Below are 72,089 nucleotides of genomic sequence, written 5' to 3' on the forward strand. Positions count from 1 at the left end.
TTTTTTGATATTGCTAAAATTCCTTAATTCCACCTTTCTCTGATTTCTAACATGTCTCAATGTTATCTCTACCTATTTCCTGAGATGATTTATTACATTATGCTTCAGAGAAGTCCTTTTGCAACATCACAGACTTCTCCTAGCACCTCCTTAAACAAAATTAACAAAATGAAAGGGCTTAATACATTGAAATGCTGCTTTGGCTTAATACTGCATGCTTTGGTCTTTAACGTTTGCTGGCTAGCTTTTCCAGTGAAGTGGCATTGGCCTTTGAGATGTTAGTGAACTTAGCTAGTGGTACCAGAATTGTTGGATTGAATCCAGTCTCCCGTAGGGATTGGGAGTTTAAAGCATGAAACCCCTACACTTTATAGGATTTTTTCGGCCATGGATTGGTCTATCCAGCACTTGCAAAACCACCCCATATCTGATTTCACCAGCACCCTGAAAAGAGTAGAAGAAGCTACCCTTGTTCGGCTTGCCAGAAAATATTTGACCATGTGGGTGGCTACTATGCAATGTTTGTGTATGCTTGCTTATAAGTGAATGATTGGAACATTACACCCTTGTATTCAATGATCTTTTTAAACATTTCAGAGCACATCAGGATCTTACGTGAAATTCTTTTCTTTTCTTTTTTTACAGTCTCTTTGCTGCCAAAACAGGGGCTTCAAGAGTAATTGCAGTCGAAGCAAGTGAGAAGATGGCTTCCGTGGCAACTCAGGTATGTTTTTCCATTGTTTAATTTAGTTCATTCCTTCATTACCTCTTGTGGTTCTTTGCTTCTCATTTCTTTGGTATGCATAATTATAGATTGCAAAAGAAAATGGCCTTTGGCGGTGCACTGAAGGCAATAACCAGTATACTGGAGTGATGGAGGTGGTTCAAGGTATGGTTGAAGAGATTGATAAATCCATACAAATTAAGCCGCATAGTGTCGATGTATTATTGAGTGAGTGGATGGGGTACTGCCTACTTTATGAGACAATGCTGAGCTCAGTGCTGTTTGCCAGAGATAAATGGTTGAAGCCTGGGGGTGCCATCCTCCCTGACACAGCGAGTATTGTGAGTTCTTAAATCTTTTTTCCCCTCAACTGCTCGTCAGATGTTGATTAGGGATTTATAGTCCGAACTCATTTTCATCTTTTTAACTGACTTCTTCAGTATGCTGCTGGATTTGGAAGTGGTGGCACTAGTCTTCCATTCTGGGAAGAGGTGTATGGTTTCAACATGTCTTGTGTTGGCAAGGAACTTGTTCAGGATGCTGCTAAATTTCCTATTGTGGATGTTGTGGATGAGAAGGATTTGGTGACTGATGCTGTGCTTCTCCAGGTTAGTTATATACTTTATATTTCTACAGTTGCTTATCTAGATCTGTGACTTAGTGTATGTGGTTCTCAATATTGCATTGCCAGGGATGAAGCCATCTTTGCAAACAGTTGTAAGATTTTTTATACGTGTGAATTTTTAGGGTAGAAAATACAGATCTCCTGCTTGTCCTTATGGGAAGGTCATGATGACGAGGAGTCAATAATCAGCAATTGTAGCTAATGAATGAAAGCCAAATTATGACTCATTCTAAAAATTCTTGAATCTGGTGTTGGTTTTGTTGATCTTTTTCTGAACCTTTGTTTTGTATTCGTCACAAAACATCCCAAAAAGTTTTCTTTTTCCTCAATTTCTTAAATTAATGGCTCTTTATACCACGTTGAACATATTTTGAATCTTCAAAACTTTATGAATTTGGAAAACTCTATGAATTTGGAAAGATGCCTGCACTCTAATTTTTCAAGTTGTCTGATCCTTTCCAAGGATAGTTCTGTAATTACATTGGAGCTTGTCGTCCAGATTTATGTTGCATACTGTGTTTTGGTACAATGATTGCATAATGAATTGTCTTCTTCTTCAGACTTTTGACTTGGCAACCATGAAGCCTGATGAAGTGGATTTCACTGCAAGCATTGAGTTGGAACCAAAGTCGATCTGTCTGGCAAACAACTCCACTGAATTGACATCTAAAACAACCTGGTGCTATGGTGTTGTGTTGTGGTTTGATACTGGTTTTACCCCAAGGTTCTGCAAAGAAACTCCATCTGTTTTGTCTACATCACCATACACTCCAAAAACACATTGGTCCCAAACAATTTTCACCTTCCTTGAGCCAATAGCAATGGCACCAGGAAAACCCTATGTTGACAAATCCGCAGCTGTTGGCACAGATGCATGTCCTGCCTCAAGAATTCATCTACGCATCAGCATTGCCCGTGCTGTCGAACACCACCGCAGCATTGACATTTCAATTGAAACTTCTGGAGTTGACCTTGATGGACGGAAACGCTGTTGGCCAGTGCAGATATTCAATCTATCTTAAGAACAACTTCAGTGGATCAAATTTTATATAACACTATCTAGCAAATCATTAGCTAGCATGTCATGGCCAATGTGGATCAGTTTTGTTTCATCTGATCTGTTGTCCTGTGAAGAAATTTTGTGATGCCTATCTCAAGTGCCATTATGTGAATTGGCTCTAGTTTTTTGTCAAGTATCCTTTGCAGAATCTTAGCTGTTAAATTTATTTTGTTGTTTCATCCACCGTATGAAATGCCTTTTCCATTTAGATGGGAGGTGACCACAAAACCAGCTACATAGCTATCAAACCTGGCTTGACTGACAAGTTGACCTAAAAACTTGTTCATCAAGGTTTGATTCGAATCTCGTGATCTCAAGCAAGCAACCTAGCAAGGTTTGAACTTACCTGGCTAGATCGGATTCAGGCATGATCTAGTTGTTTCTTTTTTAATTTTTTTTTTTTTTATGTAAAATGACATTTTAATTTGTTTTCTTATAATGATTTCTTTTTAGTTTTTTTTTTTTTAAAAAGAAAAATGAAACCGAAACAATGTTGTTTTGAGATTGGTCCACGGAATGTGTTCTTATGCAAACAAAACCCTAATTCTAAGCAGAAATTACAAGAGTAAAGTGAATTTTGTTACAAATGCTACTGATTCATTAACCTGAACCTGCCTTTTACATTATCCCCGTCTATTATCTTTGATGGTAGGTGCATTGGTGGAAGCCAAAATTCTTGACCCATTCTTGTTTTCTTATGCCATGTTATCATTTTTGCTAATAGCAATATTTTTATGCCTCACAGCTTGAGAATGGTCAGTTTCTCACAATTCCTCCCTATCTAGTGAAAATACAAAGACATTCATCTCCATCGTTTGGAACAGTATGGGGCTGACGTGATACTTGGATGCAAGGTTCGTTTGGGTTGGTGAACATGTCAAGGCCATGGACAGTACTACTACAGAGGATCAACTAAACAATACCGAACAACAACTCACCAAATACAAGACAACTTCCAAAGACATGCTGCAAGAGTCGAGGCAGATCAGATGTCGGATAGCAAATGCTATCCATGTCTTGTCATCTTTAGGGTTTAGTCTAACTTTAGAAGTGATACCGGAGACTATCGACCTGAGCAGCGCACTAAATCTTGGAATAGATGAGATGCTAAGGTCAAACTTACATGTTTTGGATGCAGAGAGAGAAGATGAATGGCGCAATTCGGATGACGCTCGCTGTCATTGGAAACCCAAGTTTCCCTAGAGTTGTCTTTTTCATGGACTTAGAGAATTAGGATGGATTGTGCTGTAGAGAAAAATGATTTGTACAGTTAACAAAATCGTTGCTCAGAACCAGAACATTTCATCCTTGTCAATCTTGATCTTTTGGCCACGCTGCTTAGATTGAATGCAAATCTTCATCATGTTTGTTTATTGATACATTATATTTGATATACCTCACAGCAATTACATTATTTTTTTAGCATGCTAGTAGGCTGCGATAATCAGCTGCTGGAAATTGAAGGTTCTGATCAGAAACTGAAGATTCCGGATAAAATTATATCACAGCTAGATGGTGTCACAAATAAATTATGTTGATCACTTAGTAGATATTTTTATGAAGCAGGGCTAGACCAAAAAAAAGATTTGGTTACTCCAAACCAACCTGTAGCTAATTTTTTTTTCCCTTCTAATTTGATTGTTAGATCATATTTAAAATTTCTTAAGAGATTTTAAAAGTTTATTTGAACAAAGGATCACTTTTTCACTCCATTCATAGTTCATATTTCCTTAAATTAAGCCTTGGAGATGTTGTTCAATTCAATTATATATATAAAATACAATTTTCTTTGAATAGTAGCTATTACAAAAAATAGATAACACCAACAAAAGGGTTTGGTTCAAAAGCGTGGAGAGTAGAGGCCATACGGAGCTTAGTTTTCACTCATTTGGTTCCTATGGGCAAAGCAGCATGGAAGGATTGGCAGAAGAGATGCAGTTTCAAGCAGAGGAAACTCTAGCTATGCTAAGGACAAAAATGAGTTGCTGCAAACAAAAAGGTGTGCAAACTTGAAGAACTGTTGAGAGTTAACTTTCTTGCATCAGTGGATGGTTCTAGTGATAGTACTAAATTGATAGCTTCACCTAAACAATGTGTAGAACTAAATTGCTTTTTGCTAGCTGAAAATTCTATCATGAGATCTACTGCGAATTCCAACTCCCAAATGGTCCAAGACAGCAGCTGCTGCGCCATGGTTGCTGCATTTCCGTTTTCTCCAACATTCTTAAATTCCTTTCTTTACATAAGTAGAAGTTTGCAATGAGCTCAAAATTATGCTGTAGGTAGAAGGCACTGAATTCTAGGCAAAGGGTTTCTGTCCTCAGAATCTCTGGAATTCCTCAAGCCAAAAAACAAACTACGTAGCTTCTCAACCGCCTTAAGATATGGATAGAAATGCAGAAATGGGAAGTGGTGTAAGAGTCATAGAGAATCCAATGAAACTGCAACACCCACCACATCCTTCCAATTCAATGAAACAGAGCATGGGAGACAGCATAATTTAACCTACGAGAAACTTAAATAACAATGAACTAAACTGAACCAGTTCGAGAGAAACAACTGTTGAAGTTAGTAGTGCCAAAATCTACAATGCCATATTTGAGCAATTTAACCATCCGTTCGATAACATAGATTGCAAGGTAAAGGAGTGGGAGTGCACACACAAACACGCACAAACAAACCCTAGCCGTCTAGGTGGCTAGGATTATTACCTCGGGACTAAACAATTCACTATACTGAAAGATCTACCAGTACAAAAACTTGTATATCTGGGCACCAAGAACTCAAAAGTTTAGGTTGAAGACGAAGCATAACAATAAAATAATTTTACCTGTGCTAATTATTTCTATAAAGAGAACCGATTTTATGAGGCTATTAATTTGTCATCATATATGGACAACAAATGAACTACAGTGGTGGTTCCTCTTCAGCATTAATCTTCTACATTCAACTATGATTCACATGGCAGGAACTTGGTCAATGATGCTTGACCCCTAGTCTCATTTGCTAATTGCACACCATACACACACAACAAGAGGAATAACAGAAAGCATTTTGTGGAAACAATGCAGATTGAGACTTTTAAATCGGTGTTGATTTCAATCATCAAGGAACCAAATATTTGCCGAGACCAATGGCATCTGATCAAGGCTATCAAAAGAGTGATGGGCAGAGGTGCATCTAACCAGAGTGTCTAAACTCTGATGTATTTTATCACACTCCTGCCAAATTGTTGCAATGATTGATGACTTTTTTTTATTCAAAATTAAATTCATAACTGCCTTACTCCAAAAAAATAAAAAAAAATAACCATAGTATTTGCTTAACAACACAGGGAAAAATGACAAAAGCTAGGATTCTACTTGAAGTCACTATATCCTCCCCACATAGGAAACCTGGCCAAGGTTTTCCTAGAATCATGGAATAGTTTGGCTACACTAATAAAACACATAGCCAGGATTGGCACATATAAAATGTAATCACTGGTTGCACAATTTGAAAATATAGCTACGGTAAAACTGGAATAAGCGAAGAAAAAATACCTCTCAATTCAGGAGCAAAGGGAAACAATTTAGACAACCGGTACATATTATTACAATGCATTGCAGAAGTAAACTTAGTCTGCCATCAAGATTCCATCTTTTTTGCCTTGCTGATACCGCCATATATTTCCAATAAACCTGTCACCTTGTCTGCATATTTAGTAACATACTTTTCCAGGAAATCTCTATCACTAATGCGGGTTACTGCCCGCACAATCTTCTCATCTTCTTTAACCAGCTTCTTTGACACCAAAACCTTCAAAACATTATGCCTGGGACGAAGCCTTCTATCAACCGAATATGCCAAATACTCGGGACATGTAATTATAGTTTGTGGTTCTAACTTTAAAGTATTCACAAAGAAATCCAACGATTTTCTGATTTTCTCCTCTGAGCATGCTAATAGATAAGGGTATCGCTTAAAAGCCACAATAATCTCCTCTTCACTCCATCCAAGGCTCTTCATAACCTCAAATTTCTTCCTCCAATTCGACTTACTTATGGATAACATTACCTTAGCAGCATGTAGAAACACAGGAGTCTTGGGTTCAACACCCAAATTCTTCAAAGCATTCACTGCATAAACCATCCTATCATGCTTAACCAGTATCACTCTTGCATGCAAACTTAATAGTTTTGCAACCCTATCAACATGCATTCCCTCTTTTATCAACAACTCAATATTTGGCTGCACAGCACCCTTGAAACTAAAAGACATTAAAAAAGGCGCACGCTTTAAGGCAACTACAATTCTGTCAGGACTGCCCAGAAATAACTTGAGAAGCTCAAAACATGGTTTAAGATGAGAATCTACAGCCGCTGACAAAATATTCGGATCGGAGGCGATAAGCTGAGGCAGAAGCTTACCCGTGAAACCATTTTTAACGAAGAAGTCGAATTTGGGCTTCAAAGTGTCGTCTACTCCGCTATGGAGGATTTTGGGTCGCTTTTCAATTAATTGGGCTATGTGGGAATCGTCAAATCCGTGAGATTTCAAGAAGAGGAGCACAGAGTGTGGTTTTTGGAGCTTATTTTGGTGGAGTTGGAGCTTGTGAGAAACTGAAAGAGCAGATTTTGAGGAAAGCCCACATGAATTCATGAGGAAATGAACATCAAATGATGATGAAGATGAAGCATTGGTGGTAGTGGTGGTCCTGGTGGGTGGAAGTAGAGCATCAGCAGATGATGTTTGGAGACATCGTTTTTGTACAAGAGAAAGCAGCAGCTGCAGGTTTTTCTTTCTAGTGGCCATTACTTTTTCCAAAGAGAAAAAATGTCTTTTAAAGAAGATGAATATTGGACAGACAAAGAAAGAAGGAAAACTGACTGGAGACTGAGGGGATTATCGCAGGTTTTAGGGTTCAGGGAAGAAAGGAGCCAGGCAGTCCGGCCCGATTCATGACCTGGCTTTCAACCTGAATTATATATTAAACGGCTAAATAAACTTAAAACAGCATCAATTTTTTTTTTTTTAAATCCAATCAATCCTAGATCTCTAATCAATTGGATACTATATTAGCTCGCAAAGTAACTCTAAATTAAAAAAAAAAAAAGGGGGGATAAAGCTCACAATATACTTCAAAATTTTTATATAAATATCAATTTTACATTCAAATTATTTTATACATTAATTTTATTCTTAAACTATTTTGATTTTTTAATAAAAAACTCATGTTAGAATTGCTCAATAAAAACATTAAATTCCTTACTATGTCTATTATATAACAAGAAAAGAAAATTTTAATCAAGAATTTATAAGAGTTTGAAAATAAAATTAATACAAAAATTTCATCTAGATGAATTTAAAATAGAATCATTTAAAAATATTTTAAAAATTTAAAAAATATTATTTTAAATTTTTTATATAAAAAGTTTAGCCCAAACTAATATTAATTAAACCGGATTTAATAATACTACTTTCGGCTCATCTTTTTGAGTCGGGTCTTGTGTAGTTTTATTCAAGATAAGCGAGCCCTAAATCTTGAACCCAGATTTCTACGTGGGCTGGGGCTTTACATATGCTATCAAGAATTACCAAGCTAGAGGTCCTGTCTGCCTAACCGTTACTAACGGCCAAAGATTCTTCCCGCCAAGACCCTCTCTATAAAGATTAACCAACCTTGACCATCCATCATTCTGAGATATCTGCTTTCTTTCTCTCTTCGTTGCTATTTCAAGAAAATTTGTACCAGTTTCTTCATTTCTTCTTCTGTGCTTCAAGCATGGATGGAAATAACAATGTAAGACGTAATTCTTATCGAGATCCCACCCTTCTCATTGAAAGAGGATCACTATTCTTCTCTCAAGGCTACCATGCTGATGCTGCTAATTGCTTCAGGCATGCTCGTGATGCCACGTAAGGTTTCTTTTCTCTGTTCTTATTCTTTAGGTTTCTTCATGCCTTTTTGAGTTATTTTATGTATTTAGTGTATATATATCTACTTTCTTAGTTGTAGTTTTGTTTTCTTGTTGTTTGTTTGCTGAGAAAGTGGGTTCTGCGTGTGAGATTCTGAGTCTTTTGGGTTCTTGTCCTTTAAGTTTTCAACTCACCAAAATTTCTTGTATTGGTTAAACTAATTAACTAAGCTATTAACGGGGCAAAGTTCTATGTGAATAGTCTGCTATGTGCGAACTCTTCTATTTATTGTTTAACCTTTCTTTATCCAGCATTCAAATTCACGGTAAATCTTCTTTAAAATGCGCCATTACCCGCTATAGCCATGGCCTTTCCTTGTTGTGTCAAGTTCCAGTTCCAGTTCCAGAAAATGATCCAATGGCTTTTCTACCGAAGGAAGTCGATTACTATAAAAGTTCAGTACTTCCATTTCCTAGTTCTGCTTTCGGGACATATAGAGGTCAGTACTTGCCCTTGTAAATATCATCAAATTCTTACTTTATCATGATCAATGTATTAAAAAGCACACACATGTGTGCGCTTGCTTGCTTGCTTTGGTATAATCCGTTTTCTGGTTCTTAAATTGATCCAAGTTTTAGTACTGCTCTCTCTGGTTATAGCAGCCAGCTATCTTTTTAAGTTTCTATCAGATTTTCATTAGAGAGGTAGATGCAGCAAAAGCCCTCTATGTGTATAAAATTAATGAATTCTGAAGTATTAGTTGAATGTAATTTGACAGAAAAGGATGAAGAGTCCTTGCATGTTCCAAAACTATCATAGAATTTTGTTAGAAAGTGCATGATGTCTCATCAACTTACATTTTGTGGCTCTTGAAGTTCAGTTAGGTAGAATTTTCCATTAAAAGAAGCAGCATAACTCCTCTGGTTATGTAAAATTTGTCTGGAACAACTAACTCCTTAGGTTTATGTTCTTGTTCATGTTAAAAGGGGAAATGAAGGAGAAGTACGTAAGAATTCTAGAGGTTGCAAAGGGAGAGCTAAATCTTGCATGGTCGCTTATTGAATATCGAATAGACAACTACTTACTGAAAGGAAACGTGCTGTCTGCCCTGGGGGAGGTTGCGTTCAGAAGAGGTTTGCTTTTGCTTTCGCATTATCTTGTTTTCACGAGAAAACTTTTATCTGCAATATGCTAAAGGAATATATTGATTAAATCACACTTCCTGCTCTACATTTTGAAGGGGAGTCAAACCCTCAGCGTTACTATTTCGAAGCATCATCCATTTTCGATACTTGGCTTGGAGAAAACAATAAGCGAGTAGCGGATATGTATCCATTGCCGGTTAATTTGGTGTAGAATCTCATTGACAACTACCTTTTGTGTTATTGTTTTCATCTATATCAGAATCTAGATATGCGAAACTATTAATCTGCGTGGAGGGTAGTGACAAGAGTAAAGCGCTTGCACATGGTTCTAAGGCTTATTTAATATATGATGCTCTATACAAGAAGCTATCATCTGAAATAGATTCGATGACACGGTTAGCAAATCAGAGAACAGGATTAAGTTCTGTAACACTAACGGATCCCTTAATTCAGCTAAAGAACGATGAAGCCACACAGCTGCGTAATTACTTACAAACAATGGCAATCAAGGCAAGTTCTTATGAGACACATTCTCTATTTGTACTCCTTACAAGACAAGTAGGCTGAATCTTTTGTCTTTCTATTTTTGAAGCTTCAACGTTTGGGTTTACGCTCATCCCCCTCACTACTCCAGGAAAGAATTACTCTGGTCACTCCAGCTGGTCACAGATGCGCAAAAGAAAAAGTCGAAATTAACACAAATCTTGAACTCTGAGAAACATTTTGATAACTAAACACTGATCTGCCAATTGATTCTCTGAAACTTTCTTTGTTTGGTTAGATGTGGATACGGTTTCGTGGAATCCCACTGTGAGCAATGCCAGATTTTTCACATTTTTAGCCGTGGGAATTCAACTGTCACCCAGAACTTTTAATAAATCTATCCCTGCATAAATCCATTGGTTTATGGAATTTATAATGTGCTGCTTCGTGCTCGGTGGATAATTTTCTATTTTCTAATTGGAAAGGGAAAAAACAAAACTCTGAAAATAGATTGTGATTGCAGATAAAAAAAAAATAAAAAAAAAAACAAATTCAGGGAGATTTTTTGTACTTGTTTGGAGAATTGTCATCTGAAATGATCAGTGTAACATCTCTGCTAGGACTTCATCTCAAAGCCTGTCGACCTTTGTTGCTGGGTAGGCTCTCTTGCTCAGCTTCTGTTGGAGACTTATCTAGACAAGCGTGGGTCATGTTGATGGCCTATAGTCGCTTCATTTTTTAGGTACATGGCTTCATTTATTTAGGGATGATAACTTCACGTTAACCCAGTGGAAACCGACCCGAACCACCCCAAATGAATAGGAATTTCATAGCCCTGATGGAAAATAGATAAATAACCTCAAAGTTTTTTAAAAATAAACGAATATAAAGCTGCTTATGTACTAAATAGTTTTAAATAGCTTTCATGTTCAAGTTTTGGGTTTGGTTCAAGTTCGAGTTATGAATTTATAATGAGTACCCCAAACTTAATTGAGTCGGTTTCGGGAATAAATAACCCATACCCATTTAGATTTGAGTCAAATTTGGATAGTTATTTTAGGTTCAAGTTTAAATATAAATAGTATAAAACCTCATCCATGGTATTGCCTTACCTACATTTATTGTAATCCTTTACTACATCACTTTATGATTACTTTGATGGTGCATAAAATAATTAAATAAAATTTTTAGTCATTTGAGTCATGCCTAAATGGTTAGAAGCCTAAATGTCCAAACACCTTTTAGGGATGATGGTTTGGTGGAATATTTTTGGACCTTGATCGAGTATCTCTATCCCACACACATTTTAATGTGTTTTTGAGTTCTAAAATATCAAAGTGAAGATTGCACACCAATCACTAATGCACACTCTACGTTACCCCAAACCACTAATTAGTGTTCTTAACGCACACTAAATTCTTTGTGTAAAGTAGGAGCACCAATCTCTTAACTAATGGCACAACAAAGCACCATAACCAATAACAAGTACCAATATTTTCACCACTATAGTGTATTAGTCAACAACTAACCTGAACTCCATTCAAGCCATTGAAATTCATTTAAGAGATTCACACCAGTTCAACAATCACATATTCCCTACATTTTTCATTCTCCTTTGTTTTTTTGTACATTACTCCTATATTTATTGATTTAAGTATTGAAGGGTTCTCTTTTTCGATAAAAAACTTATTTTGTAGAAAAACTCATGAAAGTCACCTTGTCAATCCACTACACAAGTAGCAAATCTAGTTACTAGAGGCGCTGACCAAGTTCATCATTCCATCAGCTTGTCAACTAGATCACATCCAATCACTCCACAACCCAAGATTGCAACCCATGAAAAGCCAAATCTAGCCTGAAGTTTTTGTGACATCTTCAATTCATAACAACTTCTTATCCCTAGAAGTGATAATGCCTGGATTAACTAATGTAGCAAGCTTCTAGAAACGAAAGGTTCTCAATATGTAGGTGATGATTTGACATCACTATATAAGAATCTAATCAAGATAAAACTATATAAATAACCTGATAAATGTTTTTTATGGACTATTTGAATAGGTTTAGACTCAAGAAAAGGTTTGATCATATCAAACCAGGTTAACATTTTAAAACTACAGTAACAGGAGACACAATCATTGGATCACGTTTAAATTTTTCTATATGATTCAAGAAGTACCTTCGATAGTGAAATTATGTTGCTTATCGGATTGTTAGATCTTTTACAGTCAAATTCTAGGTGTAAATGCTCATGTTTAGGCCAATTTTGTTATTTTTATTTGATTTTTTGTTTTTGGATTCTATGTTTTAATTTGGATTTTTGTTTAATTTTCTTCGTGCTTTTGAATTCCTAATTGTTTCCAAGTAAATGTAGGGTTCTCTAGTGTATTTAAAGATCTTCTAAACTTATTGAGAAGACAACCACCATATTTTCGAGGGAGTAAAACTATGAATTGATAGTTCATATATTCAATTCTCTTTGCTCATTAAATCTTTTGTATTTTTCAGTAATTTTGTATTGTTGTTATCCTATTTAACTTCCCGTCTGCATCATTAATATTATTTGATGACAACTTTTTTAAAAAAACTATTGGTAGAAGGTTTAGAGGGACAATTCTTTAGACTATATAAAGTGCTAGGATTATGATGTTTTCATCAATCGAGTAATTAACTACCCTTCCATATCCCTCATTCTTAACATTCAACACAAGTCCTATCACTATTTTGTGTTTAATCTAGGATATTAAGACTCTATATTATATTAAGGAATTATTTCAATTCAAATAATCAAATTATTGGATGAGTTCTCAATAAATATTTTAAATTACTATGCTCTGCTTCTCTTTTTATTACTCTTTTACTAGTTTCTTTATTTCATTTTCTTTAATTCAAGAATGGATGATAATAGCAATAAAGGGGGTTATTCTGATCAAGCTCTTCTCCAGTAATGGCTACTATGTTGAAGCTGCTAGTTGTTCGAGCAAGCTCGCGAAGCCTGGTTAAGTTTGCTTGCTTCGTGTTTCTTGTCGCTCTTTAGGCTCCATTATGGCTTTCTTGAATCAATTCTTTTTCAGTATACTTTTAGGAACATTAATTTCCTGCATTGAATTTAATCCAAGATTTCAATCTTGGGACATAAGTGCTCTAAGAATAATCTTTCTTTATTCAGAATTCAACTAGCCGATGCATTTCTTTTTAAAATAAGCTCCTGTGCTCTATAAATGTGCTCTTATCATCCCTGTCGAATTTACCAGTTCCGGAGGATGATCCCATGACTCTTCTACCGAAGGTAGATGATTTCTTTTCAAAAATATATTCAAAACTAAGGGTCGAAAACGAGTTCTGAAAATAGATACAAAGCAGACGATCGAGGTACGTACATGTCCATTTTAATTACAAGATGGAAACTAAATCATGCGAGCGAGGTGATCAATTTTTGATGTGAAATTGGTGATACAGACAAGAAATAACAAGAGTCTCTGGATGTGAAGAAATCTGATCAAAGCAAAGCCTTGAAACAAACCTCTGCAATCCTTCTTCTATATATTGAAATTGCACTCCTTTCTCTCAACGTTGATGCTAGAGCTGCATGCTTCATAATCTAGCTGAGCATCGACTGCTGGAAATGGAGATATCTGCTTTCTTTCTCTCTTCGTTTCTCTTTCAAGAAAATTTGTACTAGTTTCTTCATTTCATATTCTGTGCTTCAAGCATGGATGGAAATAACAATGTAAGAGGTTATTCTGATCGAGATCTCACCCGTCGCGTGGAGCTAGGATCACTATTCTTCACTCAAGGCAACTATGCTGATGCTGCTAGTTGCTTCAGGGATGCTCGTGATACTCAGCTAGGATTTCTCTTTCTAACCACACAATTACTAATATGCCTATCGTGATAATTCCCAATACAAGAGTCAAAATAGAGACAAGCATTCATATAATTCCATAAATCTCGTTTAAGGATTTCAATATGGAAAAAGAATTAATAACTTGTCCTGTTGTTGTATCAATTATCATTTCAACGATCAACTTCCCCCATAATAATATCTATGCTACCTAATATTGTCATAATATCAGCCAATTTCATTCTTTTAATTAATTGAGGAAGAATTTATAAATTGATAAAATCTGGCGGGCGAATTTTCCATCTCGAAGAAAAACTACTTTGATCCCCTATTAGAAAAATTCCCAACTCTCCCTTTGATGCTTCAACTCGAACATAAAGTTCTTGTTTCGGCAATTCAAAGGCGGGAGAAGGGTTTTTACTAATAAATCAATATTCAAAATCATTCCATTCTCGATTCCTTTCTCTATCAAAAGTTCGAGTTTCTAAATTTTCATAAGGCCCCCTGGAATCCCTTCCAGAGCCTGTTAAATAATTTTTACAGATTCCGTCATTTCACCAATTCGGACTAAATAACAAGCTAGGATCACTATTCTTCACTCAAGTTAAGGTTTCTTTTCTTTGTGCTTCTCGTTACTCTTTAGGTTTCTTTATGAGTTCTTTTATATTTAACACTTCTTTATTCAGCATTCAAATTCATGGTGAATCTTCTTTAGAATGCGCCATTACCAGCTATAGCCATGGCCTTTCCTTGCGGTGTCAAGTTCCAGTTCCGGTAAATGATCCAATGGCTTTTGTACCAAAGGAAGTTGATTACCATGAAGGTTCAGTACTTCCATTTCCTAGTAAAGCTTTCGGGACATATAGAGGTTAGTACTAGCCCTGGTAAATATCATTTAACAATGTATTAAAACACACGCATAAGTGCGCTGGCTTGCTTTAGTAATCCGTTTTTCTGGTTCTTAAATTGATCCAAGTTCATGATCTCTTATTATAGACTCTGGACATCAAGTTTTAGTACTGCTCTCTCTGGTTATAGCACCCACAAATTTTTGAAGTTTCTATCAGATTTTCATTAGAGAGGTGGATGCAGAAAAAGCGCTGTGTGTATATAATTAATGAATTCTGAAGTATGAGCTGAATGTAATTTGACAGAAAAGGATGAAGAGTCCTTGCATGTTCCAAAACTATCATAGAATTTTGTTAGAAAGTGCATGATGTCTCATCAACTTACATTTTGTGGCTATTGAAGTTCAGTTAGGTAGATTTTTCCATTAAAAGAATCAGCATAACTCCTCTGGTTATGTCAAATTTGTCTGGAAAAAGTAACTCCTTAGGTTTATGTTCTTGTTCATGATCAAAGGGGTAATGGAGGAGAATTACGTAAGAATTCTAGAGGTTGCAAAGGGAGAACTAAATCTTGCATGGTCGCTTATGGAATATCGAATAGACAACTACTTACTGAAAGGAAACGTACTGTCTGCCCTGGGGGAGGTTGCATTCAGAAGAGGTTTGCCTTTGCTTTCACATAATCTTCTTTTCTTTTTACCCCTGATTTAATCAATATGCTAAAGGAATATATTGATTAAATCACACTTCCCGCTCTACATTTTGAAGGGGAGTCAAACCCTCAGCGTTACTATTTCGAAGCATCGTCCATTTTCGATACTTGGCTTGGAGAATACAGTAAGCGAGGAGCGGATATGTATCCATTTCCGGTTTGGTGTATAATCTCATTGACAATTACCTTGTGTGTTACCGTTTCCATCTATCTCAAATGTCCCGCCTGCGTTCTAATTGATCACATCCTTGCATCAGAATCTAGATATGTGGAACTATTAATCTGCCTGGAAGGTAGTGACGAGAGTAAAGCGCTTGCACATGGTTGTAAGGCTTATTTAATATATGATGCTCTACACAAGAAGCTATTATCTGAAATAGATTCGGTGAGCAAATCAGAGAAGAGGATCAAGTTCTGTAACACGAACGGATCCCTTTATTCAGCTAAAGAAAGATGCAGCCAACCTGATGCATGATATCATAACGGAGCTGGCAATCAAGGCAAGTTCTTATGAGAGACACATTCTCTATTTGTATTGGTTACATGACAAGTCAGCTGAATCCTTTGTCTTTTCATTTTGGAAGATTCAACAGAAAGGCTCATTCCTCTCACTAGTCCGGGAAATAACACAAATCTTGAACTCTGAGGAACATATTGATGACTAAAAACTGACCCGCCAATTGATTCTCTGAAACTTGCTTTGTGTGGTTAGATGTGGGTATGGTTTCATAGAATCCCACTGTGAGCAAAGGCATTTCAGCCATGGGATTTCAACTGGTTATGACAATATCGATACAATGCAGACGAGGTACATGGCCATGCTACAAGATGCAAAGCGGAAACTAAATCAGGCGAGGTGATCAATTTTGGATGTGAAATTGGTGATACAAACAAGAAAGGACAAGAGTCCCTGGATGTGAAAATTTCGATCAAAGCAAAGCCTTGGCACAAACCTCTGGAATCCTTCTTCTATCGAAATTGCACTCCTTTCTCTCAACGTTGAAGCTAGAGCTGCTTTATAATCTAGTTGAGCATCGACTGCTAGAAATGGAAGCATAGCCATGATAATCAATGTTATAAGAGAAATCATCATCGCATCCAAAACGTTATAAGAAGGAAAAATTATCATCGCCATCCTCTTATTTGGTTTTCATTTCGCTTTGCAACTAGTTTTTCAAAAACTACACTTTGCATACTATACTGCTCATTCCCTCAATTTTAACCTTACCTTCTCTTCTCTCTCACGCTCTCTCCGTCACATTTTCTATCAAACACAAATCCAAAAAGAAAAAATCAAACACAAATCCATCATTTTATACAAAATCAAACAAAAATTCTTCTTCTCTGTCACATTTTCTTCTCGTGTTTTGGTTTTGGAATTGATTTCTGATTTGAAACTCAACAATAAAAAGGAGGTTTCAATTCTTTTCTTGAATCAAGATTTTAAGATTTATTGGTTGTGCTTTTTGTTATTGTTAAATCCTTAGAATATAATTTTTGTTTTCTTGATCTAAATATAATTAACAAATCTGTTGCTTAAAATTGAAAATGGGAATCCCAAAGGTATAACAGCCCTAAACAATTCGATTTTTCTTGTTCAATCAATAAATTTCAGACTTCCAAACATGTTTTGGAGGGTAAAAATTGCTCTGTTGGATTCTGTACAGTGAAGGATATCTGAGCTCATTGCCGCTCTTAATTAATTTATTTGTCCAGCTATAACCAATGAATAGCTAGCTTGATGTTCAGTCCTCATGGATTGTTATGAATTATTTGTTTTCCGGTGAAATATCCTGGGGAGGATGGAGAGAAGACTCCAGCTGCAGAGGCTGTGGCATGCAGTTTGCAATCCTTGGGATCTTTTGGCTAGTGTTTTTTTTTTTTTTTTTTTTTTTTTTCTGAATATAGTGCGTGATCTTTTGACCTTTGATCCTGACGTCTTTTCTTCTTGTCCTCTCATTTTTCATTGACCAAACCCAATGTTCTTGTAAATACAACTTTTTTGTTGTTTTTAGATTTTATAAGTTATTTAGTCATTATTTGAAATATTTCGTCAGCCTTATAAATAAATAGATTTTAATTTTACCAATATAAAATATAACCTGCTATAATTTAAAAAAAAAATTTGCAAAGTGAAATAAAGATAGTCATAGTCATTTATAACGAAAGTATTCATGACCTTTGCATGGTGGCTTGATACCTTAGTTCTTGTGAAATTAGATATGCAACAGTCATTGAAATCTACAAATATACTCTCACGTAGAAAATTTTTGAGGATCAGAGCATGCATAAATTTAGAAACATAAATTGGGTACTTTCGCCGCGTATTTATTCACATAATTCACCAAGAATTTCTTCTTGCTGATTGTTAGCAACCACCCAATTCTCCTGTCCTCCTCAATCAGCTTCTTGGAAGCCAAAACATCATACTTAGGGCAAAGCCTTTTAGCAGTTGAATACATAAGAAACTTGGGATTGGTAATTATGGTCTTCTAAAGCATACCAATCCAAGTGGAAATTGCTTAAAAGCTCCCACAATCTCCTCTCCACTAATTTAAACCAACAAGTCTAGCATTTATAAAGACAAGGGATTTGGGTGAACGCCCGGATCCTTAACACCAATGACCGAGTAAAATTCATGCAGTAATAACCATGAAAAACGCTTGATAGCTGCGAAAATTCTCAATAAAGGAGAGAATCTTACCATCATTTCTCTAAAATACCGGATTCTGATACGATAAGGTAGAGGCAGAAGCTAGCCCACAAAGCCATTCGCACTCGCGATGAAGAACAAACAAGATTGGGTTGAAATCCATGTGGGCTTCCCTTACAATCTGCTCTATCAATTTGTTTGCCTTAAAATCTAATTTGGATCTTCTCTGAAACTGAAAGAGTAGATTGTAAGGGAAGTCCACTTGGATTTCATGAGCTGATGAGGAGCCATCAGCAGATGATGGTGATGAAAATGTAGAAGCAGCCAGCTGCGGACGACGACGACGACGACGACGAGGTTTATCGCAAACAAAATAAGTGGAGGAAACTAGAAATAAGATTTTGAGGTAGCCGTCTTACGAAGGGAACCTCAATTGGGCCAGACTTAAAAATAAGAGGGCTAAGATGGGCTGAGCTTAAGACTCCTTTTCAAAAAAAAAAAAAAAATGTTGAAATGTGTTTGTTTCAAATATTGATAATTACTCGAGAAGTATTAAAAATTTCCTTCCAAACTAAAGGCTATATTTTATATTTGTTTTTTTTATTTTAAATTTTGGTTTTTTCCTTCAAGAAATATGATAATTATTTGAAATTAAAAGAGAAAAGGAGAGTATATTCTTTAACATTTAGTTAAATAATCAAAATAAAAAAAATGTTTTTTCCTTTATGTTTTGAAATAATATAAATTTATGTCAAATCATTTTAGAAACATATTTATTTTTGTATTATTATTTTTGTTTTTATAACTAAATATATTTTTGTTTTTTTTTTTTTATGATGCTATTTAAACACAATCTAATAATCTATGATCATAGTGTTTAGATGATGCTAGTGCTTTTTAAAGAATAAAAAACAAATTCAAGATTTAATTAAATTTAATTAACTTAGTTAATTAAATAATATGATTAAAAAATAAATAATAAAAAAATTGAACTAGACAAAAAAAAAAAAAACATGACATGGTGAATCCATTTATAATATCCACCCAAAAGCACTTTAAAAGTTGGAATAAAATGTTTAATTTTTTTTTATTTATCAATTGAATTTTTGGACTTTTATTTATTTATTTTAGTGCTATGATAAATAGTTTTTTTTCATCATTGATTTCTATAAAAATATATCGTTTATGTTTGATTTCAATAATTAATATTTATTAAATACGATAAAAGAAGGCACATAGAAATTTTAAAACTAATCAAAAGTTCAAGAATTAAGAAAGGGTTCTAGATAATTAATATACTAATTAACTAATTAATTAGGCACTTCTCATGCATCGTGCTTCGACAAATCATTGGACAACGGGTCCCTCTCAATTCAAAAGGTTAGATAAAAGTAGTTTTCAAAACATATAATTAATAAAGAAAGTTCAAATTAGTATAAAAATATCATTAATGAAGCTTTACAATTAATGCCAATTGATTAATTACTTGATTATGTTGGGGCTTTGCTCATGAGACATCATCTTTTTCTTTTTTGCATGAAATGATATTATTCTTATTTTAATAAGATTAATAGAATAATTATTTTTTATTCGGTTTAGTTTTTATAAAAAAAAAATCAAAATGATTAAAAAAAACAATTAAAATCCAGTTTAAATCAATTGGTTTGGTTCGGTTTGGTTTTTTTTTAGAACAAAAACCAGTTTAAATTGGTTTCGCTTGGTTTTTTTTTTCTCGGTTATTTTCGATTTAGCTCAGTTTTTTCCAGCTTTGGCCTGGTTTTTTTGGTTTGACCTCGATTTTTTCAATTTAGCTTGGTTTTGGCTCAATTTGTTTCTGGTTTGGCCCGGTTTTTTTTCCAGTTTCAGGCTTATAAAATTGAAATCAAACTGAACCGATAAGTTTTTTTACAGTTCGGTTTTTTTAGTTATTATTTTTCTAATTTTCTCGGTTTAATCAGTTTTTTTAATTTTTTTTGCTCACTCAAAAATTAACATATAAAATAAAAATCAAATTCAATATCTTTCTATTAATAAACGATGAATTAATTATCACCATTACGACAACGACATTCGTATCTTAATTCAATTTTGACACGATTTCTGTTTTTTTCTAGCATCAAGAAAAAAATCACACGAGGCATGGTTCAATGTACCTTTAACACCAAAGTCTACCTTGATGCCAATACCACAACGCAATGGTTGATTTTGAATGGTAGCTATAAAAACTTTTAAGAATAAAGATAAAAAATAGTAGATATGTATTAGATTTGGGTTATTAAATTTTTTTTTTTAGTCGAATATCATTATTAATTTTAAATTTAATAAATTAAATTATATAATAATAAATAATTAAATTTTTTGATTTGAATAATTTAAATTTAACAAATATGATATAATATGATAAAAGAAATATATTAGAAAATAATATATATAAAATGTATCATGGGATCGATATCAAGTGTTATTAAACATAATCTAATTTTTTAATTCATGTTTGATTTTAAATAAAATCAAATAAAAATTGATGTGTGATAATTCATTTTATTTTTTTAAAAGAAATACAAAAAACCATGTTATTTTATAATCATAAAGTTTCAAATTTCCGCAGTCTAGAAATCGTTTTCAACACGTGTAATAAAAGAAAGGTTCAAATTATTATAAAATAACATTGATGAAGCTTTACCGTTAATCCCAAATGATTAGTGTCTTTGTTTAACTTTAACTTTTTGTGTTGCGGTCTAAAAATTATAATTAAATATTTAATAATATATCAAATTATATTTTTATATTATGAGGTTCATTAAAAAATAAAGTTTGAAATATTTTTTTATGAAATAATTTTTACATATTTTTTAACTGAGTTTCGTAAAACTCTATTTATTTTTATGTTTCAAAAGCATTTTTTTTAAAATTTAAATTTTTTTATATTTTAAATTATAATTTTTTATATTTTCAGATTATTTTGAATACGCTGATATCAAAAATAATTTTTAAAAAATAAAAAAAAAATTATTTATATATTTCCAAATAAAAGTAACCACACCCAAAAATATATATATATATATATATATATATATATATACACATGAACTTTAACCATAATTTTTTCCAAACATTAAATTTAACTAACCACACATAATTATAATTTCTAAAAATATATTTTTTTAAAACCACAGCCACGTCTACCTAATTGCTTGTTCACGCTGGAGCTCCGGTCACGAGACGTCGTCTATGGCTCATGATGTAACGTAAGAAGTTGACCACGTATTGGTCTTGTATATCCTTGTTTCCAAACAACCCTTTCATCTCCTTAGCCTTCTCTCTGTAGATCTTTCCCTCTTCCTTCACCATTACCAATCTCAACGACTCAGCTACCGAGTCTCTCGTGAACGATCCATCAAACTCATCTCGTGGTATTGGATAGCCTATTTTCTTCTCTTCGAAAACCCTTGAGTTTAACCCTTGTTCAGCCAAGAATGACAAGAGTATAAGAGCTCTCTCATGTTGAAGTGCTTCCACCAAAGAACTCAAACCAGAGTGAGTCAAGAACCCACCAACCGAGTCATGAGCTAAGATCTTGAGCTGAGGAACCCAGCTAGTGAACACCAAACCTCGCCCTCTGGTTCGATCCTCAAACCCTTCCGGTAGCTTAATCACTTCATTGTCAGTTAAGCCTCGACGAGTCCTCAGCGCCCAAAAGAATGGCAGCCCGGATAACTCTAGCCCTAGAGCTATCTCGGTGAGCTCAACTTGACTAGGTTTTGCTTCACTTCCAAAAGCTACATAAACCACCGATCCTTTTTCTTGCTTGTCTAGCCAATCTTTCATTGACTTCCACATGCCACTACCTTCATCTCGGACGGCATCATCCTCGGTAGGGGCAAGAAGACCGACTGGTATAACTGGTTTCCCTATAAGCTCTTGAAATAAGTGCAACCATTCAGGTTCAAACTCCATGCAGCTCCTTATAGCCACCATCTGGCAGCATCTGAGCACCTCTTGCAGGCGGTAACTATCTGAAACGTCGGATGCATCACCTGTTATGGAGTCAAAGATCCTCAAGATCTCGAATAATTTGAACCTAACCGTGGTAGGAAATGGAATCGACTTTGGAGGGACGGTAAAATGTTCAGGTTCTGTGCGATCCTCGATCGAAGATGCTGGTTTGATAAAACACACTGCGGCACCCAAAAATATACTGAAGAATGCGTTTGGAATGCCAAGACCGGTGGCTATCTCTGGAAGCCAGTAAGGTGCAAAATCATAAAGAAGATAATCGATATCATGAGAAGTTGCAAGAAACCTGGTCATGGGCTCTTTAAGACCATCGAAGGCTACTTTAAGGTATTGGACCTTGTTGTATGGGACATCGGTGGTGGCTTCATCGCCTTCGAGGAGATGGGCTGCATGAGGCAGTGGGAGTTTAACGAAATTTATCAGAGGGGATAAATATGGAGGGAGTTTTGGGAGGCGATCAATGTTTCGAGAAGTGGAGATGAATGTGATTTTGTGTCCTTTTTGAGCTATGAGTTTGGCTAGCTCCAAGTATGGGATCATGTGACCAAAGGCTAGCCATGGAAACATGGCAATATGAAGCTTAGAGTCGTCCGCCATTGATGTGAAATTCAGAGATTTGGAGTTGTTAATCTGCCGTAAAGGATTTGGATACTAATTTATTGGTTTTGATGGCTTCTTAGCTTCACCATTATTTATTTATTTTAATTCATTCGAGGGTTGATATATATAGTTGTTAAATGATTTACTTTTCTTGTCAACGAAGCACCTTAAGCATGATTTAAGGATAAATTATTGTTGGTTTAGCATTGTCAACGGAGAAAAATCATAAAAACCAATTGACGAACTATAAAAAGAAATTAATTGAAAGAATTCTGTCTCTGAAAAACATCTCCATCAATTCCAAAAAGCTTTGTGATTGTTCAAAAATACTATTAAAAGAATTTATAAAATTTTATAAATCACATAAGAAGAAATACATTCTAAGTTCATGACACTTTTGTCAATTATTAGGATTCAATTTCAAAGGAGATGATTAAAAAAACCTTCCCGTAGTTCGGTTTAAATTTTACTATCGCTTTCTATATTTTTATAAATTATATTTTACATTCTAGATCAAATAAAAAAATTAAAAAAAATACATTGTTGAGGATATAAATTATTATTAAATATATACACTACAAGATAAAAATATAAAAAGAGTAAAATTCAGATAAAATTATAGAAGAGTTTTTTAAAACCAAGTCATTAAAATATATCTAGTTTTTTTTAGGAGTTAATTGAACAATGTTGAAAGGTAAGAGGTTTAATTGATAAAAAAATATTAAAAAAATAACTTCGGGGTTTGATTTATAAACTAGGTATTTTAACTTGAAAATACGAGATAAACTTTTTTTTTTTTTTTGGTGAGGATTTTGAATGGCAGCTAAGCTTTATTAAATATGATAAAATAAGGCATACAGAATACATGTCATTTTAAAACTATTCGAAAGTTCAAGAATTAAGAAAGGGTTCTAGATAAAGTTGGATAAGAGTAGTTTTCAATACATATAATAAAGAAAGTTCAAATTAGTATAAAATATCATTAATGAAGCTTCACAATTAATACCAATTGAGTAATTACTTGATTAAGCTGGGGCTTTGCCCATGAGATATCGTCTTCTTTCTTTTTTTAATTTTGTATGATATGATTTTGATGGGTCACAGTTTTCTTAAACCTTCCTCATTTAAAAGGCTATCGCATGAAATTATAATCCAAAATAAAGTTATGTTTTTTTATGCCAAATCCTAGATTGTGCCATGGTAGTCTCGCGCTCAATCCTATGCTAGGTCAGGGACTCGTCCTGCCCAACTCCAGATTGGGCTATTAGGAATTCGTGCCCAACCCCTTATTAGGTTAGGGATACGAACGCGTCCAATTCCATGTTGGGTTGTGGCGTCTTTATCCCTAACCATTCCTGAGTATAGTCACAAGTTGAACCCAACTCCTTCTAGGCTCAGTGTGTGATTTGAACCCAATGTCTCTTAGGTTGAGTGCGCACTTGAAATGTCACTTCACACCGAGCCTCTCATACCCTGAACTTGGGTTAATAATTATGATACTCATCATAATCTTGTTAAATACGAACAAGCAGTCCATGCTTAAATTAATTAGATGTGATGATATGAGCAATAAGATAATATTATCTTTCTCATAGAAGATTATATTTCTACCCCTCTCATGGAGCATGAAACTTGTCAAGTTAAGTAATATTAAAGAGAGTAAGAATATACAAAAAGGGGTTCGAAACGGACATACAATTCTCTGTCTCTTCTTCTTCATTAATTCTACATCTTCTTTCACCTTTTCTTCTTTATCTTTATAAAAATTTATTAATATTTTCATTAATGTCCTTTACTACATAAAATATCTAGTACTGACTTGATGTTTGGAGGGTTTCCCATCAACACCCCCATAAAAACTTTGCACATGTATTTATTCCAGAAGAGTTTACGCCTCTCGAATAAGATCTATTAAAAAAGAAGTCAGTGCAGTTTTAAAGTGAAGGTTGTAGAACATACCATAAATAATGTATAAAAATTCCTAGAAATAATTCACTCTAGAAAATCCCCTATAATTTTTGTATTCTTATCAAATTTTATTTTTATTTTAACAAAAATAACGTAGAAAATAGAAATCATATACTTAGCCTCGTCTAACATTAGCAAATTGAATTATCTTCCTATTAATAAATGATGAATTAATTATCACAATTACGACAACGAACATTCTTCTCTTAATTCAATTTTGACACGATTTCTGTTTCTAGCCGTCAAGAAAAAAAATCACACGAGGCATGGTTCAATGTACCTTAACACCGAAGTCCACCTTGAAGCCAACAACACAACCCAATGGGATACCAATTATGAAAAAAAAATGTTCGGGCATTAGTAAGGTATTAATAATGTATATTTATTGATTATATTTTATGAAATAAATATTATTTTTCATTTAATAAAAAATCTCAAGTACAAAATAAAGATTGTTCGAGGCTTTAATTATCAGACATATATAAAAAACTAAAAAAAATATTTCTAGCATATGGAGTAGGTTATAATTTCTTTTGAAGATTTTTAGGTTAAAATAAAAATAAAATAAAGTCTCTTGCGTGATCGGATTAGACAGCTAGTTAATTAATTCTTAATCAAGTATAAGATAACGTATCAAATCTCCTCGTGAAGCTTCTTCAAAGCTCTAACTCCTTGAATTTGCTTCTGTTTTTGTTGAAATTCTTGAAGCGATACATTCCAGAAGAGCCATATATTCTTCTTGCTAATAAACAATTATTACAATATCAGGTAAGAGTAAAAGTACAAAAACATGATAGAAAAATTGTGGCTATAAAAAAATTTAAGAATAAAGATAAAAAATAGTAGATATGTATTAGATTTTGGTCATTTAATTTTCATTTTCTTAATCAAATATCATTTCTAAATATCATTATTAATTTAAAATTTCAATTAACAAACATGACATATCATGATGGAAGCAATATATTAGAAAATAACACATATAAAATGTATTTTGAGATCGAAAACTAGTGTTATTAAACATGATTCGATCTCTAGTCCAGGTCTAGTTTTAAATTTAAACTAAGTGAAAATTGATATTGTATACCTAGTTCATTTTGAATTTTTAAAAAAATAAAAAACAACTCATTTTTTTTTTAAAAAAAAATTTAAAGAGGATGTCGTTTTAAAATGATTTGGGTTAATAAAAGACTACAAATAATATATATTTATAACAAAAACTAAATGAATGTGAGAAAATCATTATAGATCAAGAGATATTTTACTATGGATTATAATAGTAATTTTACTTTTTATTTTTTATTTTTTCGCTAGTAGATAAATGTTTTTTTAACTTTTATTTTCTTCTCATTCATTGCTTTTTCTTTTTTCTTTTCTTGTAACTTTTTACAACTAAGATTATGAAAAGAATAAAAGTGAACCAAAGAAATGTTTACTTGGATCTAGCGTGACTGCTAGATAATGTCAAGTTGTTAGATTTAGATGTGGATCTCACATGGTTGCTAGATTCAAAACGTTTTAAATCTAGTAACCATATCAGCTAATAACTTGAGCCTGAATATTTGAAAGATACAAATAAATATGAATTTGATTTTTTTATATTCAAATATTTTAGGTATAGAATGACAAGATGCATGAATGTCAAGTCTAATTAAAATATTAAAACGTTGGGAAATCTAACTTTCAACTATCATTACAATAATTATTTATAAATTGACCGGCAACAATTCGTGTGATATCTACCTCTTACTTCAACTAAATAAATAGGCACAAACTAGACCAAATGAAATTGGTACTCTTCATGCATGATGCTTTGACAAATCATTTGACAATGGGTCACTCAAATTCATGGAAGCATCATGCATCTACCTATTACTTTTGAGCTATGAGTTTGGCTAGCTCCAAGTATGGGATCATGTGACCAAAGGCTAGCCATGGAAACACGGCAATATGAAGCTTAGAGTCGTCCGCCATTGATGTGAAATTCTGTTTCTGAAAAACATCTCCATCCATTCCAAAAAGCTTTGTGATTGTTCAAAAATACTATTAAAACAATTTATAAAATTTTATAAATCACATAAGAAGAAAGACATTCTAAGCTCAAGACACTTTTGTCAATCAGGATTCAATCTCAAAGAAGAGAATTACAGAAACCTTCCTGTAGTTTGACACTTTTGACGATCAGGATTCAATTTCGAGGGAGATAATTAAAAAATCCTTCCTGTAGTTTGATTTAAACTTTATTCTCGCTCTATATTTTTTATAAATTACATTTTATATTCTAGATTAAATAAAAAATTCAAATAAAATACATTGTTGAGAATGTAAATTATTATTAAATATATAAACTACAGGATAAAAAACATAATTTTAAAAATATAAAGAGAGTAAAATTCAGATAAAACTACAGAAGAGTTTTTCAAAACCAAGTCATAAAAATATATGTATTTTTTTTTTTCAGGAGTTAATTGAACAATGTTGAAAGGTAAGAGGTTTAATTGATAAAAAAAATATTAAAAAAATAACTTCGGGGTTTGATTTATAAACTAGGTAATTTAACTTGAAAATACGAGGTTAACTTTTTTTTTTTTTTTTTTTTTTGTGAGGATGTTGAACGGCAGCTAAGCTTTGGGCAGAACATTATTACAAAAACATCAACCTAATATATTAGTAAACAATTTCATGCCATCGTTACTATGAGAATCAATTTCGAAACAGTAATTAACAATTATGAAAATACGACTGCCCCCGTTAAGCAACAAGAAGAGCACGTGACATCATATTATTAAATAATTTATGCAAAACATTTATAGTAAATTGTTTATGGCTCTCTTCTTGGACTATTTTCGCACTACAATAGGGCTTTTTTTAAAAAACAAAACGTAATAATGTTATCACCTAGATAAAACCAATGAACATTAATTTCAAAGGGTTATCATCTTTTCAACTGTCATGGTTATTTCAAAATAACTCAGCAGCTAAATTCTCCAGCACAACCCAAAAAATATGGTAACTATTGCCAGGTTAGGAACAGAAAGTAAATTATGACCATTCCAATCCTTGTAAATTGCGGTAGGGAGGGGAAATGAAGAAAATAAAGAGTAGCTTGAAGAGAAGGAAACAATCTTTTCATAATTATGAGTTTCAAATCACAAAATATGACAACAGAATGGATGATGAGATCACCACAATTAAATATACTTGTGAGGGGAAAAAAAAAACCTGTCAATGGAAGTATGAATACATGTACAAGGACGCCATTCATACCTTTCTAATTCAAGATATAGCAGCTGTTCTAATTCCTCATCCATCATGAAGTGCACAAAGCCATGTCCCTGGTTCCTGTCAACAGCTCGGACCCCCGAGGGAGGCCGAAATTGTGCCAACACTTGGCCGTGTAGATAAATGCGCTGTTCAAACTGCAAAAGGTGTCATGCTCCATCATTCAAGTGGAGGGTCATTTTTATGTTCATAGCAGCTAATTCGGCAGCTAAATATCTAAAGACATAAGGCATTGCAACAGTTTCTATCCCTTTGCTTGTTTGGCATGCATGGCATACCACTTTTTTGGGAGCCTTCACGGGAGGTAATCCACCAATATCACGCACTATTCGCCTCTGTGGTTGGTAATGTGTTGTTAGAATGCTCCCGCATATAGAACATACATCAGCAATGTGATAATCAGAACAAGTATGGAGCCTATCATGCAACAAGTATGCAGCTCCGTGGGCAAGCATTGAATCTCGTTCCATTTCTCCAAAACGAATACCTCCACCACGCTTTCTTCCTTTAATAGGCTGTCTGGTAATCTGGTCGACTGGTCCAGTTGACCGGACCTGCATAACAATTGGAAAATCATGAGATTTGAGAAATTTAGAAACATCATAATTTATGAAGTAAATTAAGCCAAAACAAAAGCATAAAACCAAGTAAAATTCTGCTTCCAGAAGGAAAGCATAAAACAGTTACAGGTACATTTAATCAGAATTCACTATCAAATCAGTTAATAATCCTGTTCAAAAGATTCGAATCTGATTCAAGTCCAAATCAGGTTATAACCAGATCCATTGACAGCCCTGCATGGTTCAAGGAATTCCAGGTAAACAAATGGTCAAGTGCTTTGACCAACTCTTCTAAGCTAGAAGCACCTGCATCAGGCAAGTATTATGGCGAACTATGATAGAGTACAGAATTTATGGCAACACAAATGATATGAATGAAAAAAAGATAGGCCATGACAACAAAAAAAAAGGAACCCATACATTAAAATGGTGACCATTTGAATATATCAAAACAGGAAGTATATCTATCTAAATGCATGATTCCAAACATGGATTTTCTTATCACTTTTTTAGCTTGTAAGTCGGTAGGTGAAAACCAAGCAAATAGTGTTACAAAGAAGTACTTGAGCCAAATCATTCATGATGGATGCCGTGCAAGAAAATTGATTCAAAGGAAACCAAGTACTTTGTATTTGTATCTATCTAGACTACCATCCAAGAAGAAAATCTGAAATAAGATCTAACCTGAAATTTGTCTGAAACCATGTGGCGAAGGCGCTGATAATAAACAGGCCCAATAAAAATTTCACATGTGAGTTCTGTTCCATAAACCCCACTGTACAAAACCTCCACGCCGTGATGATTAAAGCCCTTAGATTTTAGCATCTTGCCAAGTTCATCAACAAGTGATTCAGGTTCTGATTTGTCCTCTCCTGTATTAGATGCCCTCACTGTACTAGCAAATGGCGTAGCATCTACAAAGTTTCCATTTAAGCTACCTCCCTGAGACCAGAAATATTAAGTAACCATCAATCATTTGTTTTTTTATTTTTTCCAAACAGTTGCCAACCATCCATATGCTAATCTATTTTTCAAATTCACAAATAATTCTTCTGTTTTTATTGAAAGGGAAAAGACGTAACAGAAAAAGTTTGGACTTTATACCAATGGAAAACATAATTCTAGATTAGATAGCATATCCTCACAGTATCCTTTTCATATCCCGAATATCATCAGCAGATGAGTCTTTGAGTCACAGAGTGGCTTCACTTTTGAGCATTATCAAACTAGAGTTTGCGATAACACTTCAAGTAAAGGTTTCGGTATTATTTTTACCTTGGCAGCAAGGGATTCCAAAAGCATTGCAATTGTCATTCTTGAAGGAAAAGCATGGGGATTGATAATCAGATCAGGACGCATCCCAGTAACTCCAGAAAATGGCATATCAATATCTGGCCATAACTGGGAGCAAACACCCTTCTGTCCATGCCTACTGCTAAACTTATCACCAATGATAGGGTTTCTAGGATGACGAAAACGAATATTCACCTGATCAAGAAGAGGAAAGGAAATATAAGCCAAGAACATACATAGCTGCAGCAGTATAAAAGTGCTATCTAATTTAATCTCAAGTGTATAGGTGAATATTGAACCTCTCAGCTAGTATAGGCATGCATCTGCAGAGAGATTTCCTAAGGCCTTAAATAAACACATGCGCTACTAAGAGGAGAGGCAGAATTAGACACCAACTAGCATTATAAAGTAGCTGTTCTTTACTTTGATGGCACCTATTGTATTTTGCAATTTTGTTACACAGCAGAAATGCCCCATCCCTCTCTCCATATCAGTCGAGTCGATTACAGCTAAAGCCCTCAACCTCTTCATGGCTACTTAAAGGGGAAGAAATTATTCAGCATATTAAATTAGAAGTAGGGTGATCGGTTATGCTTCCCACAGATAGCAGATAAAATCGAATGAGACCATATATTGTAGTTTAAGCAGACAGACTGAGACAGACTTAAGAGGCAGTATTGTAGTTTAAGCAGACAGAGAGTATACCATATATCAAAACAAACAATATTTTTCTGACAACATCATATTCGCAAAAACATACCTTCCTAGTATTTAAAGGAAAATTGTCCATGAACAAATTCAAATGAGCTGAACTCAGATTTCCATTACCCTCTGTAAAAGTTTCCTTGTATTTGATGACACCTCTTTTACCTTTTTTTTTTAATTAGAAAATAAATACTTCATTATGGGAAAATGTATTAAACAAAGAATAAGACATCCTTCTATAAATGGCAAACAAAGGAAAAAAAAAAAAAGGTAAATGAATTTGCCTAGAAGCCCAGCAACTACTCCATCAAACATCCATACACTCAACATCAGTACAAGTTAAAAAGCCTAAATCCCTTTTTTATCTAGACCCTAAAATTGTCATTTTTCCAAGCTGTAATCTTATGTCAGGACAATCAGTTTGGATATCCTAAAGATGTTAAAGTGCTAAACTTCAAAATCTTTGAGGACAAAACTCTTTCCTTCCCTCTTCTTAGCATGTATAATTCTTTTAGCAGCGTCTCTTTAGCACATATACAAAGACATGGAAGAGTGAAACTGCTCCAGTTCGTTTTCTAACTTGTAGGAGAAAGGTCATTCTCAACCTTTCCTCATTTATATCCTTTTCCTTTCACTCATCCATAGTTTTACATAGCAAACACTACATAGCATAATGACCATTATTTAACAGAATCAGTCGTGCTATTTTTGTGTTTCACCGTGAAACATGTTAAAACGCTGTTTCACACCAATAACAGCAATAACATTGTTATATAATGGTAACAGCTGTTATTCACCTATAATGCCGTTGTAAGAAAAGAGGAGCTGAAGAGAATAATTGCTGTCCTGGATTTTGCATATATGACAGAGGAGAGAAAGAAAGAAAAGGGAAAGGCAATTAAAAGTCTTGGAGAGAGGGATGGAATGCTATTAATTAAATTGTATTAGTTTGCTCCTAGAGACTTGTGTAGTGGTGTTGTGCTTCTGAGTCTCTGGCAACAAAGAGAGAAAGAGAAGAGAATTGTTCGTTGTCAAGTGAAGTTCATTTACACGATCTTTTTTATATAGTTTCTTGTGATATGGACCTTGTGCTTGGAAATAATAATAGGGGTTGGTTGGACTATAATGAGCTTTATAAATTATAACAGTGATATTTCATTCTTTTACAAAGCCACCAACTCTAACTCTATTTTTTAAATTGTTGATGTTTAGCATGAGTATTGTTAATATTAACTGAATTAAGGTTGAATTATTATACTTGAGTAGTACTATTGTTAAAATGTGTGAATTCTTATAATGACTAACAGTTGTTAATGCATTCACGACAATGGTGCCCACAACTGTTATTTTACACCCATTATATGGTTTCTGTTGGAATGCATAAAAAATATTAAATATCAGATAACTGTCTATTCAATTTTAGTTATGCATCTGCAAACAAAATGATCACCCAAACATCTGCGGAGTTTCTACCATTTATAAGGATCAATATGCGTGTCTCTCAACCTATATCACAGACAAATATGGCCCAGATGAAAGGATATACACATACCTTCTGAAGGTGCTTCTTGCTTTTCGTATCAACAGCGACATAGTCAACAATAGCAGGCTCTGAACCTTTTCGATACTTGGGTTTTGATGTATTCGTTATGTCATTATAAATGCTACAATATGGCTCATTTGGATTTATTATCTGAATGCCAATCAGGGAGATGGTCATTATAAAATACAGAAAAGATAACAATTGAAAGAGCGACACACACTCAGGGAGGGGGGGGGGGTTGGGTTAGAATATAAGAGGCCAACCTGACCAACATATGGAAGTCCATCTGAATCAATCAAGGAATGCGATGACCTATCAGTGTTACTCCTCCTAAATCTTCTGTGGGATCGATCTGACCTGCTGCCCTCGTCAGATAAATCTATAGTTTCTGTCTGTCAAAAAAACCATTGATATAGTGAACACAAGATACAATAATGTCCAGGTAAGCATTAACTTTGACTATTCATTGAAATTTATAATAGGAAAGGATATAATAACTCTCCTCATGCACATTCACATTGAAAAAGTGTTTTTCTTACACATCAATGCATGCTTTTCTCTATCAAATGCTGCACTTCACATGAAAATGCATAATGACCACAGGTGTAAAACAATCTAAACTGTTAAAACATGCATAAAGTGTGGCTTGATTTGCAGCTCAATTGAGCTCGTACATAACACAGAGGCACTTTGGACTTCACATTGACATTCAATGTTTTTTCTACTGGAACATGGTTGTTTTAGATTATACAAAGCTGTCTCCCTATCTTCATCAGGTAAAGCGTAGTTCGAGTGACACAAGGCTGTTTGTTTGAATATATTATTTTTAAGATGGTCAGAGTTTTCAATTACATTGCTTATAAAATTTTATTTAACCGTCTGTTCATATGACACAAGCCTGTTGATCTCTGTCCATGTTCAGGCACAAAAGTAAAACGTTGTTAGAAATTTTGAAATATTTTTAGCCTACTAGTTCTAGTTCCAGTATTGACCATCAAGCTCCAGCCAGCTGATCCAAGCAAAAACACACACATGGAATGAGTCACAATTGAGCAAAGATGCTAAAAACAGCTCATCCTTGTATTCCACTTGGATTGGTTTCACAGCTATGAGTTTCCACTAAGTTTCTAGAGAAATAAATAGATAGCAATTCTTAAGCTCAACAAACTGAAATAGCACCATTTCAGATAAACAAACAATTTTACATATCTGGAGCATAAAAAGAGACAAAACCTAATTAGCGGACACAGTAAATCAAACTAGCTTAACAATGATTTACAATTATTACAAACATTACAGCATCCGCTCTTACAAATAATGAAGTAGACTGCTTATGGAGAAGCAAAGCCCATTCCACTAGTTCATTATAAAGCTGTCTAATATGACATCCTACATGCTTGCGATAGTGTTTTCCCTTCTAGAACAAGTTCCTAGAAAGCAATATATTATAATCTGCCTAAAGTATATTGCAATTATTAAAATGAGGTCCTGTGGCCCTCAGTACCATGCTGGATGATGGTGGTGGTCGAAAAAGAGAAAAACACAGATTAACATAAAAATACTGCATAAAACAAAAATAAAATCAATTAACGAAGTAGCTTAAGTAGCAAGAAATGCATATAAACCAAAGCATAAAAGGGTGATGACTTATTCTTCATGATATCAAACCTGGTATATTTGTCCATGAAACATGCCACGATCTACGGAGGACTTGTTCAAGATCATGGCATCCTCCATATCATATCTGCATAACATAGAGCATTTGGACTAAAAATGGAAAAGAAATAAAAGTGCAATTGGAATTTCCATATGCTAGATTGATTAAATTGTACTTGTCTAATAATCTACCCTGTATATGCAAGCACTGCAACAATAGCATTTGTCCCTGTTGGATGCTCATCAATGCTGTATTTCGTGTACGCTCCTGTACGTACAATGGGAGTTTGAGGAGTCTGCATGTACCAAAAATATTTCCATTACAACACCATAAGCTAGTAAGAAGAACAAATATACATGATATGAAATTCAATTAATGGAACCATGATATCATTTACAATGACAAACTTTCCTAGCACAAGAATGTAACGAAAGGCTGCCAGCACTTGAGCCAAAAGCCAGGGGAAGGTTTATATAAGAAATTTATTGTAGGTCAGACTTCTAACCCTAGACCACCACCCAGCTTATGATCAATTCAATTCTCGATAAAGAGTAGATCATAAGCTTTTTCAGAAGTACAGACATAAGAGTAACTTTCGAAAAATCTTTTGCAGATTGGAGTATATTGAATACCTTTTTTGCAATAAGTAGTGAACAGATGCTATCACTAATACAGCAGCAGGACTTGCTGCTGAAGCACTCTTGTGGATATAGAAGGCAGAATGAGGCAAAAAGTCAACGGTTGTGCCAATATAATGCAGTGCTATTTAAGGAGGAATTTAAAATTATCAAGAATCAACTTGAATTCAGGATGCTGTCATGGAATTATAATAATTTGTCCAGCTTCTTAAACTAGAGAGTAGTTAGATGATATTATAAGCGATGTTTGGAAGCTATTCTATTTTTGCCTTTCTCATTTTGGCAGACAACTTCTTTCCTTTTTTGTCATTTTATATTCCGCCTCACTTAATATAAATTTTCTTTTTTATCATAAAGATAAAATATAAACAAGCTAGCTTTCCCCAATGAAGTCATTGATAAATAAGGAAAAAGAGAAAAGAGAAAAGAATGTGAATCATACCTGAAGATGGTATATCTTCTGATCAGCACGGAAGCGGAGAGATTGTAAAGAGAAAGCCATTGTTTGTTTAGCCATCTACAATAAGCATTAAAAGAACTGAAATGTTAAAGATAAAGTACATAAGACAGTAATAAAATGTTGTTAAACTATACATACTGGACTAGTATAAATAAAAGGCAAGCAGAAACCTGACACTGGTACATATTTCGTGGACTTTGATTATGATCTGACCAAGGTGTTAGATTAGCAACCACACTGAGCATATTTGTTGGGTGAATTTCTTCATGAGTTGCAGGAAAGGCATTACTTCTTCCACCATTTCCACCATCTGGACATTTTATTTCCATAAAAACCTAACATGACATTAATGAACAAGTTAGCTATTATTTCTAACTGCTACTAGAAGAGCAGTTCACTCCCCCCAACAATTCAAAACTTGTCAGCAGAAGCTATTAATCTGACAGAAAACTAAATTCTGTGCTCACCTGTTCAAATGGTCCAATAAGTTCAATATCTTGACGTTCCTCACAAGGGATAGAAATATTTCTAACAGGGCGAATAAATCTGGAAGGATATGTGGAGATGTATAAACCTGGATATGCACCACCAATGCTCAAAGGAACATATCCAACTTCCATATCATCAGGAATCTGCAATATGTTTTCTTGTAAATGAGAGTAGACGAAGAAATCTTGGGCAAAAACCAGTAGAAAAATTCAGTAAAAACAAACCGCTGAAGTCGCTGACACTTTTAATCTTCGCAAATGAGCAACAACTTTCTCGATTTCACTGGAAGGAAGAGAGCCAATGACACGACCATCCAAAAGAACAGAAAGAGCTTTAGGAGGGCCAGCTTGAGCAAGCTTTGGCAATGAAGCAATCATTCCAAGACTGGTCAAAACACCAAGGATAGATTTTCTTATATCAAAAAAATCTTTCACAACTCCTTGTGAATCAAAATATGATGTAACACCTGACAAACATACATGAGAAAAGTAAAGGAGATGGAAATCTGATAAATAAGCTCATAAAGTAGTTATGGGAGATGTTCTTAATCAACACAATAAAAAGAATCTCCAGCTAGTAGCAACTAAAATGACCTTAAATGCAAGGTATGATACAACACAAATTGGTCAGATTCCCATGTTCTTTCAAGCAATAAAAATATTTTAATGACCAAAAAAAGCCTATAATGATCTGGTCACAATAATTATAGACAAAGGAATCCAGGTAACTCAGATGCAGCAACTGTTGAACACCTTAACTGAAATCACCTTTGCTATCACAAGCTTCAGTAAAATAAACATTTCCCAGTGGAGATAATAAAAAACTGAAATTCTGAAAATGATACCATTTGCTTCACATTTTATTGAACAATTAATAAAAGTAGACAAATCCATTAAAAATAAAACATTTGGTAGAATGTTGACTTACGACAAGAACAAGTCATGTGGTTCAGCAACCCACATGGCTCCCCATCAGGTGTGTGGACTGGGCAAAGAAAACCCCATGATCTGTACACAAAATCAAACAAACAAACAGATAAGTAAATATTGAATTTACTATGAAATCCGTGTAAGTTGCCAGATAATTGGCAATCAAAACACATACTCAGGAAGCAACTTCCGCACACTTGTTGTGCGACCACCAGCAAAGGAAGCTCCTCGATGTACAGCACGGAAAAAAGAAAGAAAGCGCAGATAATTGAGCCTCTCTGCTTGAACAGTGTAACCAGCCCTCTAATCAAGAACAATAATCCAACTTTAGCGCAAGTAACAGAGAGAGAAACACAAGCAAATGAGCAAAACGATCCCATCAAAAACAATAAAAAGAGAAGACAAATTCATTTGTAAAGATCAATAGTGAGAAAAGTTAAAACAATCATCTCATCACTAGAACTATAACTAAACCATGTAACACAATTCTATCTATTCTAATGAAGTCACTGGGTGATACATAACCGGGTTCCATGTAACTGCATCCTCATTGTGGAATGCACATTTGGAAGTTTTAAATGATAAGAAATGGGTCATTGCCAATGAATTCATACCTGCTGCAAATCAAGACCTGTTTGTGTAGCCAGTCTTCCAGATCTCAACATAGACTCCACAGCTGTACTGACTGTTACTGGGGAATTTTTATCCATGACCTTCCTGACATCTCCTACTGCAATCTCTCAAGCAACAGAAAGAACAACACTGATATAAGAACTTTCATTCCCTCAACAATATATTTAAGTCTGTACATCAAAATAAGTTTTAACAAGATGGCAAAATGTTATCCAATTTGTTGTGCACAAAGTCACATGAACTCAGTGCCAATGACTTAAATGGATACAATTGGATTATTCAAAATTCATAGATTCATCATGTGTGGCTGCAAATTTACATTACGAACCGGTTAGGAGATCAGTTTGCTTATTCCTGTTATAATTTTATTAGCTACAAGCCCATAAGTTTGGTCCATGTCTTGCCTTTAAGAACCAACGTTTTAATACAAAAAAAGAAAAAGGAAACCCAAAACAGCGAGGTACTATAATCACAAGTCTCCAAAATATATCATGAAATCCTTTTTCCATTACATAGAAGATGAGTTGTAAATGGAGATGAACTAGGAAGGGAACACTAAAAACATTAATCCAAAAGATGCAAATATTATATGTACTTCACATAAAATAATGATCAAATTATGGGACGCAAGAGCCATTATCTAAGCAGAAGGCAAGAAGTTGAGATACCTGCCAAGAAATTAAAAGTGTTATTTTTTGTTAGCTCATCTTGAACAAGTGATTTCGCCTTGCGCAACCAGTCTTCTAGTTTCTCCTACAACCGAAAGAAAGGTATTTCAGTCAATTTAGGATTTCATTAAAGAGAGCTAGAATATAAAAACACATTTTAGAAAACTTTCTATGTGAAGAAAATTTAATGACACCCCACAACCTGTGAGGCTTATTTATTTATTAGAAACGCTGATTGTCAAACACTATTGTTAAAATATTCATACTTAAATACCTCCCACTTCCAGATTTGTACTATTCGATGTGCAACAACATAACACCAATTTATTTTTCCATATAGTTCATGCAAGTTTCAAATCAGGTAATAATAGCTATTCAACAATATAGTAAATTGACATTAAATAAAAAACCATGGCATTTCAATTTCACAAAAATATGTAAAAAGGGTAATAAACAACAAAACATAGAGCTCAAACAGAATCAGCTTGGTTAAAAGCTTGTCATCCTCAACATGGTTAAAAACTTGAGCCTCCTCTTAAGATTCAGTTAAAAAACAAGAACCTCCTTCATAGTCGATGCATGTTAGCTACTTTTGGTTTCCAGCTGAACTCAACTAGCTTCAGTTTGACCTTTTTCTCCATTATAATTTAGGGACATCCTTTCAGTCAGATGTTTTAATGCTTTATCTTTTTCTACTGCTCAAGCCCAAATCATTTCTCTTCTACCTCTCTGCTTCTTCACTCTTAGCCCAGCTCATTTTCACTTAGCTATTACATTTTTTGCTCCTATTACTTTAAGCTATGAAACCAAAAACTGTACTCCATGCCAAATATTTATTTCTACAAATTCCAATTTAAATTTTATACCTTGAGATAAATGGTCATCAGGTGCCCAGGAAGTAAGATGTCCTGATTTTGCAAGGAATCTGGGTTGTCTGGTGCAGAAGTCTGATCGACAAAAGAGAAAAGTTTCTGCAACATAAAGCTAAAGAAATGAAGTTAAACACAAACTTAATTGGAAGTTGAACAATGAACCAAAGAAAGAAAATCTAAGTTTAGAAGCAGAGAAAGGTAGCAACATTGCTAAAATTTATAGGGCACGTATTAAATGAAGAGAGAGGGAGAGATTGTAGCTCACATCAGCAGACTAAATTTGTCATGAAAATTAGGAAGATGAACAAACACGTAATCTTTCAAAACAGCATGGGCCACCTGCACAGAAAATAGAATGAGTGAAATAATTAACATAAACAGGCACATTAACTTAAAGAGATAAACTAATATCAGAGATTGTTACAAAATATTTTCCTTTTTTTGCAGATTGGAGTTGAGGTCAATTTAATTTAACTTACAGTATATGGAGTTTTGTTTTCCAACTCATCCACAACAGGTTGAAAGTGCTCCCCTGCATGATGAGTAAAATCAACATTTGTTCACCCATTGAACTACACAGTAATGCTAATACTAATGCAATTGTGAGTACCAATATGCTGCAGACAGTCATCCTGAGTGAAAAGAGACGCATCCCGAACTTCATCAAGAATAATTTTGGCCCTTTCACCTAGAAGCTGAGAGCCAACAGCTCCTTTTACCTTCTCATATTTCTCATCGTAGTAACTTGTCAGATTCTCATAAATTTCCCGGTCTGTGGTCTCAACAAGGGCCTGTTGACAAGAGTTTGAGGCCAAAAAATAAGCAAATTATGGAAAAGGCATCACAACGTCCATTAGATAGTATGACCACTGAAATCTTTGTATGTGGAAAACCTATTCTACACCAAGCACATGAGCTGGAAATTAAGTTCACTGCAATACCACGCTAAATAATATTGTTTCTGAATCCTCATTATCTCCTCAGATTTTTCGGACAGTTATAACAGCTCCTAATTTAAAATCCCAGGCGACTGACATAATTCCTATCTCTGTTCTTTTTTCCTCTTTTTTATGTTTCAGAAAGAGCAAGGGGCGTAACTCCCTAGAATTTCCCTATGTCCAATATAACAATTCAAATGTTGCTTATATACAATGTCCCCATCTCATAAAACCTATGTTGTGGATAATAAAAAAAGAGACACTTAAACAGCTAATCCAAGAATTTGAAAATATCAACAGAAGTAGAAAAACAAAAGAGTGTGTGTATCAAAATATGTAGCAGAGTGTAAAGTTTCTATCCCCATGCATGAAAGCACATTGATTTTGATGTCAATCATAATATTCTGCAAGACAGGCCAAAACATTTAGCCATAATTGTAAGCTAGAAAAATAACCAGAGCGAAAGAATCCAGCAAAAGAATGGAAGGTTATATTATCTAATGAAGTAGTTTTTCCTTTACATGCAAAAGAATGGAAGGTTATATTATCTAATGAAGTAGTTTTTCCTTTACATAGGTGAAGATTCAACATAAGCAAAAGGCATGGCAAATATTTGAAAGGATTAGTATGCAACACAATACCTTCAACACAATGCCAACAGGAAGCAAGTACTCCCTTCCTCTTACCCTGCAAAAACAAAATGAAACATATAATTCAAATCTGGTTCCATACTTGCAACCCAAATATCTTATTTACATAGAAACAAAAATTGAAGCGGCTTACCAAAATCCAACTCTGGCACTTCCATTGCGAAGATAATATAGTCTAACTGTTACTGAAGAGTGATCTGTTAATGAAGATTGATATTCTCTTACACACCTGGAATGGGAATCAATAATTGCCCAAGTAAGAATAATATAGCATAGCCAAAGCAAACATATTTTCGAAGATGAAACAATAACAGCAACAAACTTTACATTCTGTCAACAAGAAATTGCAGATAACAGACCATTATTTTACAAGCAATATTTTTTGGAGACCACAGGAAACTGACAAAGTAATAGGCGCAGAGCTTTTCCAGACAAACTTCTCCTAACGACAGATGGAACACAGATCCATATTCGGAAGACATTTGGTCTAGACATGTTAAAAGACAAGGCAGTAACAAACATAATGAACTTATAAATACAGGTATAATAAGAGAACTACCAGACAACCAATACAATGCCATATTTGGGACAGCTAATTGGAAGTTACATGGTGTTTTAAGACAGATCAACTGATAGATTGGAAGGTAGCTTTAGGATCAAACATCCACACATGATCCACCCTGCACTTCTTACATTTACCCCAGAATGAAACTGGGAAATAGGAATTATAACCTCTTGTTCTGCAACAGTCAGCCTTGAGGAGGAGATAGACTAGCTAGCTTGAACTAGTACAGAATTGAAGGAAAACAATTTCTGAGTTCATGTCACAATAATTTGTATAGAAAGGCCAGGGGCTAGTAACACCTCTAGTTATGATGAACACTTTAAGTGTCATAAGCAGCTACCACACAATGAGGTAGACAATTATCAAGTAAAGAGTAATATCCCTTGGAAAGTTAACAAGTGACCACTGCAGAATGAATTAATCACATGAAACTACATTACTCGTTTTCCATTAATTATAATCACGCATTGCATATCTTTTTGGTGCTTATGTTGGATTTGTTGAAACATGCAGTCCAGGTGACTTTTACTTCCTAACAAATAGGAGGTGTGGGGCTGACAGAAGACTTGGAAAGTTAAAGAGTAATATCACATGAACAGTAATATCCCTTAGAAAGTTAACAAGTGACCAATGCGGACAGAAGACTTGGTATTGTTAACAAGCCTTCAGCATATGGTCATAAGAGCTTTCTTCATAAATTAGTGTAGCCAATAGTACAACCTCGGAACTTCCCACATACAGTTTTGTACTTCTCATTAAGCAGTTGAGGCAAGGAAAAAACTGGTTATTGCTGAATGCCCAAAAGCTGTTCATTCAGATATCAGAAAGACTGTTGGATAGGTAGGGGGTGTGTGGTACATAACTGGTTAAAGAAAGTATTGTTTGGCCCTAAAAAGCTTCACTAAGGGGAATATAACATCCACCTTAGATGAAACCCAGGAACTAGAGGAAAATGTAATGACTGCCAAGCAACTTAAGTGTTCCACCTTTAACTTAAGTTGATAAAAAATTAATAACCTAAGACTTCAAACAATGTTGTGACTTTTGCATAACTCTATGATAATAGGGTCAACTACTCAGAAAAACATTGCAAAACCAATAAGAAGTACCAAGGAATTAACAACAACACTGGAATAATGAAGTCACAAAAAAGGACCTTATAACAACTGCTTTATCTGTATGTCCTTCCCTTCGTTCACGATATGAACCTCGCGTCATACTCATTGGCTGGAATATAAAAACGAATTCAGTTATATGGCATCTATAAGTATAAAAAAAAATGCTATTTCTTTCTTCCTACACTCATATAAGCATTTGAAAGCATGAAAATGCTGTGATGTAGTCAACCTCATAACTCTAGTCTCAATGCAATCTTAACCTTAATTAACCATAAATCAAAACATCAACCAGGCAACTATATGGAAGAGCTAATGATTGCTTGCTTGGTTATCACAACATAAAAAAATGAAAGGTCCCACTTACATAGTTCTGCTTCGGCATAATTAGACATCGAAAAACTCTCTCAATCCCATTCATAATGAAGTAACTATATGACATACAAAAATAAGAAAAACAGGTGTTAATTTCAAATGGTTCAAAATGACAAAAATATGTATAGCTGTTCTAAAGGAAATTTACAATGTCGGATCATCATAACATGATAAATATGATAAACGTAAAAGATAGAACAAGCATACAATAAGCAAAATCTGAACATTGCATAGTTTGCGATGCCAAAGAATATGCATTTGAATAGGATTGACCTTTTATAATATTTATAACTGCATGGTGATTGTAAGTGGATGGGAGCATTGTAAGGTTTGTCATGCCAAAAATTAAGCATTTAAATAGGCATAGACCTTCTCCATCTCCAAAATTGACAGTGTCCATAATTATACTCGGAAAAGCCTCCTCATTTTGTCTTCACAATTTATTTATAATTTATACATGCGATCCCATACTATAACAGGGGACACACCCCGGTTGGTTGACTAGGGGTGTTTTCAGTAAAACACGTCCTTGATGTATTAATTAAAATCCCGATGTATCAAATTTTACATGAAGCTTTTATAAAATCTGCAGGCTAAACAATCTTTACCTTTGTTTTGAGAACCTAAATGGCAAAGATCTTTTATCTACCATAGTTTGTATCATCTATAACTAGCAATATTGGGAATACAGAAGAGTTAATCTGTTTCCATCTAGATACTTGACTTGTTCAAAACACACATATCAAAAACAATTTATACATGCTTTCCTGTAACTATGAGTATGAAAAGGATACAAGAGATAGCCTACTACAAAATAGGAGGTGCTATGATATTGCATGTTTCCTTCATTAGGGGAAGTTCCTGTGGTGCTTTGAAATGGGACTGACTTCAATGCCAGTGTTTCAAGTACGTTTTAGACAAGCTTTCTTGTAACAGGGAAAAGTTTGTTAACAGAGAGTAGACCTCATTATATTGACTTGCAATGTCAGTGTCAAACAAACATATCACAAAAATACACAACCAATCTGACAACTTACCCACCCACTTCTGACGCCTCTTCTTTTAAGGAAACAAGCTGTTGGGGATCAGCACTTCGCAAGTAACAAAGCTTTGACTGCATAGGATAAACTTCAAGACATGAATATTGAACTAGCCAAAAGTGAAGAAAAGATCAGTGAATATAATGCATTAGGTGCAGCAATCAATTGGGAAAATAACAATTCATAATTCATACAGGTTTCTTGCATATAAACTTTTACGTTAAGCAAATTTCCACCCAGTTAATGCTAATTCTACAGAATGGCAAGCATTGTGTTATATCACTAGAAACAAAAATTGCTACAGGTCACAGCAAGGTGACTTCAAGAGAGAGTCACAATCTTCCAAGATCCACATGTAGCAAACGACCAATGCAACATATAAAATAAAAGCAAAAATGCATAAAGGATACTCAAGGAAAAAAGAAGTTCAAGAAATAAATAAAGCAGTGCAGAATTAACACACATAAAAATATACAGATTCATGACATCACATAAACTTGAAATGCTGATCTCCTGTCAACAGAGTAGAGCAAGGTGACGCTTCTAATTTCAATACAGAAGATTATTAAATTGATATAGTGGTTTTCAACTGCAAAACAGGTTCATAGAACAGGGATATCCAGCACTTTTATTTCTAACCATTACATTTATGTCAAATCCAGAAAAACAATTATTTTGAAAGAATGAATGAAAGAAAAAATAAACTTAATGTCTTCAGCTGTTTGCATTGATATATATTCATCATTAAACTTAATAAACCTATAATAAGTAGACAACAAAACAAGGGACAAGTTCTGACATGGACACCAATTGTTGGATACAAATTATATTTGTTGATAACTTGTTTTCATATTCACCTGGTAATTGAACCAATTAGACTTTTGTGCGAATACCTTTCCAAATATTTACTTATCAAATCAAGGCCTCTAAATCCAGATTTCTATTTATCTATCAAAATAGCAATCAATGAAACCTCCATCCTCACTAAGACACTGAGTTCTGAACCACGCTAACTGCCCAAAACAGCAACTCAATAAAAGAAAAATAAAGAAGCGAGTATAAATTACAGTTTGGTAAGAACATCCAAACCCCAACACTTGTCCATGAAGAAGTCTTCCAGAAAAGAAAAACTTTTAAAAAAGTTAAACTTGAATCCATGAGAACTTTGAACCATAAAATTCCAGAATTCCAAAGCCCAAGTTTTAAAGGTCACATTCATAGTAGAGCACCCTGGCCAGCTATGCATATGAGAACTTGAACAAGATTATACTAATCTCCTTATAACACCCCAAACGACCTCTTTTCTATTAATCTCACACCAAATTTAACCCTCACTAATCACAAACACTTACGTCCAGTCACATAAGGCAGTATATATCTAAATCATGAAGACAGCAACTTCACGAAACAAAGAAATCACCAACCTTCAACATTATAGGAAACTGCCCAAAATTATACTTTTCTCTGATAACTGGTCTACCATCATACTGAAAGCAAACATCCGCCTCAAACTTCCCAGTATACGAAACCTTAGCCTGTCGACACTGTTTCAAAAAACAAAAGGCACTCCATCAACACGTAAATTTACTTAAAATATACAGACACGGTAAAGGGGAGGGAAAAAATCTTACTTCAAAAGGAAGTAGCCTCTGACGAGTTGTCCTTGAACGAACGTCCCTTATTGGAGCATTTATTCGAGGGTTACTCAAGTATAGTAAGATAATAGTCAAGAAAATGATCAATTTCTAACCAAAAACACAAAAATCTGTTTTTCTTAACAGAAAATCTGATCGAAAAGAACTGAAAATACTAAAAGGATATGTGAGAGACTGGTATCAGTGTGAGGATCATAAATTCTGACAGGCTTGATGTTATCTAACATGATTTCCAGTCCTCTATCCACCATGTAATCAAAGGAATCTATGTGGTGCCTCACTAGCTCTTCCAGCTCCTTGAATTCTCCACCCTTCTTCGCCATTGGAACTGAAAGTTTTTCTCTGTTGCTACGGGGTGTGAGAGAGAGAGACTGCGCAGGGTTTTACAGGTTTAGGGTTTTAGAAGAGAGAAGACAGGCCGGGTTTGATTGTTTTACGGCTGCAACGGTAATATAAAACGGGCTGGTTTGTTATGGGCCTTGTCTACTGGATTTAAAACCGCGTCTTTTGACTCATGGATCAACGACGTGATTCACGATCTGTTTGGATCGTGCGATCCACGGGCTTTACAGCCTCGGAGCTGAAAATCAGACAAGCCTGGACTTAAAACAAACTGGATCTAGGAAAACCCGGTCCGATTGGGAGAAAAGTCCCGCTGTAGTTTTCTTTTGTCCAGAAGGGTATTCGAAGTCATGATGAGTCAACGAGTCAATTTAAATTAATTGTTTTTATTGAATCATTAAAGTTCTATTTTTATTCTTTTACGCTAACCTTGTCGAGTCACTAAAATCACTAAAAACATTGTTGGATTAATCAGGTTTTATCAAATTAATATTTTATTTAATGATTCATGAAGTTAATTAATGTTCATTATAAATGTTTAAATACACCAGCAATCTTCAAAGTATATCATAAATAATTCCATTGATCATCAATTAACTTCATAATCTACACCGTGTGTATTTAACTATAAAGGGCAGCAACTAAATGATTGGATTTTTTAAAAAAAATATATCCAGAAAAAAACTTTAAAATAAAAATAAATAAAAAGCTATCCGGGCAAGAAAAAAAAAAATCTTCGTAGGACCCATCAATGCAGCACAAAAATATCTATCCAACTGCAAAAACAAAATATCTTCCCACTATCACAATTTCAAGCTCTCAATCATACCACTTATATTTTTAGGTCATGAATGTTTTTTAAAATATTTTTTATTTAAAAATATATTAAAATAATATATATTTTTTATTTTTTAAAAATTATTTTAATATTAATGTGTTAAAATAATTTAAAATTATGAAAAAATATTAATTTAAAGTAAAAAAAATATAAAAAATCTTTAATTTTATTAAAAAATATTTTTAAAACATAAAAATAAATAAGAAAGAACCAACTCTTCTATTCCTGTTTTTCATTTTCTTTTTTTCTCGCAGTGCCATATAAATTTCATAGATTTTGTTTTTTTTTTTTTTAAACCAAATATCTTTAACTCTACAACGATTTAATTGAAATACTAAAACTCAATGTCACTAAAGTATATTTGGTATTATAATATATTTTTTTAAAAAAATTTCCCAATACACTAAATAATTTTTTTTATTCAGATTTTTTAGCATTAATATATTTTTTAAACACACTCGGATACAATTTCAATCATAGAACAAATAACAAACCCTACTTAACATGTTTAGTAAATCTATTTACTAAATCTAAGTTTATTTTCAAATAAAACAGTTGATAGTTAACATGATGAAATATGATCGACCTAATAAATTAACTTCCTAAGTCAATTAATTTAATTAAAATCCTATTAGACTTTTAAAAATTTTTAAAATAATATAATTTTTTTTTAAAAAATATCTTAAATAATATCAATTTGGATTGATCTAACAACTCATGTAATATAGAAAGAACACCTTAAATCAATTTAGTAACTCAAGTTAAACAGGTGTCCATAAGTAATTTATTTTAACTTTTTTTTTTTTTTTTAACTTGGCCAACCACAACCTTCTAAAAAACACCTACCTTTCTTGTTTGGTATTGTGATTTCAGTTGTTTTTTAAATAATTTTTCGTGGTAAAATAAATGATAATGATATTTTTTTTATTTTTATAAATTATTTTTGATATTATCATATTAAAATAATTTGAAAACACTAAAAACATATTAATTTAAAATTAATAAAAAAAATTAAATTTTTTGTAAAAACTTTTAAAACACAAAAACAAACAGGGTTTGACTGCTTAAAAACACCAATAATTTTTTTTTTAATCCAGCAGCAACATAATTGCATGCATACTATTATTTTATTTTCCTTCAAAATTTATTCTCAATAAGTTTTTACAGAATCTAAATTTTTTATTATTAAATTTAAATGTATTTTTTTTAATTAAAATTTAAGCAAATTATTTAAATCCAAAGAAATATAAATTATATTTTTATAATATTTTTAAAATTTGTAATATGAAAACAAACTGATTTATGAAAGTGGACCACAGTCAATGATTAAATATTCAGAAAAGTAATTTTTTATGGTAAAAATAAAATACATATCATTAATATAATTATATTTTGCACTAATAATTAAAATTAAATAAAAACTATACTATATATATAAAAATAGAGTATCTTATAAGCATAAGCTGCATAACCTCCTTCCCTGTCTCTCACATCTTCCAATCACACCAGGTATCTTCTCCTCTCTCTTGGATTTCTCTAGATGCTGATACTAAAAGTGAAATATCTGGTGTGTTAAGAGCCGTATATTTATACTTGCAGGTAATTAATCTCTGTGATTGGTGTGTATAGGTGGGCTAAACAGAGGAAGATCTGATGTACGTGCTGGTGGATCTTAATTATACTCAAGATCATGATGGCCCTTGAAAGTAAAGGTATGTTTATTCTCTGTTTGTCTTGTTTTCTCTTCTGGGTTTTTTTTTTTTTTCTGAATTTTGAATTTTTTTTTAATCTATTTTGAGTGTTAGTTCAATTATATGTGCGTTTGTGTAATCTTATATTTTTTTATGCAATAATGTTTTTTGATTGATTCTCTATAATGGGTTTTGTTTATAATGGAGAATTGAATGGTAAAGATGGAGACTTGGGTTTTTTTTCTTTTCAGTGTTGGTTACTTTGTGATCATCACTGCTGTGTAGCTTAGCTTTGAGGCATAACAAGGTTGGTGAATGTGCTGCGGTGTTGCTGAGGGATTTGGTTGGAGTTTGAGGATTCAGTTTTTGATTTGGTTGCTGGTGGAGTGATTGCTACCTGAATGTTTAGAAATTCTAGTAGGGTGGAGGATACGTGATTTTATGCTTTGGGGGGATTTGGATGTCAGTGAGGAATTGTGTGAAATTGCAGGCGAATGAGGAATTTGAGACTCGAATTAAACATTTGAGTGGTGGTGTTTCTGTGCATTTGTGTGACCTGAACTTTATTACTTGTTGAGTGGATGCACAGTGTAGGTTTCCACATCTAGAGCCTAGGTTCAGAAAATGGTTTGGTGATTGTTGAATCGAAGAGTTTTGATCCTGGTCCTGGCATGGTCCTGTACTAGTTTAATTGTGATCCTGTCACGTGTTGCTTTAGGCGTGTACAATCAGTGCAGAGTTGCATATAATTTTGGTATAAATGCTGCCATAAGAGGTGTCTTGTGCTTATAACTATATAGTAAATATAAAAGATTAGTGAAACTATTTGTTCTTTTAGCCATGAGGAATTTGGTTCAATGTATATTTTTAGAGAAGAAAACGTTATGTTAATTTATCTTCTCCAAAAACACTTGCATTGTAAAGTACTTAAAATATAAATTCTTTTGATGAGATGGTCTGATTGAGCAGGATCTTCAATCCCCTTAATAAATTGACCTCGATGAGGATTTTAAATGACATCAAGGTTGGATCTAAGTTTTACCATTTGTTTTTTGTAGATTAGCATTGAATAACATGAGATTGAAGGCTCATCTTTCACAATCATTAATAACTCTTGAGGACAGAACTCTCTTAATCTAGTCCCTCCACTTATCACCCTCACTTTCTAAGAATCATCAAGAAAGTATCAATTTACCTGATGCATGGCCTTCTCAAAACCCAATTCAACAACTATGCCTGCTTGCTTCTCCTTCTAATGTCATCCACCGGCTAGCTAAAGTACATCCAATTTAGTTCCCAACTACAGAAGCATGAGCAGAATGTGTATACCTTGCAGATTTTATTGGCGCCTAAGTTAAAATTTTACACAGGCACATTAGCAAACTAAAAAGCCCAAAACCCTTGACAACAGGATATCTTGGGAATTAGTGTAATGAACATAAGTTTGTTCTCCTTCATGCAACCTCATTCAAATAAAATCCATTAAAAACCTTAATTTGTTCATCCATGACAGTATTCCAATAATCTTGGTAAAACTTGCCAAACAAGGGGCCTTCTCTTTTGCTATCTTCACAGCAGTTTGTTTCACCTCTTCCTCTCCAGCCAATTTTTCATTTCATGAGAGATAAACAGTCGAGACCACTTGAACCTTGAAGCCTGTATGTCTCCATCTGTTAGTCAGAAAATCACTTATTTGTGTCTTGATCTTATACCAGAAAGTTGGATTTGAAATTTGTGTGCCTACACAAAATGCCTTGTTTGTAAGAAACAACTTGGCCAAGCTACTAGTTGTAGCATGTCTAAAATGTGCACTTTGTATGTGATTTATGTTTGGTAGAAGGGAAAGACTCATATAATTGTGCTTCAGTATCTAGATGCATTCTTGTGGTTTGAATGATGAGCTAATTGATGCCATACCACTTAAAAGGAGCTATTTCTAGATCTCGTTTTTTTGTTGGCTAGGGTTAAGGAGGCTTTGGTTATCTATTATATGGATTTTTGCTTCAAGAAGTGTGTCATGGGATGTATCTTTTACTTGGTATGCTGAAGCTTGTGAGGTGTTCACTTGAAGGGCTATAAAATTGTGCATGGATAAGAGAAAAAAATAATCTAAACTCTTCTTGTTTTTGGCTAAAGTAGAGGCGATGTACAAGGAGGGCTTTTGAGGGGAAGAGTTGCTTTTGACTTATTTTTAGGATTTAAACCCACACTTTTGGTTTAAAAAGCCATTTATTGAAGATGTTCATTATAGATTTGGCAGATCAATTTCTTGTAACCAGAGTTCTTAGTTTGTGGTTGGATTTCATTCCCTTGGTGTCCTTTAGTAAAGTTTTTGGTTATCTCAGAAGAAAGGAAAAGGCAGTCGTAAATGCTCATGTGACGTGGGACATTTTCTTCAATATTCTTGGCATAATAATGTTTACTATACCATTTCATTAATGGTTAAGATTTTAGGTTTTGAAGAGTTTAAGAAGAGTCCAATATGCAATTGGTAAATCAAGCATAACTTTTAATCCAATCATTGGATTGAGTTGAAATTTTGACATAAGATTCTGAAGGCCTTGTTTCCTTTTGGGTTAAAATTTCATAATGATCGTAGATCGGGAAGGCCTTTAAATAAGGCTCGGAAGTTATTATGCGAGATTATCTTTATTTACCTTATTGTATTTGGATTCTTTTTCCTATCCAGATTAGAACTTTTAATTTAATTAGTATTCTAGTATTTAGTAATCATAATGCTAGATGGATTCTATTAATTAGTTAAGTTTTAATTTAGAATCCTTTTCTTATAAGGATTCTAGTTTCAAAACTAGTATAAATAAGGATGTCTAGTTTATTTGTGAGAGAACATTCAAATTATTTAAATTTTCAATAAAATATTAGAGATTTTCTCCATTTCTCTACAGTGTTTATGGTTATAACCTTAGGGCTTGGAAACTCTAATTTCTATCCACGCCGTGCACCGCTTAAATTCGTATCAGAGCAGATAGGCCTATCTGATGGATGGACATGGTAACAAACTACCCCACGATGCAGGAATGGAGGTCATCTAGGGCATTATGCGGGCACAGAAGGACTATTGCAAAATGTGGTAGCACTGTCTAAAGAATAGGTCCTTTAACTGATGGAAAATGCAAACAAGGATCATGAAGAGGAGAGAAATTTGCCTAGAGACTTACCTTGAGGCGGGTTGAACCCAGATCTATCCCTAAATTCAATGAGATTTCTTTCTATAATGGAAGATTTTCGAAGAAAATATTTATTAATTGGTTAACAGAGGGCATCATTGTCTAAAGAATAAGTCCTTTAGCTGATGGAAAATGCAAACAAGGATCGTGAAGAGAGAAATTTGCCTAGAGACTAACCTTGAGGCGGGTTGAACCCAGATCTATCCCTAAATTCAATGAAATTCCTTTCTATAATGGAAGATTTTCAAAGAAAATATTTATTAACTGGTTAACAGAGTTAGAAGCCTACTTTTATTTCAACAAGATTCTTTATTATAAAAAAGTATGGCTTGTTGTAGACAAATTTTCTTGTTGTGCTAGAAAATAGTGGTTTGAAGTTCTAGAATATAGAACTTGTACTGGTAAGCCTTTAACTCCATTAATAGAAAGATTTGAGATGATCATTAATTTTGGAGTTTATACAAGATTATGAGGAGATTTTATATTGGATAGATAAGCATTATTTGCTTTATGTTCAATGTGGAGTAGTTTGGTGAGAAAAAAAATCTAAGTGATCTAATTATGTTGAAGATAACGTGACCAAAAAGGGTGTTGACAAATAGTTTCAGTCTTTTGACCTTAAGTTTGAGAAGATAGTGGGAAACAATGATCTTTTAGTCAAGAATGAAGATCTTTCAAACAAAAACATAGAGGACGGTAATTTCTGACAATTCTCATATTATGAAAGATTATTTTGAAGTTTCTTTATATACAAAGTTGAAATATTGGAAGCCTTAGATGATGAGGAGGTCAAGTTTGAGGTAAATGAATGTGTGAAAGAACTATAAGTGGACTTCATAGTAACAAAAAATTTAACATTAAATATGAATTTTTCTTTAGCATGTACATATCATAAATTAAATTTTGAAGTTCACGGGTCAAATACATGCTACGTCATGAACATGTTGGCTACAATGCTATATTCAAAGTATTTGTTTCTTTGGAGTAGAAGAGTTCAATTATTGACAGATAACTCAAGGGTAAGTTATTCGGAAGTAGAGGGGACTGACGTGGGGAAATTTCTTTAATATTCTTGGCATAATAATGTTTATTGTATTATTTCATTAATGGTTAAGATTTTTAGGTTTTGAGGAGTTTAAGAAAAGTCCAAGACATGGTTTTCAAAATCAAGCATAACTATTAATTTGATCGTTGAATCAAATTGAAATTTTGACAAGAGATTCTAAAAGCCTTGTTTCCTATTGGGTTAAAATTTCATGATGATTGGAGATTGGGAAGTCCTTCAAATAAGATGTTGAAGTTACTCTGCAAGATTGTTTTTATTTACCCTATTGTATTTGGATTCTTTTTCTTATTTAGATTATGACTTTTAATTTAATTAGTGTTTTACTATTTAGGAATTATATTGTAGATAGATTCTACTAGTTAGATGAATTTTAATTTGGAATACTTTTCCTATTAGGATTCTAGGTCTAGAGCTGGCATAATTAGGGATATCTAGTTTATTTTTGTTAGAACATTAAGGCTATTTGAACTTTTATTAAAATATCATAGATTTTTTCTATTTTTCTACCATGTTTTTGGTTGTAATCTTAGAGCTTGAGAATCCTAGCTTTTTTTCAACATATACATGTTGTGTCATCACTTCACTAAATATGAAGGTGCAGATTATGTACAAAGGCTTTGCTTCAGTATGCAAGGAATATATACAGTTGCCTATCCATGTAGCAGCATTTTTTTTTTTGTGTTCCTTTTTTCTTTTTTATATAATCCCCTTTTGGAGCCTTATTTATTTGCATATGATGCGCCTCCTTTTCTTTCTCGATACATTAATACCTGGAGCCTTTCCCAGGATATACGCACTTGGCAGCTCTTGCTTGTTTTACTGTTTATCAGGACAGTTAAATATGGTTGATGATATCAGATTATTAAAATTAAATTTTCTCAGGTGTTCTGTTTTTCATTTCTTCTTACCAGAAACTATGCAAAGGAGCTGTGAGGCCTCCTTAAAATGCCTCCAAATCAAGGGATTCCCTTGTGGGAATTCCTTTGAAGGGTTTCCTGAGTTTAAAGAAGAAATTGGTGCTCACCCAGGCAGGGATGTTGTTGAACCAGTTCACTCACTAAGCAGTGAGTTTCTTGAACTTCCAAGTGAATTTCACAACAAACCTGCCTACCATCATGATTTTGGCTCATGGCCGACCTTTTATCCAGACTCTCAAAAGATGCAGCAGCGCCAAATGAATTGTTTTGAGAGCCAGTTTTATCCCTTTCCTCCGGAGACTCAATTTCAGTATGCTCCTTTCAGTATGTTTTCTCAAGGTTATCCTTTGGAGATCCAGTTCCAAGATTTTCAATATTTTGTGGTCATAGATTTTGAGGCTACTTGCGACAAGGAAAGAAATCCTCATCCACAAGAGATAATTGAGTTTCCATCTGTCATCGTGAGCAGTGTAACTGGTCAACTAGAAGCTTGTTTTCAGACATATGTGCGGCCAACTTGCAATCAGCTCCTGAGTGATTTCTGCAAGGATCTGACTGGTATCCAGCAAATCCAGGTTAGCTTGGAATTCCTTACCTTTTAGAAAAGAGTAATAAGTGTGTATTTCTTGGAATGTTGTCAGTGGTGTTCAATTTACTTTGTACTAGGTTAGGTAGACTGACTTTCCCTTTAAAAGCGTAAATAGTGTGCAATGAAAATTTTTATTTTACTTTAGGAGTAATTACCAATACTTTATGAAGGGAGAGATAAACATAATGGAGAGATAGAAAAATTGCTTTGGGACCCTTAAAAGATGATTTTTTCATTTCCACACACATGAACATTTTTTCACGTACTCCCTCTGCTTTCTCTCTTCCTTGTATCTACCACTCTCTTCATGGAGTAAGTATTGCTAGTTTCTCCAGGAGTAATATAAAATTTCTCAGGTGTAAATTCCATTTGGTCTACTTATTTAGTAGTGGGGTTTTGATTCCATGTCAAATACAAAGCAATCTGTGGTTTCAACATTGTCAGCGGTTGGTTTCACTGGGCTTGGCATAGAATGAAAGTTGGATATGGACTGATACTATTGTCCCAAGTTGGAAAAAGAATGTTCTATGACAATGTGATATAAACACTAGTACTTTTAGGCTCATAGAAGTCTTCTTTTTCGTCTCAAATGGATATTGAAGCATTTTATTGTGCTTGAAAAGAGCAATGAAGCACACAAGGTATGAAGGGACCTTGTGGATTGGTAGAAGTTAGTGGCAAGTGCTGTCCTTTTTTTCTTAGGTTTTGCAATATGAATCATTTCTTTGCTTTTTCTGCAAGCTGGCCTACTTTTTAACGTTTTCCTAGTTTCTTAGAATTAGGTTTATGTTAATCTCTCTTGCTTTACTTTTTTGATGAACTTCATTTAACCTCTATCTTATTCTTGTATTTCTGTGTAGTTCCAGGTCGACAGAGGTGTCACTCTTAGTGAGGCACTTAGCTTTTTAATAAGCGTCATGTAGCCTCAATCTTATTCTTGTATTTCTGTGTGGTTCCAGGTGGACAGAGGTGTTACTCTTAGTGAGGCACTCCTCAGGCATGATAAATGGCTTGAGAATAAAGGGATAAAAAACACCAAATTTGCTGTGGTGACATGGTCGAACTGGGATTGTCGGGTGATGTTGGAATCTGAGTGCCGATTCAAGAAGATCAGGAAGCCTCCTTATTTTAACCGGTAAATGATCGTATATTAGCCTTTTGATTAAAAACCTTTCCATTATAAATGTATTAATCTTCTGCGCAAGCTATTTTTCATTGTGAATAAACTGGAACTCTGTTGCTTTTATTTTTTGGCTGACATTTTGAAAGTCCCTCTTAACATGATTTCAATTTTTTTTTTTTTAACATTTGTCAGATGGATCAACTTAAAAGTTCCTTTCCGTGACATATTTGGTGGTGCAAGATGTCTGAAGGAGGCTGTTGAGATGGCAGGCCTACACTGGCAGGGCCGTGCTCACTGTGGGCTGGATGATGCCAAAAACACCGCTCGTCTGCTTGCTCTACTTATGCGCCGGGGCATCAGATTCTCTATCACCAACTCACTGATGTGGCACACAACTGACAGTTCATTGTCATGCAAGCAGTCCGCTGAGAACCTGTCCCTTGCACCACACCAACCTCATAAGCTTAAGGAAATTCATATTCCTGGTTTCCCATATCATCCCTTCTGTTTCTGTGGTGTGAAGAGCAGCAAAGGAATGGTTCGAAAGCCTGGACCAAAGCAAGGTAGCCTGTTCTTTGGTTGTGGCAACTGGACTGCCACTAGAGGTGCCCGCTGTCATTACTTTGAATGGGTATCTCCTTGACTAAGATTATGGAAAACCTGTTTAGGTTTCCTCTCCGCATCCTATAGCCTATCAGGATGTACTATGTAGAAAAAATGACAAAAAAAAAAAACAGAGATGGAAAGGAAGGTAGTTGTTGTCTCCTAGTGAACAAAATTTAAATAGTTGGCTTAATTCTTGGAGAGTTTGGGAAAACATTGAAGTGGTAGGAGAGCTACAATTTGTAAAGCTGACTTTCTTGTTGACTGGAGAACAAATGTTGGATGGGTAGTTAGGATGATGCATTTGACATGCATGGACATGCTAAGTTATATCTTTATGATAAATAACCTGTGAGATAGGGACAATCCGGTTTCCTATGCATTTCTAATGAGAGTGGATAGAGTTGCTCGCCCCAATTTCTGAGACTCAGTTTTTTAACTTGTTTTCGAGAACTTCTTTGGGATTTATTTGGGGTTTTGATGGTTAAAATAGGTCTATTGAATAAGTAGTATCATTCTAGCAATCAAGCATAAGACATTTTTGAATGGAACGGAAACGAACGAGGGAACAGGAAAGGTGCTCATTTCATTTTTTAATTATGCTTCAAATAATGCTACAATTGTTGTTTTTTTTCCCATTAAGAACTACATCCTGCAAAATTTATTTATCTTAGATTTCTAAAACCACGGTTGAAACTAATTCCCTCATCCAAAATGATGAGGTACCAAGTTATTTTCTTTATTTTCTACCAAGGAAGAAAATACAATTTAAGTGATGAAGGTGTCTCAAATAATTGATCGGAATCGTGTCCCTGGTATAAAAGGGCAACCTTTGTTTCGGCCGGGTCGGTGAGGTTGATCCAATGACATGGCCAAGCCAGGGCACCTGTAAAAAAACCGAGTTTACAAAGTTGAGTTTTATATCAGTGTGTGCATTTGTAGTACAAAAAAAGGGGGATTCATGCTGCTTATCCTAAACTTTACATAGGACATAATGCGTGCTTCTACATAATATTTAGAGCATGGAGGGATCTCATCTCATGGCATTTATGTTATAGTCGAAGTTAAGGATATTTCCACCATAGAGTTTATTATTATGACTAGTACTTCTGTACTTGGTTGTTGGTTTCGTTGGCTTTGGTAAATGAGTGCTGTTGAAAAAAAAGGACAATTAAATTGACCGAGTCAAAGGCTCCTCGAATAATTCCAACTCTTCAAGATAAAAAAAAAAAATCAATGACTGTTGACGAAAGGCACGTATCAAAGAGATACCACAACAAGAAGTGGGTGTTGATGTTGGCGGTGACATCGGCTTTGGTTAATAGGTGGTGCCACTGTCATGGTTGTTTGAAGGAGGAGATGATCGGTCTCTTAGAGATCAGCTTGGATCAATCAACCATGGCTCGAAAAAATCCCTTTCCCTTTGCTCATATCTATATCAATTGATATCAAAACATAATAATCCTAGATGGTTATTTGCTCTGCTGTGTTTTATATAACAATGAAGAAGTTAGGAAACATGACAAGATTGTATAAAAGAGAATGAGGAGGTTTCTGTTGAGAAAACAACATCAAGAAATCAATGTGTTATTTCCATCCATATCAATTGTTATCACTCTAAATCATAGAGGTGAGATCCATGATGAAATGATCTCCATAAAGGTGTTGTGTTATGAATCTACAATAAAACAACGTGTATAAAGGTATTGCGTTAAAAACTCATAATGAGATGGTTTATATGAAAGTGTTAAAGATCTACGATAAGATGACTCGCATACAAAAAGATATTCTTGATGGAGAACAATATCTAACGGAAGACTAAACTCGAGGGCAAGTTTCTTCTAGCTAGAGAGATTGATGCAAAAGCTTTTTTTAGGAAAACAAATATTTTCCTTAATTAATTTTATTTATTTCTACTTTTATTCTCATATTCTTTATTATAATGCTTTTCTAGTTTTATATATATAAAGGTTGTGTTTTGGCAAATATAGATATAAAAAAATAAAATTAAGTATTTTGAGAGTCTTTTTATATTTATACTGTTACTAATTCTTGAAGGTTTTGACTTGTAATAAATCCATTATCTTTCACACTCGTCCGCGTCAAATTTGCAAAGGATTTGACATTAGGGCCGGGATTTGTATCTTGATGCATCCTTGTTTCTGCCTTTCAAAGAATGGAAGAGTGTCGACTTATTTTTTAGAATAGTTTAGTTGGTTGCTCTGAGAATCAAGGTTTCGTGTATCTTCTATTCTCATATTTCAAAATGTCCGATGTACGTGTTGTAGACTTTGTACCGATAAATGGATGGTGTATGTTGTTGTAAGTTGGGAAGTCTCATCGTCAAAGTTGAGAGAACCGGATCGAGGTCCTTGCTATAAACTTAAATGACAACAATTTTTCATGTCTGGGGAGGCTTTCATCTGTCAGAACCTTGGGTCTGTCTGGAAATATTCTGACAGGACCAGCTGCTTAAGGGGAAGGCATTGCTCATCAGACGCCTTCCCTTATTTGATTCTTGCCTAAAACATGCCTCTTCTGTTTCTCACAGGGCTCCGTAAAATTACCAGCTTAGATGACAAGATTCACCATGATTCCTTCCGAGAATCAACCACCTTGTTTTTTTTTTTTAAAAAAAAAACAGAAGAATAATGCCTAAGAAGGCACAGAGCAACCCAGACGGGACAAGATTTGGCAGTCAAAATAAAACAAAACCAGAGATTGAAGTCATTGAGTACAGATAGAGGTTTCTCTTATCCCCAAGTTCATGACTTCGTTAAGCCATGAACTTTGTATCCCATAGACTTTTAATGGTTTTAAAACTCCAGCCCCTGCATAAAAGAAGCCAGAGCCACAAAGTTCCCATGATGATCATAACAACATTCAATCAACCTGGAAATTATGAGATGTTGAAAGGTGGGCAAGCAAGCCACACATCTTCTTCTTCTTCCTCCTACTCCTCTATAAAGTCTTGACAATGTTCTCTTTTCTCAGCCCCTATTAATGGAGACACAGTCTGTGAATTCTTCATGTTTATATATTAACCCAACAATTGCTGCACTGAGAAAAGTAATCATGTCAGATCATACATAAGATCTCTTTTCAAATACTCTTGTAAGTTCTGTTTTGGAAATAAATCAAAGCTTCCATATGAACAACATATCCACTAATCCAAAAATAGGGATTGGTGGATAGAGAAGAATACTTGCAATAAATCTGGAGGTGGATAAAAATTAATCTAGGAAGCAGCGAATGATAATAAAAGGAAAAGTAAGTATACTAAGTAGTAATTAAGTAGGGTATAAGGATAGCTTTTGTAGAAAGAACTTGAATATTTAGAAAACACTTCTTAGAGCTTATGCCTATACGTTTTAAAAGTATATATTAAAAAAGTAATTTTTTTATTTGCTTCAAAATAACTTTTTTATATTTTTCAAATCGTTTTGATGTACTCATATATAAAAAAAACATTATTTTAATACAATATCTACAAATAAAAAAATACTTTAAAAAACAATCATTATTATAATACCAAATAAGCTATAATCAAATATCCATACCTTGATTTTGAGTTTTGTCTATATCATTAGTGTCTTTATCTCTATATCTCTATTTTCTTATTGTTTTTATGCGATTAATTTAATAAATAAAGAAATTCCAAAAATATTTAGATAGCTAGGTTTTTTTATTATTATTATTTTCTTTTTTGGAAACATCAAAATATACCCCCATACTATTTGAATGGTATTAACTTTGCACCCAAATTGATTATCATGTCAATTTTATACCCATACTATTTTCTTAATGAACCGTTTTCTTAAAACTATCACTGAAGTGCCTCTAATAATCAATAATTTGGGTTTTGGGGACATTTATGCTTCTTAATAAGTAAAACAAAATAGCAAATTGATGCAAGAGCGTTTCTTTATTTTATTTTCTTTTCTTGTTTAGTTTAAAATTTTTTATTTTTTCTTCAATCTAGAACTTTATTTTCGTTGCATTATTTTTTTAATAGGAAGAAAACCTACCTCTAATACCATGCGAAGAAAATACTGCTGATTTTTTATTGATAAAATGAGAAAGGTACAATATCGTGCAATATTAAACAAACGAACATAAAAAATTAATCGTATGGGAAAATCGAAATCCTAATAATGAAGAAATAACTCTGAATCCCTTTACAAGAAATCAAGAAATCTGAAATAGTTGCATCTTTTCTTGATTGATCAGGCGACGACACCCTTCCATTTCATGAGTCGATTTGTCTTTGCTGTTGTTTGCTTCTTGCTGCGACTTGTAGCAGGCTAGTGGCAACCAGCAAAACTCTTGAACTTGGGTGTAAAACCACCGCGATACGTAACAGGTTTGCATTTCATGAGTCGATTTGTCTTTGCTGTTGTTTGCTTCTTGCTGCGACTTGTAGCAGGCTAGTGGCAACCAGAAAAACTCTTGAACTTGGGTGTAAAACCACCGCGATACGTAACAGGTTTGCATTTCTCTCGAGGAACTTGAGGCAATTCTGATATGCTAAGAACTTGAATCTGCTTCCTCTTTTTCTCTGCGATCGCAAGGAAAGCAAAAACATGAGAATAATATATATTGAGATCTTACAGGACAAAAACAAGGTGCGTTGCATGTAAGGAAACTAGAATAAAGACGTGAGAAATTTAAAAGTCACCAACCCTTCGCAACTTGCTCGTATCTTTCGTGAAATTTCCTTTTGGCCAAATTAATCTTCTCCTCTTGGGAGAGTACTCCATCACCGATTGCAGCTTTTGTCGATGTCTTCTCAGACTCGATGATTTTAGCTTTTGTTTCGGTATTTGTATCTTTACAAGCATTAATGTTCTTGTGCCTGTAGAACTCCTCTAAAACCTTCATGTCCTTGCCTTTACCATGCCTTTTCTGCTTGATCTGTACTGCACTGGGGTTTCCTGAAGATCCTTCAACTCTTGCCGCACCTGGTTAAAACGAGTCAAATCAAATTAGTTGAAACAAAAACCATTATATATAAAATATCAGGCACACCAGGAAGCTAGCTGGACATGTATGGCTTACTTTTACGATCATCGTGGACACTGCTGAAAAACAAGTCTTCAGACAAGTCAAAGTAGGACGCTTCAGCAGCCATGAAATCTTGTTCATCGAAAGGAGGGAAAGCAAGCCCCACGTATTCTTCTTCTTCTTCCACCAAGTCTTGAAATCTTTTTCCTTTCTCGGCCCTCATCGTAGGCACAATCTGTGAGTTCTTCATGTTTAAATTCTATCCCAGCAATCACTGCAATGATAAATTTAATCATTTCAAGATCATATAAAAGATTTCTTTTCAAATACTCTTCAAGTTCTGTTTTGAAATAATATTCAAAGCTTCCATTTATTACACAACATATCTATTCATCCAAGAATAGGCCAACATGTTTTTATCCAAGAATAGGGTAAGATATGATTTCTTGTATAAAACTACTTTGAAGCAACAATATTTTCGCACATGTCCCGTCAAGATTAATTCGACCCTACTTCCTAAGCCTTAACTTGTAACCTTAGTCAATGTAGCCCTTCCAATATATACGTACCAAATTAAGCTCCTAATCATATGTTTTTATCAAATAGTTTCATGTTTGTCGACAGATCTTAAGATCTGAAGAATATGTTGTATAGTGGCATGCATGAATCTCAATGGTTAGTTTGTAGAACTTGACATGGTAATCATAGCATGTGAATAGTTATTGATGAGAAACCTAACAAGAAGAGATAGAGAAGTAGAGAAGAATACTTACAGTAAACTTGCAGGTAGGTTAAGATTGATGCAGGGAGCGAATGATATTACAAATGTTAAGCAGGCTCAAGAATATATAGCTTCTGTGCGAAGAAAACTCTGTTTCCGAATTCATAATGGATAGATTATGTTAGGGTTAGCGGGTTTGGGTGTCCTTCGTTTTTTTTTTTTTTTTATTACAGTGGTGGTCCCTTGTGAAAAACGATTTTTCATCAAATTCCTCTATTTTATAAGCATATTTTTTAGCATCTTTATCTCTATAACAGATTGATTCAACAGTTAAATAAATAAATCAAAAACTTTTAGATATCTATTTTGTTTTTTTGACATACATCAAAATATACCCCCATACTATTTGAATAGTGTTGATGTTGCACCCAAACTGTTTATCATGTCAATTTTATCTCCAGACTATATATTTTGATCTCTTAATTGCAACTTCTGCTATGATTATTTAATTAAAAAAGGTTAGGTTCTTGCAAATGATTTCATTTCTTACAAAGAAAAACGAGAAAAAGTACAATTTAGATGCGATAAGGATGCAACAATGGAAAGCCTTACAATAGATGGAAGCTCTTAATTCAATAAAGAATATGAGGATAAAATTGATATCTGATGATCTGCAAGGACCATGATTGAGAATTGTTTGATCGTCTTTCTTTGAAAAAGAAGCAAAATATAATCAACTTGAATTCAGGATAGTACTTACTCAAAATCTTAGTAAAAAACTGGATATTATCTCACGTTTGCTTTTCGTGAAAAAATACCAATTGAAGTTAAGGGTTTCTTTAAACAATAAAGAGCTGGGTCAACTATTCAATCAAATGATATTGAGCATGTTTTCCATCTCTTCTCAACAAAGAAGTGGGTATTTCTTTGCAAAATTATGCTCAATTTTATATAGAAAAGTTTTTGTTGGTAAAATTAAGGCTATGGTGGATTTTTTAAAATTATAAAACATTCATATGTCTTGTTATTGAATCATCATGGTTACAATTCAGAAAGGAGGGCATGTTCATGATGGAGGAGGATAGTTTATGGACAAGGAGGTTTTGCCTCGTAATTGTTAAGTTCAAAGACTCATGATTCAGGTGCAGTTGAAGCAATCTCGCAAGAGACATGGCAAGCCAAAGATTTATGAATGGGAGAAGATGTAGGGGAATATGAAAGACTACTCCATACGTTTCAAATTTACTCAAAACTCAGATTCTTCAAAGAAAAAATCTTTCAAAAAATCAACTACAAAATGCAATTGAAGATTTGTCAATTTTATTTTATTTTTCTTAGACAGTTCAGGCCTATGACTAACATAAAGATAAAAGCAATTGATGTGCTCTCATCATGATGCTTTGGATCTAATAGGCAATTTACATGTTTCAGCACATCCTATATACCCTTTCTCCATCAAACTCATACATGAAAATAATATGCAAGATTGAAAAGAGTGTGGCATTTTGTGATCTTGTTGAGGAGGTAGATATAGATTGATATTCTACAATAATTTATGATTTTTATTTTGATGATGATTATGGTGTTAATTATGATATAAATTATGACAATAATGGTGGAAGCAATGATATCATTGATGATTTTCTCATTAACAAATTATAGTTTATATGCAAAGAAATCATGGGAGGTGTTCAAGAAAAAAAAATATTTGATTTAGTAGATGTTGATTTGTTTTTTTAAATCATAAAATATTATACATTTGATGGTTCTTACTAAACAAAAAGATATTATTGTGTTTTAAAAAAGATTGAAATGATATTATTTTCTTGGGCTCTAAAGATGATGAGTTTGGCTATATGTTATGGGATCTAAAGAAAAAGAAAATTGTGAGAAACAGGGATGTTATCTTCTTTGAAGATCAAACCATTGAAAACTTTGAACAAAAGGAGAAAACAGAGTCTACTACTTTTATTCCATCTAATTCAAATCCAATACCTACTCCACGGTTACCTTTGATGCCTGCTAATCACGGGGGAGATTTGCAAAATGATGATAATGGTGGTTTTCTTAATGAACCATTAGTTGGTGATCCTGAATCAGCTAATGATGATATTGATGTTATTCCCGAACAGGTTATGCAGGAAGCTCCAGATGAGCCACAATTGAGGAGGTCAACTAGACCTCGCCAACCTTCCACTAAATACTCTCCTCATGAGTATGTGCTGGTTACTGATGGGGGAGAGTTAGAATGCTTTGATGAAGCTATGTCACATGAGAAGAAAAGTGAGTGGTTGAAAGCAATGTAAGAAGAGATGAAATCCTTGCATGGAAACCATACTTTTGAGTTAGTGAAGCTTCCTAAAGGTAAGAGAGCACTCAAGAACAAATTGGTGTTCAGGTTGAAAATTGATGAACATTGCTCACAGCCAAGGTACAAGGCAAGATTGGTTGTGAAAGGTTTCGGTCAGAAGAAGGGTATTGATTTTGAAGAAATCTTTTCACCAGTGGTCAAGATGTCTTCAATCCGAGTTGTGCTTGGTTTAGCTGCTAGTTTGAATCTTGAAGTTGAACAACTTGATGTGAAAACTATCTTTCTCCATGGTGATTTAGATGAGGAGACCTACATGGAACAACCTGAAGGGTTTGAAGCAAAAGGTAAAGAGCAGTTAGTTTACGAGTTGAAAAGGAGCCTATATGGTTTAAAGCAAGCTCCAAGACAATGGTACAAGAAGTTTGATTCTTTCATGGTGGATCATGGTTATGACAGGACCACTTATGATCACTGTGTATTTATGAAAAGGTTTCTAGATGGAAACTTTATTATTCTCCTGTTGTATGTGAATGATATGTTGATTGTTGGCCATGATGCTAAGAAGATTCAGATTTTGAAGGAAGAGTTAAGCAAGTCTTTTGCAATGAAAGACTTAGGACCGGTAAAACAGATTCTTGGCATGAATATCACACGTGACAGGAAGAAAGAGAAACTTTGGCTATCTAAAGAGAGATATGTTCAAAAGGTACTTGAGAGATTCAACATGAGCAACTCCAAACCTGTTTGTTCTCCACTTGTAAGCCACTTTAAACTAAGTTCTAAGCAGTGTCCTTCAAGTGATGAAGAAAGAGATGAGATGAAAAAGGTTCCTTATGCATCCGCAGTTGGTAGCTTGATGTATGCCATGGTTTGCACAAGGCCGGATATAGCTCATGCAGTTGGTGTGGTTAGTCAGTTCCTCTCCAATCCTGGTAAAGAACACTGGTCAGTAGTGAAATGGATACTCAGGTATCTTAAAGGTACTTCTAGTTTCAGCTTGTGTTTTGGTAATAATAAACCTGTGTTGGATGGATACACGGATGCAGACATGGCTGGTGATGTTGATTCTAGAAAATCCACATCAGGATACTTGATGAAGTTTGCGGGGGGAGCAGTCTCATTGCAATCAATGTTGAAAAAATGTGTTCCATTATCCACTACAAAAGCTGAATATATTACTCTTACTGAAGGGGGAAAAGAGTTGTTATGGATGAAGAAGTTCTTATATGAACTTGGCCTAGTTCAAGAGAACTTTGTGCTGCACTGTGATAGTCAAAGTGCAATCCATCTCAGTAAGCATCCTACTTTTCACTCTCGATCAAAGCACATTGAGGTTAGATACCAATGGATTCGAGATGCTATGGAGATGAAGTCATTTATTGTTGAGAAAATCCATATTGATGACAACATGTCAGACATGATGACCAAACTTCTACCGAGAGAGAAGTTTGAGTTTTGCAGAAGGGAAGCAGGCTTGTCAAACTCCTAAATTGAACCTTACATGTTGATTGCCAGTATGGCGAATTCCTCACATGGTGCAGAGGGGGAGATTTGTTGTGTGTGGTCCCACACCATGTGATGGGGGGACCACCACATTAATTAAAAGGAGAGGCAGTTGGCTGCCTCTCTTAATTAAAAAGATTGTTCGGCAGATGAGAGAAATAGAAGAGAGGAGAAGAGAAAAAGAGAGAAAGAAAGGAAAAAGAGGCAACATAGCAACCTGTGTTCTTCCTTCGATTCCTAGCTCGTTCACCATTGGATCGGGCTGAGATTTTGACAGAAGTTTCTTGACACGTTACTCTTCATTCTACACGGTTGGATCGAAGATTGGTTGTGTGGAAGCTGGCTGTTTTGACAGAAAACGGGGATGTCAGTATTGTGAGTTTTTCTCAAATAATTCTCCTTTAATCTTGTTGTAACCCGAGAATAAGTTATTCTTGACTACTGTCCCGTGGTTTTTCCCGCATCGGGTTTTCCACGTAAAAATCTTGGTGTTGATTTGTGTGATTATTTGCATTATATTTGGTCCTTGTTTGATTTTGTTTTTTACTGCACAAAGAGGGAAAAGAATTGGACCCGAGAATAAGTTATTCTTGATGATATATATGTTGTATCCCTTAGTTAAATCTAAGGAAGAACATTTGTGAACCTATTATTTGTTAATAGTGGAAGTTTTTAGGTGGACTATGGTCCCGTGGTTTTTCCCGCACCGGGTTTTCCACGTAAAAATCTTGGTGTTGATTTGTGTGATTATTTGCATTATATTTGGTCCTTGTTTGATTTTGTTTTTTACTGCACAAAGAGGGAAAAGAATTGGACCCGAGAATAAGTTATTCTTGATGATATATATGTTGTATCCCTTAGTTAAATCTAAGGAAGAACATTTGTGAACCCATTATTTGTTAATAGTGGAAGTTTTTAGGTGGATTGCGGTCCCGTGGTTTTTCCCGCATCGGGTTTTCCACATAAAAGTCTTGGTGTTGATTTGTGTGATTATTTGCATTATATTTGGTCCTTGTTTGATTTATTTTTTTACTGCACAAAAAGGGAAAAGAATTGGAACTTGTATTCCGATGTATTGATCCGGATAGATTGGTGTCCGGTTATTTGTTCCTAGTTTTCCCAACAATGACTAGTACTTGGTTGTTGGCTTTGTTAAATGAGTGTTGTCAGGAAAAAAAAAGAAAAAAAAAAGACAATTAAATTGACCGAGTTAAAGGCTCCTCGAATAATTCCAACTCTCCGAGATAAAAAAAAACAAATAAAATCAATGATTGTTGATGAAAGGCACATATCAAAGAGATACCACAACAAGAAGTGGGTGTTGATGTTGGTGGTGACTTCGGCTTTGGTTAATAGGTGGGTGCCATTGTCATGGTTGTTTGAAGGAAGAGATGATTGGTCTTTTAGAGATCAGCTTGGATCAATTAACCATGGCTAGAAAAAATCCCTTTCCCTTTGCTCATATCTATATCAATTGATATCAAAGCATAATAATCCTTGATGGTTATTTGCTCTGCTATGTTTTATATAGCAATCATGGCTAGAAGAAGTTACAAAACCTGACAAGATTGTATAAAAGAGAATGAGGAGGTTTCCCTCGAGAAAAAAACATTCAGAAACCAATGTGTTATTTCCATCCGCATCATCATTTGAAATCCTAAAGGTAAGGTCCATGATTAAATGACCTCTACAAAGGTATTGTGTTATGATTCTACAATAGAACAGCCTACAGAAAGGCATTGCGTTAAAAACTCATAATGAGATGGTTCATATAAAGGTGTTAAAGATCTACGATAAGGTGACTCGCATACAAAAAGATATTCTCGATGGAGAACAATAACTAACGGAAGACTAAACTCGAGAGCAAGTTTCTTCTAGCTAGAGAGATTGATGCAAGAGTTTTTTTAAAAAAAAACAAATATTTTCCTTAGTTAATTTTATTTCTTTCTATTTTTATTCTCTTATTCTTTATTATAATGCTTTTCTAGTTTTATATATATATATATATATATATATATATATATATATATATATATATATAAAAGGTTGTGTTTTGGGTAAATAAAGATATAAAGAATAAAATTAAGTATTTTGAGAGTCCTTTCATATTTATAATGTTTATTAGTTTTTTACGGTTTTAACTTGTAATAAATTCCTTATCTTTCACTCTCGTCCGCGTCAAATTTGCAAAGGATTTGACATTAGGGGATTTGTATCTCAATGCATCCTTGTTTCTGCCTTTCAAAGAATGGAAGAGTGTCGACTTATTTTTTAGAATAGTTTAGTTGGTTGCTCTGAGAATCAAGGTTTCGTGTATCTTCTATTCTCATATTTCAAAATGTCCGATGTACGTGTTGTAGACTTTGTACCGATAAATGGATGGTGTATGTTGTTGTAAGTTGGGAAGTCTCATCGTCAAAGTTGAGAGAACCGGATCGAGGTCCTTGCTATAAACTTAAATGACAACAATTTTTCATGTCTGGGGAGGCTTTCATCTGTCAGAACCTTGGGTCTGTCTGGAAATATTCTGACAGGACCAGCTGCTTAAGGGGAAGGCATTGCTCATCAGACGCCTTCCCTTATTTGATTCTTGCCTAAAACATGCCTCTTCTGTTTCTCACAGGGCTCCGTAAAATTACCAGCTTAGATGACAAGATTCACCATGATTCCTTCCGAGAATCAACCACCTTGTTTTTTTTAAAAAAAAAAAAACAGAAGAATAATGCCTAAGAAGGCACAGAGCAACCCAGACGGGACAAGATTTGGCAGTCAAAATAAAACAAAACCAGAGATTGAAGTCATTGAGTACAGATAGAGGTTTCTCTTATCCCCAAGTTCATGACTTCGTTAAGCCATGAACTTTGTATCCCATAGACTTTTAATGGTTTTAAAACTCCAGCCCCTGCATAAAAGAAGCCAGAGCCACAAAGTTCCCATGATGATCATAACAGCATTCAATCAACCTGGAAATTATGAGATGTCAGAACCAAGCCACAAACTCGCAGAATTTTAATGGTATCAAAATCCAGCCCCTGCATAAAAGAAGTCGGAGCCACAAAGTTCCCATGATGATCATAACAACATTCAATCAACCTGGAAAATATGAGACGTCAGAACGAAGCCACCAATTCTGTTAAGACCTTCTTTTGCAAGAGCATCTGCCATACAATTACCCTCCGTCAAGACATGAGAGCACTTTACCGATCCCACAGCATAAGAAAATCTGGAGGCAGTGATGAAGAACTTGTGGAATTCCCATGGTCTATTCAACACAGTCCACGAAAATAAAGATGTGAGAAATTTAAAAGTCACCAACCCTTCGCAATTTGCTCGTATCTTTCGTGAAATTTCCTTTTGGCCAAATTAATCTTCTCATCTTGGGAGACTCCATCACCGATTGCAGCTTTTGTTGATGTCTTCTCAGACTCGATGATTTTAGCTTTTGTTTCTATCTTTGTATCTTTACAAGCATTAATGTCCTTGTACCTGCAGACCTCCTCTAAAACCTTCATGTCCTTGCCGTTACCATGCCTTTTCTGCTTGATCTGTACTGCATTGAGGTTTCCCGAAGATCCTTCAACTGGTATTTCTGAACCTGATTAAAACGAATCAAATCAAATTATTTGAAACAAAAACCATCATCAAATATGATCAGATCAAGCACACCAGGTAGGTAGCTAGACAGGTATGACTTACTTTTCTGATCATTGCTGATTCTACTGAAAAACACTTCTTCAGACAAGTCGGAATAGGAAGCTTTAGCAGCCATGAAATCTTCTTCATCGAAAGGTGGGCAAGCAAGCCACACATCTTCTTCTTCTTCCTCCTCCTCTTCTATAAAGTCTTGACAATATTCTCTTTTCTCAGCCCCTATTAATGGAGACACAGTCTGTGAATTCTTCATGTTTATATATTATCCCAACAATTGCTGCACAGAGAAAAGTAATCATGTCAGATCATACATAAGATCTCTTTTCAAATACTCTTGTAAGTTCTGTTTTGGAAATAAATCAAAGCTTCCAATATGAACAACATATCCACTAATCCAAAAATTGGGATTGGTGGATAGAGAAGAATACTTGCAATAAATCTGGAGGTGGATAAAAATTAATCTAGGAAGCAGCGAATGATAATAAAAGGCAAAGTAAGTATACTAAGTAGTAATTAAGTAGGGTATAAGGATAGCTTTTGCAGAAAGAACTTGAATATTTAGAAAACACTTCTTAGAGCTTATGCCTATGCGTTTTAAAAGTATCTATTAAAAAAATATTTTTTTTATTTGTTTCAAAATAATTTTTTTATATTTTTCAAATCATTTTGATATACTCATATAAAAAAAATTATTTTAATACATCTACAAATAAAAAAAAATACTTTAAAAAACAATCATTATTATAATACCAAATAAGCTATAATCAAATACCCATAGCTTGATTTTGAGTTTTGTCTATATTATTATTGTCTTTATCTCTATATCTCTATTTTCTTATTGTTTTTATGCCTATAATAGATTAATTTAATAAATAAAGAAATTCCAAAAATATTTAGATAGCTAGGTTTTTTTATTATTATTATTTTCTTTTTTGGAAACATCAAAATATACCCCCATACTATTTGAATGGCATTAACTTTGCACCCAAATTGATTATCATGTCAATTTTATACCCATACTATTTTGATGTCTTAATGAACCGTACGTTTTCTTAAAACTATCACTGAAGTGCCTCTAATAATCAATAATTTGGGTTTTGGGGACATTTATGCTTCTTAATAAGTAAAAAAAAATAGCAAATTGATGCAAGAGCGTTTCTTTATTTTATTTTCTTTTCTTGTTTAGTTTAAAATTTTTTATTTTTTCTTCAATCTAGAACTTTATTTTCGTTGCATTATTTTTTTAATAGGAAGAAAACCTACCTCTAATACCATGCGAAGAAAATACTGCTGATTTTTTATTGATAAAATGAGAAAGGTACAATATCGTGCAATATTAAACAAACGAACATAAAAAATTAATCGTATGGGAAAATCGAAATCCTAATAATGAAGAAATAACTCTGAATCCCCTTACAAGAAATCAAGAAATCTAGGTTAGGTTCTTGCAAATGATTTCATTTCTTACAAAGAAAAACGAGAAAAAGTACAATTTAGATGCGATAAGGATGCAACAATGGAAAGCCTTACAATAGATGGAAGCTCTTAATTAAATAAAGAATATGATATCTGATGATCTGCAAGGACCATGATTGAGAATTGTTTGATCGTCTTTTCTTTGAAAAAGAAGCAAAATACAATCAACTTGAATTCAGGATAGTACTTACTCAAAATCTTAGTAAAAAACTGGATATTATCTCACGTTTGCTTTTCGTGAAAAAATACCAATTGAAGTTAAGGGTTTCTTTAAACAATAAAGAGCTGGGTCAACTATTCAATCAAATGATATTGAGCATGTTTTCCATCTCTTCTCAACAAAGAAGTGGGTATTTCTTTGCAAAATTATGCTCAATTTTATATAGAAAAGTTTTTGTTGGTAAAATTAAGGCTATGGTGGATTTTTTAAAATTATAAAACATTCATATGTCTTGTTATTGAATCATCATGGTTAAAATTCAGAAAGGAGGGCATGTTCATGATGGAGGAGGATAGTTTATGGACGAGGAGGTTTTGCCCCGTAATTGTTAAGTTCAAAGACTCATGATTCAGGTGCAGTTGAAGCAATCTCGCAAGAGACATAGCAAGCCCAAGATTTATGAATGGGAGAAGATGTAGGGGAATATGAAAGACTACTCCGTACGTTTCAAATTTACTCAAAACTCAAATTCTTCAAAGAAAAAATCTTTCAAAAAATCAACTACAAAATGCAATTGAATATTTGTCAATTTTATTTTATTTTTCTTAGACAGTTCAGGCCTATGACTAACATAAAGATAAAAGCAATCGATGTGCTCTCATCATGATGCTTTGGATCTAATAGGCAATTTACAGGTTTCAGCACATCCTATATACCCTTTCTCCATCAAACTCAGACATGAAAATAATATGCAAGATTGAAAAGAGTGTGGCATTTTGTGATCTTGTTGAGGAGGTAGATATAGATTGATATTCTACAATAATTTATGATTTTTATTTTGATGATGATTATGGTGTTAATTATGATATAAATTATGACAATAATGGTGGAAGCAATGATATCATTGATGATTTTCTCATTAACAAATTATAGTTTATATGCAAAGAAATCATGGGAGGTGTTCAAGAAAAAAATATATTTGATTTAGTAGATGCTGATTTGTTTTTTTTAATCATAAAATATTATACATTTGATGGTTATTACTAAAGAAAAAGATATTATTGTATTTTAAAAAAGATTGAAATGAGATGATTTTGACAGCAGCTACTATAGATTAAAGCCAGGAATTCCGTGTTCAAGATTTAACAACTTGAATAAAGTACTTGAGGCCTTCCTTGTTCTAAACAGTTACTCAAATGGTCTACAGCAATGCCGTGTTAAAGACTTTAGTTTTTTTCATAGCGCCTAATATAATTACTAGGACTTGTAGCAGCACCCCAAGGGACATCCTTGCATATTGCAGATGCATGGTGGAACAAGACTGCTAAACCTTCTACAACAATAAACAAAAATGGAGATAACGGATCATCTTAAAAAATAACACGGGTGATCTAGAACTCTTCATGTAGGAGATCCATTAACAAGAATGGATAACTGAGTAGTAGAGATACATGCATGTATTAATCTTTTCCATTTAGGCCCAACCCCTTATATTTCACCTTTGTTTTTTTTTTTTATTATTGTTATTATTAACGTGGATATGTTAGGGTCAGCTTGTGAGTATCTTAATTAATTTTATAAATACTGAAGTTAACGACCATATAAATCTTTAGTAACTATAAAACAACTCAAAAACTCGTTACCATTACCAAGCAAATCCAAAGTAGTCCCCTCAGGGTTACCGTCGTTTGCTTCATATGGCAACCTGCAAAACTCTTGAAATTGGGTGCAAAGCCGCTGCGATGCTTCACAGGTCTGCATTTCTGTTGAGGAACTATAGGAAATTATGATATGCCAAGGACTTGAATCTGTTTCCTCTTTTTCTCTGTTGTCGCAAGGAAAACAAAAGCATGAGAATGATATATATTGAGATCTTACAGTAAAGAAAACAAGGCGCTTTATGGAAAATGAGATACAGATGTGAGAAATTCAGAAGACACTAACCCTTCGCAATTTGCTCATATCTTTCAAGAAATTTCCTTTTTTCCAAATTAATCTTCTTATCAAGGAAGACTCCATCAACTACAGCAGCTTTTTGTTAGTGTCTGGTTGGACTCGATTATTTTAGCCTTTGTTTCTGTCTTTGTATCTTTGGAAGCATTGTCCCTGTGCCTCTACACCTCCTCTAAAGCCTTCATGTCCTTGCCATAATTAACATGTCGTTTCTGCTTGATCTGTACTGCATTGAGGCTTCCTGAAGATCCTTCAACTGATCTTCTGAACCTGATTAAACGAATCTAATCAAATTAGTTGAAACAAAAACCA

General features: G+C 34.1%; 6 protein-coding genes across 7 annotated transcripts in view; 2 read left to right on the forward strand and 4 right to left on the reverse strand.

Moving 5' to 3' along the window:
• Positions 1 to 2,588, forward strand: part of LOC118053907 (probable protein arginine N-methyltransferase 3) — a 4,679-nt gene extending 2,091 nt beyond the window's left edge. Inside the window, exons 4-7 of the mRNA XM_035065305.2 lie at positions 646 to 724; positions 814 to 1,065; positions 1,165 to 1,332; positions 1,910 to 2,588. Coding sequence (XP_034921196.1) covers positions 646 to 724; positions 814 to 1,065; positions 1,165 to 1,332; positions 1,910 to 2,371 — 961 coding nt within the window. The 3' untranslated portion in view covers positions 2,372 to 2,588. The remainder of the gene's footprint in view (positions 1 to 645; positions 725 to 813; positions 1,066 to 1,164; positions 1,333 to 1,909) is intronic.
• A 3,448-nt stretch (positions 2,589 to 6,036) lies between these two features.
• On the reverse strand, positions 6,037 to 7,203 carry LOC118053979 (transcription termination factor MTERF8, chloroplastic). The gene has a single exon (XM_035065412.1). It carries the CDS (start codon positions 7,201 to 7,203, stop codon positions 6,037 to 6,039), a length of 1,167 nt encoding a protein of 388 aa, XP_034921303.1.
• A 13,894-nt stretch (positions 7,204 to 21,097) lies between these two features.
• Positions 21,098 to 22,710, reverse strand: LOC118053909 (UDP-glycosyltransferase 91A1). Its single transcript, XM_035065306.2, has one exon. It carries the CDS (start codon positions 22,601 to 22,603, stop codon positions 21,188 to 21,190), a length of 1,416 nt encoding a protein of 471 aa, XP_034921197.1. The 5' UTR covers positions 22,604 to 22,710; the 3' UTR covers positions 21,098 to 21,187.
• A 4,970-nt stretch (positions 22,711 to 27,680) lies between these two features.
• LOC118053910 (DNA-directed RNA polymerase I subunit 2) lies at positions 27,681 to 45,075 on the reverse strand. The gene is made up of 27 exons (XM_035065307.2): positions 44,808 to 45,075; positions 44,618 to 44,700; positions 44,411 to 44,530; positions 42,984 to 43,060; positions 41,939 to 42,002; positions 41,613 to 41,683; positions 40,025 to 40,120; positions 39,883 to 39,928; positions 38,914 to 39,094; positions 38,783 to 38,835; positions 38,569 to 38,642; positions 38,298 to 38,415; positions 37,432 to 37,516; positions 36,745 to 36,860; positions 36,306 to 36,433; positions 36,129 to 36,208; positions 35,426 to 35,667; positions 35,180 to 35,344; positions 34,883 to 35,047; positions 34,695 to 34,769; positions 33,806 to 33,909; positions 33,626 to 33,701; positions 32,221 to 32,349; positions 31,967 to 32,107; positions 29,692 to 29,904; positions 29,101 to 29,358; positions 27,681 to 28,410 (listed from the first exon to the last, which is right to left on the reverse strand). Exons 1-27 carry the CDS (start codon positions 44,962 to 44,964, stop codon positions 28,006 to 28,008), a joined length of 3,522 nt encoding a protein of 1,173 aa, XP_034921198.1. The 5' UTR covers positions 44,965 to 45,075; the 3' UTR covers positions 27,681 to 28,005.
• Positions 45,076 to 47,256: 2,181 nt separating this feature from the next.
• On the forward strand, positions 47,257 to 55,415 carry LOC118053911 (uncharacterized). Of its 2 annotated transcripts, none has more exons than XM_035065308.2 (5): positions 47,257 to 47,330; positions 47,451 to 47,533; positions 52,678 to 53,258; positions 54,232 to 54,407; positions 54,588 to 55,415. In XM_035065308.2, exons 2-5 carry the CDS (start codon positions 47,512 to 47,514, stop codon positions 55,036 to 55,038), a joined length of 1,230 nt encoding a protein of 409 aa, XP_034921199.1. In that variant the 5' UTR covers positions 47,257 to 47,330; positions 47,451 to 47,511; the 3' UTR covers positions 55,039 to 55,415. The 2 variants fall into 2 exon arrangements, with proteins under 2 accessions (XP_034921199.1, XP_034921200.1); XM_035065309.2 differs by having other exon boundaries at positions 47,264 to 47,330; positions 47,421 to 47,533.
• Positions 55,416 to 67,036: 11,621 nt separating this feature from the next.
• On the reverse strand, positions 67,037 to 68,609 carry LOC118053912 (uncharacterized). Its single transcript, XM_035065310.2, has 2 exons — positions 68,234 to 68,609; positions 67,037 to 68,132 (listed from the first exon to the last, which is right to left on the reverse strand). The coding sequence occupies exons 1-2, from the start codon at positions 68,439 to 68,441 to the stop codon at positions 67,846 to 67,848; spliced, it is 495 nt and encodes a 164-aa protein (XP_034921201.1). The 5' UTR covers positions 68,442 to 68,609; the 3' UTR covers positions 67,037 to 67,845.
• Between the last annotated feature and the right edge of the window lie 3,480 nt (positions 68,610 to 72,089).

Source organism: Populus alba, chromosome 1 (genome assembly GCF_005239225.2).
Source record: "Populus alba chromosome 1, ASM523922v2, whole genome shotgun sequence".
In the NCBI taxonomy this organism is placed as follows: Eukaryota; Viridiplantae; Streptophyta; class Magnoliopsida; order Malpighiales; family Salicaceae; genus Populus; species Populus alba.

What these genes read in the sequence shown, in the direction of transcription:
- LOC118053979 (XM_035065412.1), bottom strand. Translation starts at nt 7,203, where the DNA reads ATGGCCACTAGAAAGAAAAACCTGCAGCTGCTGCTTTCTCTTGTACAA.
- LOC118053909 (XM_035065306.2), bottom strand. Translation starts at nt 22,603, where the DNA reads ATGGCGGACGACTCTAAGCTTCATATTGCCATGTTTCCATGGCTAGCC.
- LOC118053910 (XM_035065307.2), bottom strand. Translation starts at nt 44,964, where the DNA reads ATGGCGAAGAAGGGTGGAGAATTCAAGGAGCTGGAAGAGCTAGTGAGG. An exon ending in TTATGCCGAAGCAGAACTAT is followed by an intron (nt 41,684 to 41,938) that starts GTAAGTGGGACC and finishes TTTATATTCCAG; the next exon opens with CCAATGAGTATGACGCGAGG. An exon ending in CCACATGACTTGTTCTTGTC is followed by an intron (nt 35,668 to 36,128) that starts GTAAGTCAACAT and finishes TATGTTTGTCAG; the next exon opens with GTGTTACATCATATTTTGAT.
- LOC118053911 (XM_035065308.2), top strand. Translation starts at nt 47,512, where the DNA reads ATGATGGCCCTTGAAAGTAAAG. An exon ending in CTGGTATCCAGCAAATCCAG is followed by an intron (nt 53,259 to 54,231) that starts GTTAGCTTGGAA and finishes GTGTGGTTCCAG; the next exon opens with GTGGACAGAGGTGTTACTCT. An exon ending in AAGCCTCCTTATTTTAACCG is followed by an intron (nt 54,408 to 54,587) that starts GTAAATGATCGT and finishes AACATTTGTCAG; the next exon opens with ATGGATCAACTTAAAAGTTC.
- LOC118053912 (XM_035065310.2), bottom strand. Translation starts at nt 68,441, where the DNA reads ATGAAGAATTCACAGACTGTGTCTCCATTAATAGGGGCTGAGAAAAGA. An exon ending in AATCAGCAATGATCAGAAAA is followed by an intron (nt 68,133 to 68,233) that starts GTAAGTCATACC and finishes CGTTTTAATCAG; the next exon opens with GTTCAGAAATACCAGTTGAA.